This window comes from Coffea eugenioides, chromosome 3 (assembly GCF_003713205.1).
Source record: "Coffea eugenioides isolate CCC68of chromosome 3, Ceug_1.0, whole genome shotgun sequence".
NCBI classification, from domain to species: Eukaryota; Viridiplantae; Streptophyta; class Magnoliopsida; order Gentianales; family Rubiaceae; genus Coffea; species Coffea eugenioides.
In genome coordinates, this window is record NC_040037.1 from 43,667,208 (window position 1) to 43,739,296 (window position 72,089).

The 72,089-nt window shown below is 38.2% G+C and overlaps 4 protein-coding genes and 1 non-coding gene across 5 annotated transcripts; 4 read left to right on the forward strand and 1 right to left on the reverse strand.

Annotated features, from left to right (window-relative positions):
- Positions 1-24,198: 24,198 nt before the first annotated feature.
- On the forward strand, positions 24,199-26,420 carry LOC113764604 (L-type lectin-domain containing receptor kinase IV.1-like). The gene has a single exon (XM_027308555.1). The coding sequence runs from the start codon at positions 24,201-24,203 to the stop codon at positions 26,190-26,192; it is 1,992 nt and encodes a 663-aa protein (XP_027164356.1). The 5' UTR covers positions 24,199-24,200; the 3' UTR covers positions 26,193-26,420.
- Positions 26,421-31,032: 4,612 nt separating this feature from the next.
- LOC113766702 (L-type lectin-domain containing receptor kinase IV.1-like) lies at positions 31,033-33,206 on the forward strand. Its single transcript, XM_027310867.1, has one exon. The coding sequence runs from the start codon at positions 31,033-31,035 to the stop codon at positions 33,082-33,084; it is 2,052 nt and encodes a 683-aa protein (XP_027166668.1). The 3' UTR covers positions 33,085-33,206.
- A 9,684-nt stretch (positions 33,207-42,890) lies between these two features.
- Positions 42,891-45,250, forward strand: LOC113765672 (L-type lectin-domain containing receptor kinase IV.1-like). Its single transcript, XM_027309909.1, has one exon. It carries the CDS (start codon positions 42,995-42,997, stop codon positions 45,026-45,028), a length of 2,034 nt encoding a protein of 677 aa, XP_027165710.1. The 5' UTR covers positions 42,891-42,994; the 3' UTR covers positions 45,029-45,250.
- Positions 45,251-69,629: 24,379 nt separating this feature from the next.
- On the reverse strand, positions 69,630-70,952 carry LOC113766703. The gene has a single exon (XM_027310868.1). The coding sequence runs from the start codon at positions 70,950-70,952 to the stop codon at positions 69,630-69,632; it is 1,323 nt and encodes a 440-aa protein (XP_027166669.1).
- A 718-nt stretch (positions 70,953-71,670) lies between these two features.
- LOC113767165 lies at positions 71,671-71,777 on the forward strand. Its single transcript, XR_003467887.1, has one exon. It is a non-coding gene; the product is annotated as a small nucleolar RNA R71 (small nucleolar RNA).
- Positions 71,778-72,089: the final 312 nt, after the last annotated feature.

The following is a 72,089-nucleotide window of genomic DNA, read 5'->3' on the forward strand; positions in this document are numbered from 1 at the left end:
ATGCTAGGCAGGGAGTAGAAGAGATCAGGAAGGACATCTCATTCCTTAAGCAAGATGCTGAAACAGCACGTGAACCAATTCCGTCGGAATGGAATGGAAAACGACTGCCATTCCGTCGGATTATTCATCCTCGAGCTTTTCCTTGCTCTGCTGTGTTGCCCGTGAACCAATTTCTCCATTCCACTCTGTTTTCGTCATCTTATCTCCCTCCATTGCTGGCAATTTGCATCGGTGGAAAACCCCTAATTTCTTCCGCTATTTGGATGCAAAATGGGTTCTGTCTTGGAAAACCCCTAATTTCTCAGGTTTCCCGCAATTTGGATGCAAAATGGGTTATCTGTCTTGCTTCCCATAGAAATTCTATTGTGTACTTCCAAAAAAGCCCCTGCCTCGCCGTCGGTTTCTGTACAGATACATGTGTTTTGGGTGGCAATACCATATAAGTCTTCGATTGACACAAGAATTTTAGTTAAGGGACTTAATTCATGCGATAAAATGTTGAGGGACCAAATTGGCTTTAGTAAAATAGTTTGAGGACTAAATTGCCGATTTTTCCGTTATATTTTTGAGCGGATCAGTGAAGAATAGAACTAGGAGAAGGGATCTTTCCTTATAAGTTGAGATGACGAAGAATCAGCGGATTAGAAAAGTCGAAAAAGAAGAAGATAAGGAACGAAGAAAATGAAAAGAAAATGAAAAAGCAAAAAGAGGAAAAAAAAAGGAACGAAGAAGAAGATGCAGCAAGAGAGTCAGATTAAGAGATTTTCTTTTGTCTCGTTTGGATAGAGTATTATTTGAAATATTATTTACAATACTTACTATAATTTTTTTGTGATATAATGTATGTGAGATTAAAAAAATGATTGAAAATATAAAAAAGTGAGTTAGAAAATGTTGATGTAAGCGAAATATTATTTAAAAAAATTTGCAATCCAAATATTCTTACTTACACTTGAAAGTTTAATGGCTTGTGCCAATTATTTTGCTAATTTTTGGTATGCAGTCAAGAATTGTCTTTAAGTGGGATGGAATATATTGTTTAAAGAGTAACGTGTCCTATTTTGAGGTCTAAGGATGCAAGTAAGAGTCAGAGTAAAGTCAAAGGGTGCAAAATCGAATTAATCCAAAACTTTAATACTGTGAAAGCAAGATATTTTTGGGTAACGTTGTTTATACTCTATATTTAACTTTTTGCCCACACTTAATGAGCGACACGGGGTATATGCTGATGTTGGTGCAATTGATGTACTTGTTATCCAGTATACTTTACAATTACACTATATTGTGTTCTAAGTGAATATGCAATATTGTGTTTATAAAATTAATCTTTTTTACATTGATAGTATACAAATTAATAATAGTACATGCATGTTATATGCGTAAAATTTTAAATTTAAATTCAAATTGAAATTAGTTGTTATGCATTTAGACCAGTTAAAAACTTTTACTTCAAGGTTACAGTATTGTTTTCTTGTACATCATACACCCTAATAATCTCTCCATCCTGAATTTTTTGTAACACTACGAATTTGTTTTTTTCTTTATTCTTAATAGTAGTGTGCTAAGCACTTGTTTTTAAAACTAAGAGATGAGCTAAACTATTCGATACTTGAATCGACCTAGGCACTCAATAAAAGTTCATTCGAGTTTGATTAGCCAACTAATCAAATCAAATTTAATTAACAATTTATTTTTGATAAACTTTCAAGTTAGGCTCAAGATTGACTTTTAAGTGAAATTTACATGTGAAAAATTTAAACTACTTAAACTCGATTTGAGTTTAATTCGATAAAAATTCAATTGAGACTCGAAAAATAAACAAGTTTGAAGAAAAAAATTTCAATCTCCTTAAAAACGCCAGGATATTCAATTTGATTAGGCTGGTTTATACTCTACTTTTTTTTTTTTTTTTTGTCAGCAACGATACATTTGTATAACCTACTCTATCCTAATCTAGGAGGGAGGGGGAGCCTAAGGAGGCTGTTGTAGGGGCTAGTGGGTATACAGATCCAACTAAACTAAAGGAGTGTTATGACACAACCCTTAGATTTTTTTCGCTGCAAGTGAGGTTCGAACCCTCACCTACAACCCAAGGAGGGACTTAAGTCCCTCCCTGGTGGCCACTGAGCCATTGGCCCGGTGGTTTGGTTTATACTCTACTTGTTCCACATTAGTTTCCTTTTCTATCCCTATATCATCATTGGTGGAAACAAGAAAAGACACATGTGGGGTCAGGTCTTGTGGTAAATCTCTCAACTGTTCTCCAGCGTCTAGTGTCCGAAGTCCGAAGGCTCACAGCGCAAACCTTTCGTGACCGTTGGGTCTTCCTTTTTCAAAATTCTTTGAAACGTGACACTGCTGGTCCCACAACTAAGACTTCGAGCTTTTCAACTTGCCGAAGGGTGAAGGTCAAAAGTAGATAAGATCATCCATTTAAGTCAGATGGAATTAAACTAAGCTATCATATTTATTTTTTAATTATTTTAATTTCTTGTTTCGGTGTCCTATTTATTTATAGTTTCTATATTAGTTTAGAAAATTTCAACTTCATTTGAAGTAAGTTTCAATTAACAATTGTAGTTGTTTGAAAGTTTAGAAATCTATAAGTACTACTAGTATGATAGATTATGACTTAAAAAGCTGAGTTGAGTCTTGAAGAGTTCATTGAGTTGAATTGTGAGATGAAGGGAAAGTCTCTAAGTTGATATTTGCAAATTGTCGTAAATGAAATGTTATGACTTGATATTGTTATTATTGAATTTTGAGTTAATAAAATTATTGACTATTTATCGTGTATTTATTCTCCTCCTTTTCTCACATATTTTTATATATGTTAAAATTACTTCCGCTATGCATGATTTTATTGTGCCAACAAGCAGTATAAGAGATCTAGGCTTTGATCTTGGGGCTTGTTCGTAAAATTAATGTATGGATCCATATTATTTTTATCTTTGATAGTAAAAGCAATTTTGATGTTTGGAAATGGATGATGAAGACATTTTTTCGAACTATTGGACTTTGGGATATTATTCAAAAGGGGTTCATGGAACTTGTCATGAAATTATCAAGCAATGCGATTAAAAAAGTTAGAGAGGAACAGACACATAGAGTGTAAGACATTCCACTATCTCAATACCCAAATCTAGTTGTATATAGCTAAAAAATTTATACATGCAAAGACGACTAAGAAGGTTTGAAATTTTTGATAAATTTTTATTGTGGTCATGGTGGAAAAGACATTTGTGATAAGCAAGAGAAAACAGACTTTTTTTGATGAGACAAATAAAAAAAATTGCAGAAGTTGTGGGTGTACATAAAGAAGAAGAATTTGTTCAAAAGGAAATTTTAGAAGTGACTGAGAGAGAAAGCAACATCATTGATGAAATTAAATATGTGCTGAAAGATCATGGCGTTGCAGAAATTCTTGATTCTATGGGAGTTGATGAATTATTTGAAAAAGAAAATCAAACAGTTGAATTGATTGATATAAATTGTAGGGTGGGCAAATTAAAATTGTTAATTGCTAAAAGTGATGGGATTGTTCGTGTTGACAAGTTAGGGCTTGCTGAAAATATCAGTGGTGACAACTATGATTTTGTGAATTTGAAAATTTTTGTTGGTGGCATAGATGAATTAAATTTTGAAGTGTTCAATCAAGAATGGGTCATCATATTTGACGTTTTTTGACAAAATGATCATGTCAAGAAATTATTCCAAAAGTATGTGAGGGTGCTCACCTCGGCAACCCCCATGTCCGAGGTGAACTCACCTCGTCCCTCATGTGAGCTCATCCGTGCCCCTGGGCCTACCCCCTAAGCTCGGCCACATCCCCAGTCTACCGTGTAGGTGACCTCGGCAACTCCACCTCAGCTGCACGCTGATGATGCCAAGACACCTGACATCACCCGGGATCAGTGCTTTATCTGAAAAGCACTGTCGCACTTAATGACTACTGCGAAGGACTCCGCGTCACCCTGTCCAGGCGGCTACAGTGTCAGGGTCAGGCCATCTGGCAGGGAGCAGAGCCGTAATGGCAGGGCATGGGTCCCACCGGCATAAGACCTCCATCCTGCCCTCCACTCTCATCCTATAAATACCCCACAGGCTCCCAACAAGTAAGCACACTGTTCATTTGACAATACTACTGCTCTTCTCTCGTTCTTATACTAAGTTGATCGTCGGAGTGATCCCAGGGGAGAAGCCCCGCCATCCACTTCGGACACGAGGATACACCTCACTTTATCTCAGAGGAGCCTGATTCTGGTCGGTTCAATTACCCACCAAAAATCGCCCCTTCAATTGGCGCCGTCTGTGGGAACGAGACTGCTATTATCAAAATGAGATCCACGCGCTCTAGAAGCGGAAGAGTTCCCTCAACCGGGGCTGGGCAGACCTCGGGAGCCCAGCAAGATCGCATTTCTGAAGAGCAGGGGTCCCAAAGGACTCAGCCCAACAACGAGGACGTCATCGCCAAGATGGCCGAATTCGTGTCAGACAACCCCAACATTTTTGAGGAGCTAGGAAGGTACCTCAAAAGGCAGGGGAAAGAAAAGGCCGAGTCTTCCAAGAGGAGGCCGACGAAGTCTCCTGAAGTGCCTTCAGGTGAGGACTCCGATGAGGGGCGTCTCTCTCGGAGTGCCTCTAGGCGCGCCTCCTCCAAGGCGACCTCTAAAATTGCCTCCATCTCCAGGGCGTTTTCCCGGGGACTGCTAGGGAAAAAAGCCGAGGACTCGCCTCGGCGCCCCGGAGGCCTAGCTGCTGACTACATGAGGGCTCCGCCCTTCACAGATGACATCAACGGGGAGATGGTGCCCCCGAACTTTAAGCTTCCAAACTTGCACACCTATGACGGCCGAGGTGACCCCGAGGATCACCTCCGCGCCTTTATCTCCGCATTCAGACTCTACTGCGTCCCCGACGCCGTGATTTGTCGGGCTTTCCCTATCTTCCTCCATGGGACTGCCCGGAAGTGGTTCTGGAGTTTAGAACCAAGGAGCATTTCCTCCTTGGATGAGCTGATAGACCGGTTCATCCACCGCTTTGTGTCGTCCCGACCCATCACAAAGACTTCTGCTTACCTCTTGAACCTGCAACAGGGTCAGGGCGAGTCACTTCGCTCGTATGTTCAAAGGTTCAACGAGGAGAATGTGCAGATACCTGATCAGAATGAGCAGGTAACTATCGCCGCCTTCACCAACGGGTTAGTGGCAGGGATCTTCAACACCGAAATCCATCGGCAGTACCCCCATACACTTCGGGAGCTCTGGGAAAGAGTGGACCAGGGAATCCGAAGTGAAGATGTAAATCGCATGAAGCGGGAAGCCCAAGCCTCTCGTACGGGGCAAGATCCCCGGAGACGGAAAGACACAGGCCGAGGTGAACAAGGCCCAAGTAGCACTTCAAACCAACTCCGAGACCGCCGGAGTGTCTTCGATCGAATCGTAAAAGGCAGGTCGTCCACCTCGGACGCCGAGCTGACACCCCTCAATTCGAGCCGGACCCATGTCCTGGCTGTGATGAGGCAGAATCACCTCGGCCGCAACCCTCCCGAAATTCCGGGGAGGAGAGATAAGAGGAACTCAAACCTCTATTGTGCCTATCATCGGGATGTTGGGCACGAGACCGAAGACTGTAATGATCTGAAACGAGAGATCGAGAATTTGATCCGACAAGGATACTTGAAGCAATTCGTCCGCAAGGATGAAGGCTTCAACCGAAGCGTCTCCCACCGGGAGAACCGGGGCCCCCGCCGAGACGACCGACGAGACACGAACATGCATTGCCGGGGTCACGAAGACCGTAGGGAGGACAAGCAGCCCCCACGCGATGGATCACCGGGCTACAGCCCCAACATCACCGGGGTGATCAACACCATCGCGGGAGGACCAACGGGAGGAGACAGCCAGAACTCCAGGAAGCGGACCTACCGCCAGGCCGAGATGGAGGTGGCCGAGCCGAGCTCTCGGCTGTCCGAGGTCATCACCTATGGTCCCGCTGACCCCGTCCCTGCGGCCTCCAGCAATCACGAGGCTCTTGTGATTGAAATCCTCACCAACAACTACGTAGTCAAAAAGGTCTACGTTGACCCCGAAAGCTCGGTAGACGTCTTGTACTACCGAAATTTCGAAAGTTTGAAGCTAACCAGGGAGTAACTCACTCCTGTTAGAACTCCCCTCGTGGGATTCGGGGGACACGTCGTCCACCCGGAGGGCATGTTGACCCTGATGGTAACAATCGGGCGTCATCCACGCTGCCGAACTGTGCCTGTCAGTTTTACGGTGGTCAAAGCAGACTCCACCTACAATATGCTGATCGGCCGGCCCACGCTTAATGCCCTGAGAGCCGTATACTCCACCTACCACCTGAGCTTTAAATTCCTAACACCTGCGGGGGTGGCCGAGGTAAGCAGTGATGTGGGCGCCGCCCGGGAGTGCTACCTCGCCACCATTCAAGCAGCAGTCACACCCCGACCCTCACCGAGGTCAGCAGAAAAGAGGCCAGCGGTCCTCTCCATAGACTGCATCGACCCTCAGAAGGCAGGAGAGCCCAACAGGCTGGAGCCCGGGGATGAGGTGGAACTGGTGATCTTGGATGAAGCAAAATCTGACCAAGTGGTCCAAGTAGGGGCTGGACTCCCCTCCCCCTGAAAGAAGAAATGATCTCCCTGATCAAAGACCACCGTGACGTCTTCGCGTGGTCCGCGGATGAAGTGGTCGGAGTGCCACCCGAGCTCATGACTCACCAACTCAACGTTGACCCACAGGCCCGACCTGTGCGACAGAAGCGAAGGCACTTCGGCCCCGAACGTAGCCAAGGCCATATCGGATGAGGTCGACAAGCTCTTGCCGGCCAAGATGATCCACGAGGTCCAATATCCCACCTGGCTGTCCAATCCAGTCATGGTCAAAAAGGACACCGGTGGATGGAGAATGTGTGTAGACTTCACCGACCTCAACAAGGCCTGCCCCAAAGATTGCTATCCTCTGCCGAGGATAGACGCCCTCGTCGACACGGCGATGGGGTATGAAGTCCTCTGCTTCCTAGATGCCTTCAAAGGGTATCATCAAATAGGAATGAGTGAGGAGGACCAAGAGAAAACGGCGTTCTACACCGACCGAGGTACCTATTGTTACACTACCATGCCCTTCGGGCTAAAGAACGCCGGGGCGACCTACCAAAGGCTGATCAACCGACTCTTCAAGAATCAGATCGGCCGCAATGTGGAGGCCTATGTGGATGACATCCTCGTCAAAAGTCTCGCCACTTCATCCTTTCTGTCAGACGTGAGGGAAGTCTTCGGTGTCCTGCGAGACTCGAGGATGAAGCTGAATCCCAAGAAGTGCGTCTTCGGCGTCACCTCGGGAAAATTCTTGGGGTATCTGGTTTCCCACCGGGGAATCGAGGCCAACCCCGACAAGGTCAAGGCCATTCAGGACATGTCTCCACCTCGGAACATCCGAGAAGTCCAACGGCTGAATGGACGCCTGGCCGCGCTGAATCGCTTCCTGTCCCAATCAGCTGAGAAAGCTCTGCCCTTCTTTAAGGTACTCAAGAAGGCTGACCAGTTTGCTTGGACGGAAGAGTGCCAGGCTGCTTTCGACAAGCTGAAGCAATACCTCCATCACCTACTGTAAGGATCGAGGACAACCTAAGAGGGGGGGTGAATTAGGCTTTCAAAGACCTGCTAATAAATATTCTACCTTTTTGAACAGACAGCCTTTCTTTATCCCAGATGCCACCCAATGAACAAGATAATCCAATAGCACAGGTATTAGTGAGATGGAGAGAGGAACAGTTTATATAGAAAAGCAGTAAATAAGAGTAAAGAACCAAACCAAGCTTCAAACACAACTGAAGTTTGAACACCACTATAATATACCAAGTTACTTCAAGCTGAATAGACTTGCAACCAATCTTATGTGTACAAGGAAGGGATCACTTCCTTCTTGCCCCAAATCACACTTGGTCAAGCAAGGAAGTTTTACAAACACTCGCAAACCCTCACTGTGCTACACTATTGAAGAAGCTATATCACACTTGAAAAACAACTGCACGATGATTGCACATCCAAGGAATACAAATTGTTTCTTTTGAGTATTCTAGCACTTGAATCACTCACAATCTGATGTAGGCTTGATGTACAAAGTGCTTTTGAGGTGATTGACTTTGTTCCTTTTATAGGGGACCAGAGAATTCCTCAATTAATGCTGTCAACGGGTAGAAGGCAGCTGAAGAGTCAACTAGCCGTTGGTGCTGTCGGACGTCCGATGCTTGGTTTTTATGCGTCCGAACGATATAATATGAGTTCTGGAAGTTTTCTTAAGTCCCTTAGGACGTCCGATCATGCGTCCGAGGGTAGGATGAATACTTGGACTTTCTTCTTCAATTCCTTCGGACGGCCGATGCATCCAGAGTACTGTGTCCGAAGATCAGCAACGTTTGTCGGACGTCCGATACACAGGTATTGAGCGTCCGAACCTAATTAGTAATAGAGTAACTCCTGGCTTGTCTTCTTCGGACGTCCGAGTCTGAGTTCTTTACTCGTCCGAAGATGCTCAAAGAATGTCGGACGTCCGATACTTTCCTTTTGTGCGTCCGACATCATCCTCAGCAAACTTCATTCCTTTCTGATCTTCTTTTTCTGCTTTAACTTCACATACCTGTTTGGTTTATTTCTGAAAAGGATCTTTACAAAAAGTATTAGAAACATCCAATTATTTTGTAATCATCAAAAGATATGAATTGAGATAAACAATCTCCCCCTTTTTGATGATGACAAAACAATTGGATAGAGCACAAAATATAGCAGCTCCCCCTGACGAAGTGCATGAGTAGTATATTACTCCCCCTGAAACTGACTCCCCCTAACTAGATACTCTATACCATCAGTTGTAAACCAAATCCAATTCCAATTCTCCCCCTTTTTGTCATCTCAACCAGCAATACATTTTTTCAGAAGTAATATCAGTATACAAATGTACATCACAGTTTGGAATTAATCATTGAGCAGATATCAATCAGAAACATTCATTCAACCAGCAGATTGCACACATATATACCAATCATATCATAAAAAAAAACATCCATAACACAATACTTAGTTAAAGCATTCACAAACAGTAAAGAAAATATCCAGTTTTACAGACCATGTGTCCAGCACTAAAAACAAAAGATAAACTATAATCCTAGATTTAGGTGCAGTGACCTAGAAGTGCCTAGATAGTGATTTTAGATGATCCAGGCCTCCTCCTGGTCAGACGATACTGTTCAGGGTCCTCCTCTGCCTCAGTTTCTTCATCATCATCTTCAACTTCTTCCTCAGTTATTGGAGCCTTGCCTTTATCCTTGGGCTGAGAACTGGAAGCTGGAGTAGTCTCATCACCAGTGGTTGGCCTTGTGGGCTCAGATCTTGGTTCTTTCTGATGAACAGCTTCATTTGTTTCAGGTATAGGGGGCACAAGAAGATTCCTTTTTTCAAGAAAGGAGGATTGTTGGGCAGAGGTCATGGTCATCATGAGACCATCTTCAAGAAGCATAACATGCTGTTTGAGGTCTTCAAGCAGGGAGATGACCTCAGAATTGGAAGGGAAGGACTTACTGGCAGACTTTCTGGGATGAATGGTGAAAGGAGACATGTACCCTGACTGATCATGGGGAGTTCTAGGAGTGACAGGGGTTTCATGCAAATTTTTTCTTCTAGACTCGGCCACAGTTTCCTTGTAGCACCAATGACCCTCAAAAAATTTTAGATTCTTTCTTTCAAAATAAGCTTTGGAGAAAACTGAAGAGGCACTTTCTTTTGGAGATTTTCCAGAAAAGGGTATGTCAAAATGAGCAAAAATGGGGGTCAGAAATCTGCCATAGGAAAGTTTCCTACGACTATCAGTGCTGATTTTGAGTAGAAATTTGCACATTACAAAACCAAAGTCAATGCGGATTTTTTCAACAAAGCAGTAGAAAAGATATAGTTCCATTTTATTTGCATCTGTTCTGTGGCCATCAGTTGGCACCAACAGATTCGAGATGATAGTGAAGATGATCAGATTCTGAGGACTGAGATCATCCAATCTTGCCTCAGCAGGGGTGTTGAATTTGGTTTGAAAATAAGTCATGAGTTTAGCATTGTAAAAGTGATGATAGGCAGAAGGGAATTCCTCATATGAAAAGAAATTTGCAATTTTTCCCTTAAAACCAGGTTCAATATTAGTTTTCAGAATAGAGTTCACAGTGTCAGGAGTTAATATGATGTCTACAGAGTTGACCCTAGAGATGAGTTCAGTGTGTGATGTTCCCTTTCTAAGATTAGCAAAAAATTGATACAGCATGTCAGGATAGAAAACATTGGGAATGGTCAAGAGATGAGTCCATTTCTGGAATTCAAAAAGTTTGATGACAGGTTCAAGATCAAGCTTACGAAATTCAAAAGGAATGATGAGCCTTTGGGTGATGAAACCTTTTTGAGATACTAACTCAAATCTGTCTCTGGCTTCATCATCGATGAACTTGGGTAGAGGAATGGGTTCAGGTGCTGGCTGAGATACTGGATTCTTCCCAGAACGTGTTCCTTTAGAGGTTTGAGTGACAGATGCACCAGCATTTTGAGTCTTAGTCCTTGTCCTTGGAGACTTCCGGATGGAGGGTTCAGGTGTTGGCTGACTCTCAGTGATGTTTTCTTCATTCTGCTGATCAACAGATGGATCAGCAGATTGCTTTTTCTTGGATTGGGGAGATCTCTTCCCCTTTGCAGTCCTTTTTCTTTTACTGGAAGACTTTGTGACAGTTTCTTCACCTTGGGTGGCCTGCTCTGGTTCCTCATTTCCACCAGCAATGTTCCCTTCAGAGATCTGCCTTTCCATTTGTTCATCAGATGATTCAGGAGATGGTATAACTAATTTTCTTTGGGCAGTCTCCTTCCCTGTGCCCCTACGAGTCACTTTCTTTCTTTTTGAAGCCACAGGAGGTGGATCAACAATTTCAATGTCTTCATCCCTCAGTTTAAAAGACCGTCCGGCACTAGTAGATCCTCCCCTCATCCTAACCATGATGCAATGTGGATGTGATTTTTAATGCAGAGTGTTGTGTATAGAAGGAAAGAACAGTGAGAGTTAACAAGAGTGCACTATGATGCCGCAGGGAGAGGGTTATATGAGATTAGGGTTTCGTATGTAAATTGGGAATTTTGGAGCAGTTGGATGTTAGGAGTGCCTTTTGTGAGTGGTTAATGAGCAATGGAGGTGTAATTGAGTTGGTTGAGTCAATTTCTCGGAACTTGGTTTGAGGAGAGAGGAATTTGAATTTCAAATTTTAGAGAAACTGAAAGGTCGCGTCCGAGACTGATGAAGGAAAATGAATTGAGAAGAGTCAGTAACTGCCTTATAGGACACATTTTTGAGTGTCGGACGTCCGAACGAAGTGATGCGTCCGACACAACCGTCCGAGCCAGGGATTTTCTGTACCTTGGATGAAGAACACTGTCGGACGTCCGTTTCAATTCATCGGACGTCCGATAAGGATTGACTGGAAATAAGGCTCAGAACATTTTTTCTGTAACACCCAATTTAGTCCTTAAAGACACAAATTGATCTAGCGGAAGAGCTTTTGTGAGTATATCAGCGATCTGTTCTTTAGAACAAATAAACTCAACACGGATTATCCCCTTTGAGACAAGATCGCGAATGAAATGATGCTTAATATCAATGTGCTTAGTCCTAGAGTGTTGAATGGGATTTTTTGTTAGATTAATTGCACTGGTGTTGTCACAGTACATGGGTACACATTCATATACTAAACCGAAATCATTTAATGTGTTTTTCATCCATAACAATTGAGCACAACAGGCACCAGCAGCAACATATTCAGCTTCAGTAGTGGACAGTGAGATAGCATTTTGTTTTTTACTAAACCAAGAGACCAAGCAATTTCCAAGAAAGTTGCATATACCAGTAGTACTTTTTCTATCTATTTTACAACCTCCAAAATCAGCATCAGAGAATCCACACAAAGGAAGTTCATAACATTTTGGATACCACAAGCCATAATTTAAGGTTCCTTTAAGATATCTCAAGATTCTTTTTACTGCATTCAAGTGTGATTCCTTTGGACAGGATTGAAATCGAGCACATAAACACACAGCAAACATGATGTCAGGTCTACTAGCAGTTAAATAAAGTAAACTTCCAATCATACCTCTGTACTTCTTCTCCTCAACGTTTATACCTTCCTCATCTTTGTCTAGTTTGGTAGAGGTGCACATAGGTGTCCCAACAGGCTTTGAATCCTCCATTCCGAATTTTTTTAGCAACTCCTTGGTGTATTTTGTTTGATTTATAAACGTTCCATCTTGGTTTTGAACCACTTGGAGTCCAAGGAAGAAATTCAGTTGTCCCATCATGCTCATTTCAAATTCTTTTTGCATGATGGTGGAAAAGTCCTTGCACAATTTTTCGTTAGTAGCACCAAATATGATATCATCCACATATATTTGCACAATCAAAAGATCTTGTGAGCTTTGTTTTGTAAAAAGTGTAGTGTCTACAACACCTCTTTTAAAACCATTTTCAATCAGAAATCCACTCAGACGTTCATACCATGCTCTAGGAGCTTGCTTTAATCCATATAAAGCTTTTGAGAGTTTAAACACGTGATCTGGATAGGATTCATTTTCAAAACCAGGAGGTTGGTCAACATAGACCTCTTGGTCTATAAATCCATTTAAGAAGGCACTCTTAACATCCATTTGAAATAATTTAAAGTTCTTGAAACATGCAAATGCTAAAAACATTCTTATGGATTCCAGCCGAGCTACTGGTGCAAAAGATTCATCAAAGTCTATTCCCTCTTCTTGAGTGTATCCCTTAGCTACCAGTCTAGCCTTATTTCTAACAATCTCCCCTTTATCATTCAATTTGTTTCTAAAAATCCATTTTGTGCCAATGATAGGATGGCCTTGTGGTCTGGCAACCAGAGTCCAAACTTTGTTTCTTTCAAATTGAATTAACTCATCTTCCATAGCTAAAATCCAGTGCTCATCATTCAAAGCGTCAACAACATTTTTAGGTTCAATATGTGATACAAAAGCAAGATTATCTATCAAGTGTCTAGATGAGCGAGTTCTGACCGTTTCAGAAGGATCACCAATTATAAGCTCCCTGGGATGATTATGAGCAAATTTCCAGGCTTTTGGAAGATCATTAGGAGTAGTGGTAACTCCATTATTTACTTCTTCAACTGGACTGACCTGAGCATCATTATTCTTTGAATCAGTTTCTGGTGAGGCAGAGTCATGGTCATTAATTGCTAGCTTCTTTAGTTCTTCTTGAACACCTGTGTCATCATCTTTACCACAACTCATAGAAATGTCACCATAAGATTCATCAAAGGTAATGTGTATAGCCTCCTCTATGATCAATGTTCTACGATTATAGACTCTGAAACCTCTTTTGTTTTCACAATAACCCAAGAAAATTCCTTCATCAGATTTCTTGTCAAACTTTCCAAGATGTTCCTTGATATTCAAAATGAAACATTTACAACCAAATACTTTGAAGTAGCTGACTACAGGCTTTTTATCATACATGAGCTCATAGGAAGTTTTGTTCAAAATTGGTCTTAGAAGAATTCTATTCATGGTATAACAGGCTGTGTTTAATGCTTCAGCCCAAAAATATTTTGGTAAATTGCATTCACTAAGCATGGTTCTAGCAGCCTCTTGGAGAGTTCTATTTTTTCTTTCTACAACTCCATTCTGTTGAGGAACTCTAGCAATAGAGAATTCATGGGTAATACCATTGTGATCACAAAATTCTGAAAAACCACAGAACTTAAATTCTGTCCCATTATCACTTCTAATTCTAACAATTTTCAAGCCAAGCAGATTTTGTACTTTAGCAAATAATGAGGTAAAACTCTTAAAGGCATCATCTTTATGAGCAAGGAATATTACCCAAGTATATCGAGAGTAGTCATCAACAATCACAAAACAATATCTCTTACCACCAAGGCTTGCAGTCTGTGTGGGACCAAACAGATCAAGGTGTAGAAGTTCAAGTGGTTTTGAAGTAGAAATACATTTCTTAGGTTTAAAAGAAACCTTGACTTGTTTTCCAAATTGGCAAGCATCACAGATTCTGTCTTTTTCAAATTTAATTTTTGGAAGTCCTCTCACAAGTTCCTTTTTAGAAATTTCTTTCAGCAAATCCATATTGAAGTGACACAACCTTCTATGCCACAACCATGGGTCCTCATTTGCAACTTTGAGACATTTGAGATGTGAGGAATCAATTTTTTCAAGAAACACTACATAGACATCATTAACCCTTTTTCCTTTGAAAACAATGTTGAACTTTGAGTCAAATATGAGACATTCAAGCTTTTTGAACAATACAAACAAATTCCTATCACACAATTGGCTAACACTTAACAGGTTGTAGCTCAAATTGTCAACAAGAAGAACATTGTGGATAAACGTTTGATCATTTTTACCAACATCGCCAATACCAACAGTCTTGGCTTTGTTATCATCTCCAAATGTTACCTTTCCACTTGCTTTCTGCTTGAGTTTGATGAATTGTGATGCATCACCAGTCATATGTCTTGAACATCCACTATCAATGAACCATTTTGATTCTTTAGCAATGTAATCCTGGTTCACCTACACACAAACCCACAAGATAATACTTGGTACCCTTTATATGTTGGGTCCTTGAGAGTTAGCCTTGTGTTTGACTATCCACATGCATCTCATGCCATTCCTCAAGTTTTTCTTAACATGACAGTTGCTATACATATGACCAGATTGATAACAAAATTTGCATATTGACATTGAATCAATCAAATGAACAGGTTTAATGAATCTGACTTGCCTTCTTCTGTGGATAGCAAATTCATTTGTATATTGGTTCAGTCTTATTCGATGAGTATCAACATAAGGTACAGTGTCATTCTTTTGAAAATGATTCTGTTTCACATGATGTAACAATTTGTATAAGTCATCCATTCTTTTTCTCAAGCTGTATTGCTCACTTTTGAGTGAGTCACAGTAATTTTTCTTTTTGTAAAGTTCAGCAAGCACATCAGTTTCAGTCCTTTTCAGGTTATCATTTTCATGCTTAAGACATTTGTTTTGTTGAAAAAGATTTGCATTGTCTTGTATTAGAAAGCTGATTTTCTGCTTCAGTTCTTTGTTTTTAACATAGGATTCTTTCAAGCTATTGTGCATTTTTTCTAGAAAAGAATTAACATCATCATCAGATTCACTATCACTATTGGTTTGAGAAATGCATTGTGTTACCTCTTCATCTCCAATAGCCATGAAAGCTACTTGAGCAGATTCCTCTTCTTCTTCAACTTCGCCTTCTGAGTTGCAATCATTCCAGGTAATCTGGAAATTGTTGAACTTTGGTTTTCGTTCAATCTTGTTTTCCTTCTTTTTCTTCATTGGACACTCATTTGCATAATGTCCAGGTTGGCCACAATCAAAACACTTATCGTTCTGCTTCTTGATGAACTCTAGTTTCCCTCTATTCCTGAAGTCATTAGTCTGATTGTGAAAGGAATTGCTGGATCCGCCTTTCCTGAATTTTCTCTTATTGAGAAATCTTTTGAAGCCTCTTGTGATGAGTGCAATATCACTGTCATCACCTTCCAAGTCATTTTCCTCCAGTGAGGCAGTTTCATCTTCATCTTGTGAAGCTTTCAAAGCAATACTCTTCCTTCCTTTTGTGTCTTCTTCTTCCTGCAACTTAGATCTAAGTTTCAGCTCATAAGAGGTTAGAGAGTTAATCAGAGATTCAATGGATAAGGAATTTAGATCCTTGGCTTCCTCTATGGCAGTCACTTTGCTTTCCCAATCCTTTGATAGAGCATTCAGAATTTTTCTGTTCTTTTCACCTAGAGAGTACTCCTTCTCAAGCACCTCTAAATCCTTGATCAGATCATTAAATCTACAATACATTTTGTCGATGTTTTCATGAGGCTCCATCTTAAAAGATTCATACTTGGTGACCAGAATGGACTTTTTCTGTTCTCTTACGTTGTCACTACCCTCATGAATTTCTCTTAGCTTATCCCACATTTCTTTGGCAGATTTACACCCTTTTACTCTAATTGACTCATTTGAGTCTAAGGCACTATAAAGAACATTCATGGCTTTGGCATTCAATGTGAGATTGGTTCTATCTTGAGCATTCATCTCAGCTCTCGTTTTTGGCCGCAACAAACCTGTTTCTGCATCAAGAAAGTTAGCATCATGCGGTCCTTCATTCACAATAAACCACAGCTCAATATCAATGGATTGCAAGAAGATAATCATTCTTTCTTTCCAACTAACATAATTGGAACCAGTAAACATGGGAGGCCTAGTAACAGATTGCCCCTCAACAAACATAGCATGACTGGTTGTCATCTTTACTCCAAGCCGTTAGAGCTTAATCTCAAGGAGACCAAGCTCTGATACCAATTGTAAGGATCGAGGACAACCTAAGAGGGGGGGTGAATTAGGCTTTCAAAGACCTGCTAATAAATATTCTACCTTTTTGAACAGACAGCCTTTCTTTATCCCAGATGCCACCCAATGAACAAGATAATCCAATAGCACAGGTATTAGTGAGATGGAGAGAGGAACAGTTTATATAGAAAAGCAGTAAATAAGAGTAAAGAACCAAACCAAGCTTCAAACACAACTGAAGTTTGAACACCACTATAATATACCAAGTTACTTCAAGCTGAATAGACTTGCAACCAATCTTATGTGTACAAGGAAGGGATCACTTCCTTCTTGCCCCAAATCACACTTGGTCAAGCAAGGAAGTTTTACAAACACTCGCAAACCCTCACTGTGCTACACTATTGAAGAAACTATATCACACTTGAAAAACAACTGCACGATGATTGCACATGCAAGGAATACAAATTGTTTCTTTTGAGTATTCTAGCACTTGAATCACTCACAATCTGATGTAGGCTTGATGTACAAAGTTCTTTTGAGGTGATTGACTTTGTTCCTTTTATAGGGGACCAGAGAATTCCTCAATTAATGCTGTCAACGGGTAGAAGGCAGCTGAAGAGTCAACTAGCCGTTGGTGCTGTCGGACGTCCGATGCTTGGTTTTTATGCGTCCGAACGATATAATATGAGTTCTGGAAGTTTTCTTGAGTCCCTTAGGACGTCCGATCATGCGTCCGAGGGTAGGATGAATACTTGGACTTTCTTCTTCAATTCCTTCGGATGGCCGATGCATCCAGAGTACTGTGTCCGAAGATCAGCAACGTTTGTCGGACGTCCGATACACATGTATTGAGCGTCCGAACCTAATTAGTAATAGAGTAACTCCTGGCTTGTCTTCTTCGGACGTCCGAGTCTGAGTTCTTTACTCGTCCGAAGATGCTCAAAGAATGTCGGACGTCCGATACTTTCCTTTTGTGCGTCCGACATCATCCTCAGCAAACTTCATTCCTTTCTGATCTTCTTTTTCTGCTTTAACTTCACATACCTGTTTGGTTTATTTCTGAAAAGGATCTTTACAAAAAGTATTAGAAACATCCAATTGTTTTGTAATCATCAAAAGATATGAATTGAGATAAACACCTACCAACTCTCGCTTCACCTCAGCCCGGGGAGAAGCTCTACCTCTACCTCTCCGCAGCCGACGAGGCTGTCAGCGCTGTTCTTATCCGGGATGAGGGCGCCCAAGTGCCCGTCTATTACGTCAGCCGAGCTCTCCGAGGGCCGGAGACTCGATACACTCAAGTGGAAAAACTGGTGCTGGGGCTAGTCCACGCCGCTCGGCGGCTGAAACCCTATTTCTTGGCTCACCCCATATCCGTCAGGACCGACCAGCCTCTCCGACAGATACCGGTTCGACCCGAGGCCTCCGGGCACCTCACTAAGTGGGCCGTCGAGTTAGGGGAGTACGACCTGTCGTATGAGCCGCGCACCGCCATAAAAGCTCAAGCCTTAGCCGACTTCTTGGCCGAGCTCACCTTCACGGAAGGTCCAGAGTCCACCTCTTCCTTTGCCGAGGTAAGCACCCCATCCCTGTGGACATTGTATGTAGATGGATCCTCTACTGGGGATGGCAGCGGAGCTGGACTGCTCCTGGAAGGACCTCAGGGAGAAGTGTGATCTTACGCCCTCCGCTTTGGCTTCCCAGCCACCAATAACGAAGCCGAGTACGAGGCCTTGATTGCTGGACTCCAGCTGGCCCGCAGGCTCGGCGCCCAGCAAATCCACGTCCGCAGTGACTCCCAACTCGTTGTACGCCAAGTTCTTGGTGAATACGAGACCAAGGGTGAGACCATGCAACGGTACCTCTCCAAAGTTCACCAACTTACCGGGTACTTCGAGTCCTTCGAAATCCAAAGAATACACCGGTCCCAGAATAAACGAGCCGACGCCTTATCCCGGCTGGCTTCCACATCATTCTCTGACCTCAACAAAACAGTCTTAGTGGAAGTCCTGAGTGAACCAGGATACGTGGAAGAGGTGGCCTGCCCCGTGCACTCTGAAGAAACCTGGATGACCCCGTTCATCCTTTTCTTGGGTCAAGGAGCCATTCCCGAAGACCGAGCCGAGGCGAGAAAAATACAACGCAAGGCGGCTCGGTACGCTCTCCGCGATGGAGAACTGTACAAACGCTCCTACCTCGGCCCATGGCTGAGGTGTGTCACTCCCGAGACAGGACGCCATGTCCTTCACGAGATCCACGAAGGCTTGTGTGGAGCTCATGTCGGCCACAGAATGCTAGCCAAGAAGGCTTTGCTTCTTGGATATTTCTGGCCCTCAGTTCGGCAAGACGCCCAGGACCTCGTTCTCGGCAGCCCTTCCTGCCAGGTCCACGCACCCGAACATCACCAGCCCGCAAACCTCATGGTTCCCATCACTTCACCTTGGCCGTTTGAGCAATGGGGGACAGACATCATAGGTCCTTTCCCCAGATCCGTCGGGGGTTATACCTTCCTGGTAACCGCTGTGGATTACTTCACCAAGTGGGTTGAGGCCAAGCCTCTGAGGACCATCACCGGGCTGGCAATTCAAAAATTCTTTTGGAAATGCATCGTCTGCCGCTTCGGCATACCTCAGGTCATCATCTCGGATAATGGAAGACAATTTGCCGAGAACCCCTTTAAAACTTGGTGCACAAACCTTGGCATCAAACAACATTTCACTTCAGTAGGCCACCCCCAGGCCAACGGTCAAGCAGAAAACTTCAACCGAACTCTCTTGCATGGCCTCAAGACCCGACTACACCAAGCTGGAACATCTTGGGTCGAAGAACTCCCCAGTGTCCTGTGGTCCTATCGGACCACGCCGAGGTCAGCCACGCAAGAGACCCCCTTCTCTTTGACCTACGGAGCCGAGGCTGTCATCCCTGCCGAGATCCTTACCCCCAACCCTCGGCTGGCAGCCTATGCCGCCGAGGTGAACAACGAAGAGAGACAGCTGGATCTCGACCTCGTCGATGAACGAAGGGATCTCGCCTCAGCCCGGATAGCTTCCTACAAGAACACACTGACACACTATTACAATGCCCGCGTCAGACACCGTAGATTCCAGCCTGGAAACTTGGTTCTTAGGAAAAACTCAGTCAGCCGAGCTGAACCACAAGGGAAATTATGCCCAAAATGGGAAGGCCTTTACCGAGTTATGGAGTCTGACCTTAAGGGATATTGTAAACTGAGTTACCGAGATGGCTCATTAGTGCCGAGGTCTTGGCACGCCGAGAACCTCAAAATGTATTATGCTTGAATTTTAAATCAAGTTATGACTTCGGATCTTATGTTATTTTTCAACATCGGAATTACGCTATTAAAAAATAAAGGGGGACAAGCAAGGGACGAAGTCAAAGCGAGAAATTAAAGTGCTGAGATGAAAAGAAATAGGCTTTCATTCAACAGAAAAGAGCGTTACAAAAAATGCAAGGCCGAGGTCGGAATGCTACTAAGCACTCTCCACCTCGGCCACCCCTTTAAAGCCCACGAGCCTAGACCCCCGTCTCGGCTCCCTCCTGGGCAGCCTTCTCTCCGGACTCTCCTCCGCCGGGGTGAAATTCTTTTCCATGCTCTTCGCCGATGTCCCCTTCCGGCTTCGTCTCCCCCAGCTTCTTCACCCTCCTCGAACACTTCGTCGAGTTCGGACAGCCACTTGTTGAACTCGTTCTGGACTTCGGCCAAGTTCCTTCCGGTCTGGAGGCCGTCGGCCATCCGGTCGCACAACTCCTTAGAGTCCTCGTTGTAGCTGTCATTGTCTTTCAACAACTCCAAGGCTTCGGAGGAGAGGTAGGCTGCGGCCGCGTCCACACCCGACGTGAAGCCAAACATGAAGTTTGGTGTGAGCAGTTGGCCGAGATCCTTGGTGAAGGCCTCAGACCTCCGAAATGCGTCCACTGCCGAGGCCCCAACACTGTTGAGGGCTTGCTCATGAGACTTCTTCACCTCGTCCCCCCTCTTCTGCTCTTCTTCGAGGGCCGATCTGAGACTATTCATTGTAACCTCGGCCTCCTCACCCTTAGCTTCGGCCTCCTTAAGCTGTCTTTGAAGCTCGGCCTTCTCAGACTCGGACACCGCCAATTTCTTCTCCAACTTGGAGATCTGATTTTGCAGCTTGCCGGTGTCCTGCTCCTCGACCAGAGCACAGTACCGGTGTGTCATCTCGGCCACAAAAGCTGAGGTGGAAGTTGTGCTCACCATGAGGCTTTGAACCATCTCGGCCGGGGACAGCTTCTTCATAAACTCCAAATCCCTTGGCAGGGGGGAGTGCATTACTAGCTCCTGGGCAACCCGAGGATGGCTGCACCTGTCGTTGACCGAAAGCTTCCAGTTCGGACACCAGTGCCCGCTGGGGTGTGTCCTCTCCTCCCCGGAAAACACCGGGGGGCTATGGAAACGATTCCATAGCGAGGTCCCCGAGACTGCGTTGGCCGGGGGTTTCAACTGCTTGCCTCGGCCATGAGAAGGTGGAAGTGCCGTGATGACTCCAAGGGGCACCCCCTCTGGCACGGACGAGGTGGACCCCGTAGCTACGGTGGCCGAGCTGCTTTGGCCAGCCGCGGTGGGAGTGCTTTTAGCCGCCGAGGTTTTGGCAGCTTGTCCTTGAGATTTCTTCTTTGGCGGAGGTGCCGATGTCTCGCCAGAACTCTTTCTCTTCTGCCTCTTGGCCACTTCGGACGAGCCCGATACGACGATGTCGGACAGTTTAGTCACTGCACAAGAAACAAATATTATCATATGCCTTAGCCGAAGTGAAATCAAAGTTATTAAGGAAAATTACAAGGAATCTTAAGTTTGGTGGAGGTGAAGGGAGTTTTGGCAGGACTGAGCAAAGCTCGGCTGATTCCCCCGTCAACCAGCACGGCTTCGGGGTAGTCCAGACTGAATATCCGAAGTCCTGACCCCATCAGCTTCTGGAAGGCCTCCTCCTCGGCATCCCCCGCGGAGGAGTCGGCCTTCGCTTTAATTGGCCTCCACCAGAAGCCCCTGGGGAAGTCCACTTCGGACACAAAGAAGAAGTCGCGCTTCCAATTCTTGATCGAGCCGGGAGAACCAATCACCAACTTCGGAATGGCATTGTTCCGATTGCCAACATAAAACCATCCCTTATCTGTCCCGTGCGCCTTGAGGGTATAGCATCGGCGGAAGAGGTCGACAGAGGGAGTCACCTCCTGATGTCGGCACAGCATTTCGAACCCTACAATGATACGGATCGCGTTCGGGGTGAGCTGGGTAATCCTCACGAAGAAGTGACGAAGCAAGTCTCTGAAGAACCTCGACGTGGGCATCCTCTGCCCGGCCTCTAACTGTTGGACATAGATGGCCACCATGCCCAAGGGGGGCTTTTCGGCCGAGTCATCTGCCCCGGGCGGTATAATCTCGTACCCCGACCGGAAGGGGTACTTGTGTATCACCTTCACGGCCCTATCTCTTCCGATGCGACTTCTAAACTTCGGCATCTTGCCGAAGTCGATGTTGGCTGTGCCCTTGGGGGCGACAGGCTCCAGTACGCCCTCGTCGTGTGGTATCTCGACGCCGAGCTCCTCGTTATAGTCCACCTCGGAACCACCATCGCTCATCTCGGACGACTCCAACTCCGAGGCTGCCTCGCTGGCCCCCGCCCGGTTGATCCCTCCTCAGAACTCGGGGTCGACCCTTCTGAGCTGGACGTCGTCGTTTCTTCCTCAGGATCCGGCCTCACCTCGGTCTGGTAGCTCGGAGTCACGGTCTCTTTATGGGTCTTAGCCGTTTTGGCCATGGGTGAAAGACGAGATAAGAAAGAAGAGGGATACTTACTATTGCCTACGGAATTGGACGAAGTTGATGACCTCGGCTCTGATCTCGGCTCTGACCTCGGCTACTAGACTGATCTCGGCTACGCTCACGAACTTGGAAGGTCTCAGATGAAAATGAAAGGTGTGAGAAGTGCGGTGAGGGGGACACCCCTATTTATAAGGGTTTGGGGGGAACCCGAAGAGGCGGCAAGAATGCGAAAGGACGGCCACGTTCGAATTCGAAACGCCGTGCCTCCCTCTCTCCTCATTAATGCCCCGTCCTTTCAGCTGACACCCTCTGCACGAAACGTCCCACTACTTCACGACACGACGGTTACCAGTGACCACGTCCTATCAGCTGACCTGCCCACGTGTCACGTCCCCGCATTTCTCGGAGCAGTTTCGACACTCCGACTCTTTACGACTTCGGCCCAAGGAAGCCTTGGTACCTCCCTGGCCCGGAGATACCGAGGCTTGGGGGACTTATTGAGGGTGCTCACCTCGGCAACCCCTATGTCCGAGGTGAACTCACCTCGTCCCTCATGTGAGCTCATCCGTGCCCCTGGGCCTACCCCCTAAGCTCGGCCACATCCCCAGTCTACCGTGTAGGTGATCTCGGCAACTCCACCTCAGCTGCACGCTGATGATGCCAAGACACCTGACATCACCCGGGATCAGTGCTTTATCTGAAAAGCACTGTCGCACTTAATGGCTACTGCGAAGGACTCCGCGTCACCCTGTCCAGGCGGCTACAGTGTCAGGGTCAGGCCATCTGGCAGGGAGCAGAGCCGTAATGGCAGGGCATGGGTCCCACCGGCATAAGACCTCCATCCTGCCCTCCACTCTCATCCTATAAATACCCCACAGGCTCCCAACAAGTAAGCACACTGTTCATTTGACAATACTACTGCTCTTCTCTCGTTCTCATACTAACTTGATCGTCGGAGTGATCCCAGGGGAGAAGCCCCGCCATCCACTTCGGACACGAGGATACACCTCACTTTATCTCAGAGGAGCCTGATTCTGGTCGGTTCAATTACCCACCAAAAATCGCCCCTTCAGTATGAGTTTTCCAAAAGTGATCATGACAAAAAGATCAGTTATAAGTAGGTGTTTCATGTCATTTATACCATCACAGAGTTGTTCATGAAGATTCAAGTTCGTGATAAAATTGGAAATGATCATAATGAAGAGCTTAATTTAAGGGAGAAAATGATGGAATCAAACTAAGGAATCCTATTTGTTTATTTCCTTATTGTTTTAATTTCTGGTTTCGATGTCCCGTTTATTTAGTTTGCACATTGGTTTAGGAAATTCCAATCAATTCCATGTAAGTTTTGATTTACAATTGTATTTGTTTAGAAAGTTCAACAATTTATAAATAATGCTAGTGTAGTAGATTATTACTTGAAAAGTTGATTTGAATTTTGAGAAGTTCTTGAATTGCAAGAAATACGAAAAGTTTTTAAATTGATATTTGTGAGTTGTCATAAGGAAAAGATTACGGCTTGATATTGTTATCATTGAATTTTAAATTAATAAAATTATTGAGTATATATTATGTGCTTATTCTCCTTTCTTTTTCACATATTTTTTTATATGATAAAATTACTTTTCAGTGTACGAAATTTTTCGTGCGAACAAAGTCAACTAACAAGAAATTTGGACATATCAAAATAAAAAGCACAATAATTGCAATAAGACGGAAGGAGATTATAGAACCACCATATAATTAAAAAAGACCACTTGCGTGGTGGCCCAAATCCCTTAAAAGAAGGTGTAACGTGGCTACGATACCTGCTTGTCATTTGCATTAGTTAAAAAGCAGTCAAAGTGTGTGTGAGAAATTAGAAAGGAGCGTGGAGAAAAAGCAACGCTAGACAGTATGATATAAGCTACAAAATTAAGAAGACTTTGGCAATTGGCATCCAACTCTTTAGTCATGACATTGAAACTAGGAACAGCAGTCTTAGCCTATTTTCTACTTCCCTTTGCAGCTGGTGCCGCAGCTTCTGATGATGCTGGGTTCATCTTTCAAGGATTTCAACAATCAAATCTAAGCCTGGATGGATTAGCCACGGTAACCAACAATGGCCTCCTACGAATAACCAACACCACCATATCACAAACTGGGCACGCCTTCTATCCTAATCCTATCAACTTCAAGAGCACATCTAATAGTTCAGCTTTCTCCTTTTCCACCCAATTTGTGTTTGCTATAGTACCCGATCTCTCAGGCTTAACTGGTACCGGAATGGCTTTCGTGATTGCACCAACAAGAAACCTTACAAAAGTGCCTGACTCGCAGTTTATCGGCCTCTTTGATAACAGCACCAATGGAAATCAAACAAATCACGTCTTTGCTGTGGAGCTTGACACTTACCAAAACCAAGATTTTGGAGATATCAATGACAACCATGTCGGTATTGATATTAACTCTGTGATCTCCAACGTATCCATGCCAGCGAGTTACAAAGCTAATAACAAGAATTCATTTGAAAACTTAACTCTTATCAGCGGTCAACAGATGCAACTTTGGGTGGAATACGATGGGATGGATAGGAGAATCGATGTTACATTAGCTCCAATAGCTGCTGCCAAACCACATACTCCTCTTCTGTCTTTGAGATATGATCTTTCGCCAATTTTAAAGCAAACCATGTATGTTGGCTTTTCTGCAGCCTCTAGTCCACTCGAAATAGGAACATCTCATTTTATACTTGGATGGAGCTTCAAGATGGATGGTGTTGCACAAGCTATCGATCTCTCCCAGCTCCCCAAGCTTCCTCGGTTTGGACATAAGAAAGTGTCTAAATTTTTCACCGTGGGATTGCCCCTGATTTGCATTACTTTTTTATTAATACTAATATCTGGAGTGGCTTATTATCTAAGGAGAAAGTGGAAGTTTGCAGAAGTGCTAGAAGAATGGGAGCTAGCTTACGGACCTCACAGGTTCAAGTATAAAGATTTATACATTGCCACCAAGGGGTTCAGAGAACAAGAGCTGTTGGGAGAAGGCGGGTTTGGCATGGTCTACAAAGGCGTGTTGCCGACAAACATGGTTGAGGTTGCTGTCAAGAAGGTCTCTCATCGAGCAAGACAGGGAATGAGAGCATTTATTGCAGAAATAGTCAGTATTGGGCGCTTACGCCATAGAAATTTAGTGCCACTCTTGGGTTATTGTAGGCGTAAAGGAGAGTTGCTTTTGGTATACGAGTTCATGTCCAATGGTAGTCTAGACAGATTTCTGTTCAACCAACCAAAGCGTACTCTCAACTGGAACCAAAGATTTCGAGTCATCAAAGGTGTGGCGTCAGCATTACTCCATCTACACGAAGAATGGGAGCAAGTAGTGATCCACCGAGATGTCAAAGCCAGTAATGTATTGTTAGATGGTGAACTAAATGGAAGATTGGGAGATTTCGGCCTGGCAAGGCTATACGATCATGGAACTCTGCCTCAAACCACCCATGTAGCGGGATCTTTTGGGTACCTTGCCCCTGAGTATAGTAGGACAGGGAGGGCCACAACGAAGACTGATGTATATGCTTTTGGGGCCTTTTTGCTAGAGGTTGCATGTGGGAGAAGGCCAATAGATCCCCGAGCAGAACCAGAAGAGAGTATCATTTTGGTTGATTGGGTATTTTTGTGCTGGAAAGAAGGGGATATTCTCCAAGCAGTTGATCAAAAGCTGGGTGCTGAGTATGTGAAAGAGGAAGCAGAATTGGTGTTGAAACTAGGCTTGTTGTGCTCTCATTCAGAACCAAATCTTAGGCCAAGTATGAGGCAAGTTCTATTGTACTTGGAGGGATCAGTTGCCCTGCCAGATTTATCATCACTGGCCATGAGGGGTTCTACTGTTGGTTTTGACGTTTCCACAGACAAATGTTTTTCACATACTGTAGCAGACTATCTTCTCTCCGATGGTCGGTAATTAAGATGCTTATCTTTCTGATTTATTAATTTTTTGTAAAAAAAGCTTCTACTCCTGTACTTATTTTGTTTGGTGCATTTTCTGGCATATCTGTTCTATATTTCCTATCTTTCTACCCACTAGAACCCCTAGTTCTCTCTCTTTATTAGTGTGGCAGATCTCATATATGTAATCTATTATCTAGTTTCAACAAGTCTTGTAAAAAGATTCATTAATAGCAGCTATGCATCTATCATCCCACCATACTCGAGAATAAGTGCAAAGATAGCCAAGAGCCCAGGAGCTTCACACATCAACTGATCAAACACTGGACTAAATTTTTCCTCCGTTATTCGTGCTTCTATACTTGGTAGAAATTGTTAATTTCCTTCAATTCTTCCGTCAAACTTCAAAATTAGCTTGATAACAATTTCGCAAGTGCTCATTATATGTCCGAGCACCCAAATTTAGTACCATGACAAACACAACTCAGATTTATTGCATGGTAACTGGCTTGTTACCTAAGAAACTTGGTATTTGGATGTTGCACAATAATATCTTACAAAACATCAAAAAGTACTGAACAATTCTTAGGATCAGAGGTCTCACAAATTTCAATTCAAATCAATTTTTTCTTATGATGTAAACAAACGAACGCATGATGTAAATGGATTTAGATAGGATGTAAAGTATAACCAAGTGGGAATGCGGTGTAAAAAGATAGAAAATGACGATTCTATTTTCAACTAATTTCAGCTAAAACTTATGAGGGGAAAATCCTTCAATCCTAACGTGCACGGTCTTAATTTGAAAGCAAGTCGTTTTACAGCATCTTGATGGAAGATTGTGGACAATTCTTTAATTAGTTTACTAAGTCAGTCGTCAGACTACAAAGTCAATCTGGTGGGGGCCAAAAGATTTAATGTGGGGGTTTCCAATCGGCCCAATCTTGATGCATTTCGGCTTCCACCCCAGACCTTGTTTTCTAGCAATTATCTTTGATTGATCTACGAGAGGAAGGATTTGTTAACGGAAGATAAGACTTAATTTGGAACTATCAAATCTTCTGAAGCGGTGGCAGTTGAGCCAAGCTCGATGATTTTCTAGCAATTATTTGTAGATGTGGACTTCCATTCAATCGATTTCTAGAAAAATTAATTCAATGTGATGGGTCCCATCCCACGTCAATTTCCATTCTTTAAAAAATGTCTCCCCCGTACTCAATTACCTACCCAAGTCATGCTTTTGACTTTTTTTCAACTGTTCTTTTACGGGTGTTGATTTTTATTCATATTTTGTTATTTATATGTCCAAGAAGAAAACAATCCAAATACTCAACTGTAACATTAAATATTAAGAAAACAATAATTAAAGTTCAATCTGAAAATCAAAGTATTACAAAATCTTTACATAAAAATTGGGTAGCTTGAAAATTAAACACATCTAAAGCCATGTTTGATAAAACTAAAGTCTAGAATCTTAAAATTTGAAATATGAAAATTAAGTGCTAAAAATATTAAATTGCTAAATTGATAAAGCTATTTTTGTTTAATAACTAACTGAATTATAGCACTGAATTGAAATATCACACAAATATTATACTTTAAAAATTATCTTTATTTGTATATTTAGAGAGAAAGGAAAACATGCATGTGCGCGTGTGTATGTGTGAAAGAGAGAGAATAATGAATCAATTGAAACATGGGATTTAAGTGCATGTATTTATGTGTAAGAGTGTGTGTGTGCCAAATAGACAAAGAGCAAATGCCATTTTTTTTGTGTAAGAACATGTGTGAGAGTCTATTATATATGTGAGAGGCATAGTGTATGTAGTGAGAAAATTCAGTAAAAAATGTCCACTTAAAATTTTATACACAAATTAAGTAGTGCTTAATATATTAAATGATAAGGCAATTAAATTATCAAATATGCTAAATTCAAAAGTCTCTAAATGAAAAAATTTTCAGCATTAAGTAGAGTTATCAAACTGGCCTAATTGAAAGCCTATTTACTCATAAATGAACAGTCCAATCTTGGACAAGGTTAAGATTTGATGTATCAATACTATTATATTTTTTTCAAACAAAACTCACCAAACCCCATGTATTTACTGAAATTTTGATTCTCCATACATTCAAGATATTGAAAGATATTCAAGATGTTCTCTTTCCACAGAGTCCAAAAATACATGAGCGTACCAACAGACAATTGAGTGAAATCCTGTTTTCAGAATGTGTCAATGTATCAATACTATTAGGCATGCCATTTAGAGGAGAAAAAATAATTAACTATATATTTAGTGCTCACATACGTGCATGTGTATGTCTGTTTATGTGTGTATGTATGTACACATGTACATAAGAAAAATGCATACGAATGTATATATATGTGTGTGTGTGCGTGCACTGTGCACATATACATATACATATATGCACATACATATGCATATATACACACATACATACAAATCGTCCAAAGAGCAAGACCCTTTTCGAATAAGTCAATTCATTTGGAATCGTGCGGAACTACTCTCTTTCCTATTCAAGGATTAGCCTCTGGCTTTATGTTTTCACATCGAGAATTATTTGCAAATGAAGAGATGTCCATATACACATATGTATATGTATATCTATATATATGTACATATCACTTTTTCTTTTATACATTTCTCTTAACAGATTTGGTAGCAAAATCAGCCCTCTGTCAACCAAAGTGCGTAAAATGTTGACTACTATCCCAGACAGCAAACTTTTTATTCTAGCCTTACATTTGTGAGCCACAAAACAAATAATTTAATATTCTAAAGTGCAAAAAACGAGAACTGGAACCTGTCTCCCTCATCACGTGGAAGACCAACATAATCTATCTATACTATATTAGAAGCACCAATATGATTTGGTAAGTTTGTTATTTAGTTTTTCTTTCCTAAAATTCCCTTATTAGATATAAATGTAATCCTAAGTATTACTGGGGCTTTTTATTGCTACCAACCTTCAAATTTTGTTTTAGAAGTAGAATTCCTTATACAATAGAGATTGAGTTGGAAAGATTATAGGTTTACTTGAAAACTTTTTCCTTTAAAATTTAATGACCAAACATTTGCTAGGCCACAGTCTTAAAAATCTTAACTAACTTCATGTATATCAGCCTTTTTAACTTTTTATAGATTCAATGTCCTGTTACATGATATTACATTAAACAAGTTGCATATCACTGTATCAGTGGATGCATATTCAAATACATAAGATAGTTTATACAAAGAGCGTACATAGACATGTTAAATTTAGCTCAAATCCCTCAAAGTCATAATTTTTGTTTTACGTTTCCGTGATGTTACTGAATCAATAAGATATGTCCAAAGATGGACTTTGTTGACATATATCTAATTCTAAATTAATATCAATAGAATCAGTGACCCCTTAATGATTATATTATGTTCCAAAGTCCTTTTCTATTCTTTTTGTGGTTATTCATGTAATATTGGCCTTTAAATTTCATCTAGGAAAAATAAACTTGTTAAAGTAAATTTCAGTAGAGTTTAAAAATAGATTATAGAATTAGTGAAGAACGAGAAAAAAACTGTGGGTGGATAATTTAGAAATAAACATGAATTAGAAAACAAAATTTATGTAAATTGATTTTACGTGGAATAAATAATTGTGGAGAAATAAAAGAAAGGGGAAAACATTGACCAAAAATAAAGACAGATTGAATGGATCACCAATGTGATTTAGTAATTTGGCAATTTAGGTTTTTTTCTCAACAGTACCTTTGCCATAGACTCTAATTATAATTAATTACGCTGTGATATCTTGAGATACTAATGCCTAAACAGCAGCAACAACTTTTTGGGATTTTCTTATAATATTTACTTTTCATTCTATAACAAACAAAAAAATCAAGCTCCAAATCTCAAGGAAAACAGAGGAATTAGTAAGCATAATCCTATACACATCTCTTTACATTCACAAAATTTTGACTTGACAAACATTAAAAATTGTGTTTCAGTCTATTGGTAAATCCATTCCTATGTAGTTGTCCATCGTTGAACAAATAATTTATCATTAGAAACATTTTGAACTTTTCTTTCACCGTTCATTCCTATGTACTTGTCCACTGTTCATGTGAATATTAATTCTTTAACCATAAAATTTTAATTCGAGAGACTATTAAATCACAATAAAATCTCAATCTTACTAAATTATTTTTGATAATATGTGCATAACATCTATAGCATAACCATAACTTTCTTGTGGTCTTCTGAAATGTTTCTAAAATTCAATTCATGCACAATAGACTAATTGTTGATTTATTTTGTCTTTTATGGGTTATAAAATGGAATTTACAATTTAAGTACCTCTTTTTGTATCTCCTGAAAATTTGTACGTACACAACAATGCTGCAAATCAATAAATATTAAGTAAAACATAACCTTAAGCAGGACACCAGGCATCGTTCAAAGCACGTTCTCTTATACTAGTTACAATAATGCCATCGTGGTTCTAATTTTCTTTGGCACCTTGTAACACTAACGTCATTGTTTAAACAGTAGTCATCCTTTTTCACAATTAAATTGATCATTAATGTCTTAGTTGATGCTGAATAAAAGTATAAACAAGCTATTCAAATGATGTAAGCTTACTTTACGTAAATAACGTGCTTTAGTCATTAATTTTTGTGTTCCCACTTAACATTTTGAACCATTGGAAATCCGAATGAACGGCGAAAGAAAACTCGTTCAAGGTATCAATTGATGTCGTGGGAACCACTGACTATTGGCCGCTTGTATTTGTTTGTATTCAAAGTAATGAAATACAATAACAAGTCACGTAATGACTCGTCATTGTAGCATGATCCAGCCATGTCATTGAAACTAGTAACAGCAATCTTAGCCTATTTTCTAGTTCGCATCGTAGTCGGTGCAGCAGCTTCTGATGATGTTGGGTTCATCTATCAGGGATTTCAGTCATCAAATCTAAGCCTGGATGGATTAGCCAAAGTCACCGATAATGGCCTCCTACGGATAACTAACAACACCAAATCACAAAGTGGGCATGCCTTCTATCCTAATCCCATCAACTTCAAGAGCACATCTAATAGTTCCGCTTTCTCCTTTTCCACCCAATTTGTGTTTGCTATAGTACCCGATGTCCCAGGCGTGATTGGTCCGGGAATGGCTCTTGTGATTGCACCAAGAAGAAACCGTACAGAAGGGCCTATGTCAAAGTTCTATAGTATGGAAAGTCTCGGCCTCTTTGATGGAAACACCGATGGAAATCAGACAAATCACGTTTTCGCTGTGGAGCTTGACACTTTTCAGAACTCAGATTTGGGAGATATTAATGCCAATCATGTCGGTATTGATATTAACTCTGTGAGGTCCAAGGTATCAAGGCCAGCAAGTTACCAAGCTAATAACAAGAATTCATTTGACAACTTAACTCTTAGCAGCGGTCAATCGATGCAACTTTGGGTGGAATATGACGGGGTGGATAGGAGAATCGATGTTACGTTAGCCCCAGTAGCGGCCACCAAACCACATACTCCTCTTTTGTCTTTGACATATGACCTTTCGCCGATTTTAGTGCAAAGCATGTATGTTGGCTTTTCTGCTGCCACTAGCCCAGTAGAAAGAGGAACATCTCATTTTATACTTGGATGGAGCTTCAGGATGAATGGTGTTGCGCAAGCTCTCGATCTCTCTCGGCTCCCCAAGCTACCTCGGTCTGGACATAAGAAAGTGTCTAAATTTTTCACTGTGGGATTGCCCCTGATTTGCTTACTTTTGTGGTTAGTACTAACATCTGGAGTAGCTTATTATCTAAGGAGAAAGTGGAAGTTTGCAGAATTGCTGGAAGAATGGGAGCTAGCTTATGGACCTCACAGGTTCAAGTATAAAGATTTATACATTGCCACCAAGGGGTTCAGAGAAAAAGAGCTGTTGGGAGAAGGTGGATTTGGCAGGGTCTTCAAAGGCGTTATGCCAACGAACAAGGTTGAGGTTGCTGTCAAGAAGGTCTCTCATCAAGCAAGACAGGGAATGAGAGAATTTGTTGCAGAAATCGTCAGTATTGGTCGCTTAAGCCATAGAAATTTAGTACCGTTCTTGGGTTATTGTCGGCGTAAAGGAGAGTTACTTTTGGTATACGAGTTCATGTCCAACGGTAGTCTAGACAAGTTTTTGTATGACCAACCCAAATATACGCTCCACTGGAGCCAAAGATTTCATGTCATCAAAGGTGTAGCATCAGGATTATTCTATCTACACGAAGAATGGGAACAAGTTGTGATCCACAGAGATGTAAAAGCCAGTAATGTACTACTGGATTGTGAACTGAATGGAAGATTAGGCGATTTCGGCCTGGCAAGGCTATACGATCACGGGACTCTTCCTCAAACCACCCATGTAGTAGGATCTCCTGGCTACCTTGCTCCTGAGCATAATAGGACAGGGAAGGCCACAACGAGAACTGATGTATATGCTTTTGGGGCATTTTTGCTAGAGGTTGCCTGTGGAAGAAGGCCTATAGAACCCCGAGCAGCACCAGCAGAAAATTTCATTTTGGTTGATTGGGTATTTTCGTGCTGGAAAGCAGGCAATGTTCTCCAGGCGGTTGATCAAAGGCTACGCACCGAGTATGTGAAAGAGGAAGCAGAATTGGTGTTGAAACTAGGCTTGTTGTGCTCTCATTCAGAACCGCAGAGTAGGCCAAGTATGAGGCAAGTTCTGCTGTACTTGGAGGGATCAGTTGCCCTGCCAGAATTATCATCACTGCCCATGGGCGTTTCTGCTGTTGGTATTGGCTTCGCCCATCCTGCTGCCTTTGAAGATACTACATCGTCATTTGCATCTTCCACAGACAAAAGTTTCTCACATTCTGTAGCAGACTCTGTTCTCTCTGGTGGTCGGTAACTTTACTAAATTTAGGGAAATAAAAGTGCTTATTTTGTTGAGTGCATTTTTATTATCTTTCTACCCAGGAGAGCCCCTTGTACTGTTTATTAGTGTGGCATCTCAAATATGCAATGTTTTAATATTGAAGCCTTTTCTTTTCCCCTTTTCTGTGTTTTCTGTTTTCTAGTTTCTGTATGTCTTGTAAAAAGATTGATTCATGTAGAACTCGAATTTAAAATTCTAGTAATAATAAATATATGCAGGGTTACAGAATTGAAAAGAGAATATAATTATTCAAAATATTTATGTGGGATAATGAGAAAGGAATAAACGCAACTCACAATATTATTGAAATTTTAAACAATAGAAGAAAATGACACCATAATAAAATCTTATAAACACTCTTAAGCTCTCTTAAGAAAATACCTAAACTATTGCCCTATTTATAACTTATTAAGAGATTTAAAATAAGAAATCCTAAATAATACAACTACCAAAAACCTAACTTCAATAAAACTAGTGGATAAATAAATAGAAACTTCCACGTTTGGTTTATTTTGCCAACAATTAATAGCAGCTAATCATTAACATCTTTTTTGAGAGCAAATTAAATTGTTGCACTAAAACATTCTGGAAACCATCCCACCATACCTATGTATAAGAGCAAAGATAGCCCAGAGCACAGAAACTTCAACAATTAAATGCCCAAAGACTGAAACTATCTGGTCCTTTACTCCAAAGCGACTCACATTTTTGTCCCATACTGAACAATTCAATGGATCTTTTCAATTCTTTGACACTTCATTGAGCTTTTCGTGCATTAGTCATGCTTCTTGATTGCTAGAATTTAATTGTTAGTTTCAGTTAAATGTTCCATCAAATTTCAAAATTAGCTTGATAACGATTTTCTGTGAGCTAATTATATGTGTATATATATATATATATATATATATATATATGTATATGTATATGTTGAAGAAGAGCTAAGGAAAGAAGAATGAACTTCATAGTGTAATCAAAGAAAGGGACCGTTTACTACCAAAGTCCTTGGACACATACAATCGGGATTTTAATGCATTTCTACAAGCCTAGTCAAGCCCGCAGTTGACTGACAATTACAGAAACCCTTAATCCCTAACGTGCACGGTCTTAATTTGAACGTATTCCATGGTACAAAGCACTTGTCATTTTACAGCATCTTGACGGAGGAATGTAGAAATTTCTTTAATCAGTTTGATAAGCCCGTCTTCGGACTACAAAAATTCCTCTACATATGAAAGGCAATCTGAGGGGACCCAAAGGAAAAAAAAATCAATTTGGCAAGTTGTTATTAGGAGTGTGCAAAATCGAAAAATTTCGATTTACCGATTGAATTCGAATTGAATTCGAAATTTTCGAAATCAGTAATTCAGAATTTTGTATTGAATTCGAAATTTCCGATTTCGAATTCATAATTCAAAATCGAAATTTCCGATTTCAATTTCGTTTTATTATATATATATATTAATATACATTTATTTATATATAATAATAATATTTTTATTTCCTTTTATAAATATATAATAATTATAATAATATTTTTATTTCAATTTCATTTTATAATATATATTTATATATAACAATATTTTTTATAATATATGTAATATAAAATTTATATTATATAACAATACATCTAACACAAAAGAAAAAAAAGGGGAAAAAGCTTTCCGAATTCGGTGAATTTGGAATTGACCGAATTCCGAATTGAATTCGGAATCGAAATCGAAATTGGAACTGGTGAATTCGAAATCGAAATCGGTCAGTAATTTCTATGCCAAAATTTTGAAAAATTTTGAATTTAAACTTCCGAATTACCGAATTCGAATTCGTTGCACACCCCTAGTTCTTATTCTGCACAATCTTGAAATATCTCCTGCTCTAGCTTCCACCCCAGGTCTTGTTTTCTAGTGGTAATTAGTTGGTGTTGATTTGTATTCTACCTTTTTTTTCAAAAGATAAATAATGAAACTTACATCATTCTCTTTTTTTTTTGGATAACGATAACATTTGTATAATTTAATCTATCCTATTCTACAAGTAAGGGAGCCTAAAAAAACTGTGTAATAAACTAGAGAGTATACAGACTTGATTAGATCAAAGAGATATTCTGACACCTTTTTTAAATTTTTTTCAAATTTTTTTCACTGCAGGTGGGATTTAAACTCCAAACCTACAGCTTGATAAAAAAGGGACAAACTTATGACTTGTATCATTCTCATATAACAAAAAATTCTACATGGTGAGTCCCAGGCCACGTCCACCGCCCAAATTGAATAAGCCCCTTACTCGAGGCCCTACCTTAGTTATGTTTTTCCAACGATTGGTGACAGGTATTGATTTTTATTTAAATTTCTTTTAAAAAAATTAATAACTAGGCTTATATCATACTCCTATGTCCAAAAAAAAAAAAAAATCAAACCAAATACTCAACTATAACATCAAATATTAGGAAAACAATAATTAAAGCACAATCTGAAATTCAAAGCATTACAGATCTTTATATCTATATCTATACTATATTAAAAGCACGAGTTTGAATTAGTGGATTAGTTACATTACATTTTCTTCCCATAATACCCTCACCATAAAATTGAATGACTACATTAACTTCTCAAAGTTGAATGCCCTTTTAATGATTATCGAGGATATTTATGTAATACCAATGATGAGATTTTATTTTAGTAAAGTAGTTTTCATTCAAATCAATGCCGTGCACGTTAGGGCGCAAGGGTTATCTAGATTTTAATGCACTTGACTGAAAATTGCAGCACCCCTTGAGTCCCTAACGTGCACGGTGTTAATTTGAGCCCCTGGTACAAAACAGGTCATTCTATCACATCTTGCAGATGACCAAAGACTGTAGACAGCTGTTTAATTAGTTGATTAACTAAGTCTTTGGACTCCTAAGATTCCTCTACATTTGAAAGGCAATCTTGCCAGGTCCCATCCAATCTTGAAAAAATCTCACCCCATAGCCCTGACTGCTACCAGTTTATTGTTGCAGTTCTTCCCGGGCGTTGATTTTTCATTGAACTTAAGGGAAGATTCATAATTCTATGACCAAACAAATTTAATGTGGTTGGTTTCCATTCCATGTCCACATCCTAACCTTGAAAACATCTCCTCCTACTCGAGCTTCCATCCCTGGTACCTGTTTTCTAGTCGTCTTTTGTAGGGCCTAACTTTTAATTATTTTTTTTAAATAATAAGTATAAGGAGGTCATATATAATTTTTAAAATTACAGGAAATTATATAAAAAATTGCTAAATCACAAAGGGAGTAAAGTGTATTTGAATTTTTTTTAATAAATAATAAGTATAATTATGTCATGCTTGTATAACAAAAAAAAGAAAAATCATTGTGGTGGGTCTTGTTTCATGTGCACTGCCCAATTTTGTAAAAGTCTCCCTTTCTCGTGCCCACAGCCTGAGTCTCTGTTTTTCCAGCAGTTCTTCTGTTCTTCATATGTGTTGATTTTTTTTTTTTTTTTTTTTTTGAGAAAGTAATACCTAAACTCAAGAGGGAAAAAATGAATCCAAATATTCAACTATAATATCAAACACTAAGAAAAAATAGTTAAAGCACAATCTAAAGTTCAAAGTATCATAAAAAATTTTCTGTCAAAATTTTTTTATATTTTTCGTGAATCATTTTCTATTATTGTTTTATCTCATATATATCAAATCGCTACGGAAAATCCAGCAATCCAAACAAGGAGAAAAAAAAGAATCAAGTGAAGTTCAACAAGCATGTATAGGAACGCTGTAGGGGTGCCTCCATCCCCAACCCAATACAATCCTCTCCATTTCTTTAGCCGTCAATCCTTCTTCATGATCCACCACGGCGTCACCGAACAAATTTCTTCCCTTCCCGTCTTTCTACGCCGTCAGCCCTTCTCCATGCTCCACCACGGCATCACCATCCTTCTAGAATCCGTGACGTTCTTCCACCCCAATACCACGTCTATCTATCGTCACAATTATTTTTTCTTGTCCTTCTCTGCCCAATAGGTCTTCTCATAAGTCCCCCACGTGTCCGATACTGCCATAGTGTTTTGAATTTGTATGCTTTGATGTAGCTGAAAACTATACATGACTTTTGGGTTTTAATGGCTTCGCTGACGGTTTTTTTATATATAAACTAGCTAGTATTACTATGGCAAAGGGATTTGCCAAATTGGAGCAACTATTGGATATTCAGGGCTGGACTTTATTTTTTAGTTTAGCTACTGGGAAGTGTAGATTATGGGAAAGGGTTTGGATTTCAAAATTATTGACATTTGATGACCATGAATTGCATTAGAGAAATAAAAAAGTCACCTTCATGGGGTCCAGAAATTCTATTTTTGTTGTTATATCTTCGTAAGGATAACTCGGCATTTAATTAAAAGTTGCTTTGGCTAGAAAATTATAGCTTTAGCAGTATATTGCCAGACTTAAGTCAGAAGTTTTTAGGCACTCTACATGTACGTTTCCTCAACCAAATACTAAAAAATATATATATATAAATTAAAATAAGAACAAAAACTAGTGGACTATGAGCAAATGCAACATTGCCTGTGATCCCAAAAAAAAAATGCCAGATTCTTTATCACTTACTTCCATTGTTTTGTAAAAATCTGCATTCTGTTTTGACGATTGTATTGCGTTCTTTCTTCTTTTGGCTATCTGGATTGAATTCCTGTGACGTCACAGTTGCAAAGCTTCTTGATCATGTTACGAACAATAACATGATTTTCTACTTAATTTCTTGCTTCTAATTTTGCCATATGTTTATCTTCTGTGATGTTCCCTGTTCATTTTTTTTTGGGGTGGGTAAAAGCTCCATTTGGCACATTTTGGAAAGATCTTTTCCCCCTACTTCGTTGAGTCATGAATCATTCCATCTCCTGATATTTCCCCTCACAGTATTGCAAACCCTTTGGAAGTTTTACAAAACTAACAAGAAAAAGAAAAAGACATAGACAACCTCAATAGGCTGTTTGCAAAATAGTAATAAGAACTTTTGGTTTTTAGGGCTCTTAGTTTTGCTTTGGAGTCACAAAATCTCCTTAATTGTTATTAGTTGGCTTAAGGATTATTATCCTAAAATGTAGCATTATTATTGCACTAGATGCTCAGTAATGTTCTTTTCCAAAAAAAATATTATTACAAGAACTTTTACTTTTTTGTGTCCAGTTAGAATTTTTTAGATCTTGCTTTTACTTGGCTTGCTTGATTTGATTTTTTTTTTTTTTTGTGGTTAAATGAGGTTGAGGAGGGGGAAGCCTGAAGCAAGTGATGGTGATTATGATGTACCCTTTGAGATTCAATTGTAATAAGACTCAAGTATTTGTGTTCGCTTGTAGGGTTTTTTTTTAAAAAAACTTTGTGTTCGCTTGTAGGGTTTTTTTTTTTTTTTTTTTTTAAATAAAACCAATTTAATACTTTTTGACATTGTAGTAATTATTTCAAAATTAAGTTTATGGTGATTTTGTAGTCTGAATCATTCAATTTTGTCGTTCTTTTTTATGTTAACGTCTGTAAAAAGGTCAAGTTTCTTTCTATGTATGGTTTAACATTAGATTTGAAAAGTTTGGTAGTAATGTTAGACTGTTAATCATGGTTTGCTAGTAGAAAGGGTCAAGTTTCTTTTAATTTATAGTTTGATCTGACATTACACTACTTTAATTTAGAAACAACCAAAATGGTTAGGGTCAAGTTGCACATCGTTAGCATATGAATCTATTTGTAGTCGATGAATGTATCATAATATTCTGCCATGTCTCACATTGTTCTGCCATATAACAACCAAAATTACCAGCAATATAATCACTATTAAATTCAATAACATAAAATAAAAAAAAACCGCATTCAGCACAGGCCAATCCTAGGCGCAGGGTCCAATGACTAGTAAAACTTAAAAGAATATTTCCACATTTCATTAAATTATCATTTTAACTAAAATTAACCAAATGTACTGGGACATAATTGTGAATTTAGAGACCCAAAAAAAGCCCCTTAAAATTTAAATATTATTCTTTTCTTCTTCTTTCGCTCTTCTATTGCCAAGACTGAAGGTACCACATTGCCATCAGCAGACAATCAATAGCTTAGGCAAGTCTAACACTAGAATCAACATTATTCATCCGCTGTAAATGCACCCCAAAAGGAAATCAAAAACCATCTGTGCTCCCAAAAATGCTTTGATCCCACATTTAAACCTCCCTATAAATCCATCAAAATCCCAACTAAAATAATTAGTCACAATGAAAACTACAATGATGGTACTAAAGTTGAAGAAATGTAAAAAGTGATGGAAAAAGGCTGCCATATGAATACAACAGCATTGCTCTTACTTGTCCTGACTTTTAGAATCCATCAATTAATTTTTTAAAACCGATTTCATGGGTAATCTGGGTTTGAAAATTTCAGCAGCCTCAAAATTGTACCCATGATAGTCATGTTTTTTGTGGTAAAATGAAGTTGAAGACAGAAGGTTGTTGTAGTCTCATGTATATTCGAAACCCTCAATACCCTCGAACTTTAGTGGCAATAACTTTTCATCTCTGCAAGTCCGATGTCAAGACACTGGAAGAAAATCAAAATACTCCACCTTAAAATCTTGATCTATACTAGTGAATGAGACACCAGTTGTGGCCAATGTTTTGAAAATCAGACCGGGCCAGTCGGTTCGACCGGTCAAACCGTGAAGGCGCGAACCGGCCATGCTTTCGGTCCGGTTCAATCACAAAGCCAAAGAATTAATAAAACCCGTCAAGACCTAGTTGAACCGGTAAAAATCGGGAGGTTCAACCAATTTTTATTAAATATTTATTTTCTAAAATAAATATTTTAGTTTTATTCAAAATTTTTAATACTAAAATGCATAAAAAATTATTAAACCTTTGAACCGGGTTGAACCAGTTGAACCAATCAAACCGTGAAGCGAAAGGTTTTCCGGTTCATTCCTCAGTCCGGGTTTAAAAACATTGCTTGTGGCTTGGATTCCAAACACTAGAAAATTTTTGTAATATTTTGAACATTAAAAATTGAGTTAGAAAGATGAGAGAGTTAGATTTTTGAGTGGATTGGTGAGGAGTAAAACCAGGAGAAGGGATCTTTCCTTGTAAGTTGAGATGAAGGACCAAGTCCAGGAAGAAGAAGATAAGGAATAAAAAACAAAACAAAAACAGATACAAAAAAGAATGAAAAAGAAGATATGGCAAAAGAATCGGATTCAGAGGCTTTCTTTTGTCTCATGAATTTACATTTTTGTCCCCATGAAATTTTGTTTAGTTTAGTTGCACTTGTGAGTTAATGGAATATGCCAATTACTCTGTTAGTGTTGAGAATGCTATCAAAAATTGCATTTAAATGGATAACAATTTATAGTTTAAGAAGCTAAGTGCCAATTAGAGGTGGCAATTTGTCCCAAGTTCCAATGGGTTATCCATGCTCATGGGGACTTTGGGCAGGATGGATACTGGAATTTGATATTGGGTTTAAAATGGGACAAATCCCAATTGTACCTATTAATTGATGGGAAATTTTGGAAAATACTTGGGTACCCATTGGGTTCAAATAGCAAGGGCTCCGTTTGGATTAGCTATTTTTTAGGGGTATTTTTGAAATATTTTATTGTAGTAGTGTATATGAAAAATTTTTACTATAAAATTTTTTTGAAATATTTGATATACTAATATGGATAGGATGTTTTTGAGTTATTGTATATTACTATAACATTGTATTTGAAAAACTTATTTTTTGAAAAAGTAGCCAATCCAAACGGAGTCTTAGATTCAAAAATTATTTTTAACAATTTTTATAATCATACCAGCGAATATAATCTAGTAGTCTTCCTAGTCATTATCCACAAGAATTTCCAGCATTTCAGTCAGTTTAGACCTGTCATCCTTGGACAATGATGAGGATAAATATTCAACACCCTAAATACCTTGGCCATCTTGATATATGTTGGAATATGGCTGTATATCTATCTTTTCCTTTATTTGTTAATCCAATTTTTTGTGAAAATTCTGAATATAAAGCATTTGCATGTTTATTTAATAAAACTAAAAGAAATTTAATAAATCAAAAATATTAAAATTATATAAAAAATAAAAAATGAATTAAAGGAAAAAAAATATAAAAAATAGATTTGGGTATTGGGCACTGCCAATTACTTTGTTAGTGTTTGGAGTTCGATCCGTTTAGAATAAAAGTGAAATTTATAAGTAAAAAATTTAAATTACTCAAACTCAATTGAATTCTATTGAATAAAAATTCGTTTAAATTCAACTCAAGAAGTAAATTGAACAAAATTTCAATCTCTTCAAAATAGTCAAAAAATTCTTGCACGCTAGGGCATTCAATTTTTTAGATTTGTTTACGCTCCTAATTGTTTCGCATTAGTTCACTTTTCTATCCCTAAAGATTCACTGGGAAAATAAGAAAAGACACGTGGGGTCAAAGTGTTCTAGTCAATCTCTGAGCGTTCTACAGCATCTCGTGTATGCACGCTCTTTGAAACACGTTTCGGGAATGTCAGGTCAAACTTTTTCAGAACTCTTTGAAACATGACACTGCCGGTCCCAGACTGGGGCAGAGCCATTTTGCACCGCTCAGTTTTATAGAATTTTCAGAATAGCCATTTTGCACCTTTTTCTATTGTTGCCTCATTTTTGCCCCCTTGAAATTTGATAATATTCTCTCTAACCCTACAATTGCCCTCCAAAAGTTTTCAAATTTTATTATTATACCACCATCATTTCTATAATGCAACATTAAAATAAAATATATATAATGCTATTTTTATTTTCTTTCTAACAAATTTTATTCGTATAACATTAAACTTTTCATAGCCTTATGAATTACAAGTTAGCAACATTCATTTGCTAGTTTGACTATCAATACAGTATTTGTCTATTGTATATATGAAAATATACATCCACTAAATGCATAATTTAAATATTGTGCACTATTATAGAATTTTTTATGCATAGTTTTATTCATTATTTTATTTTACACCATTAGATGACCTTATAATAATTGCAATTAAAAAAATCTGTATATAATTCTTTTTAAAATTATTTAATACTGAATAAAGTGGTGTACTCATTGCAAACATTTAGCTATCCCAAAAATCTATAACACATAGTAAACTTATGCTAGCTTTGGGAGATTCTACAATCCTCTTTTGGTATCATACCCTCAAGTTAAATTCACAGTTAGATGGTGAAATAAGTTTTTCAGACCGTTAGACTATATTAACTTGAAAACTTTCAACCACTGCTATCACTAAGAGACAAAAATTAAGGGAATGGCTCCTTAAAGGAAAATAGAATTTTATTTGTAATTGCACCATTTGCAAAAAGGAGTATTTGGCACCAAAGGGTTCACAAGATAATATATTTTCCATTTAAATTAACTAATAAAAATTTTGAAACAAACCAAAATAGAGCTCCGTTTGGATTAACTATTTTTGGGGATTTTTTGTAAAATTTTACTGTAGCAGAGTTTTTAGAGTATATTTTGGCATATTTTTAGAATATATTTTGAAAAATTTAAGAGTTGTAGAGTTTTTAGAATATATTTTGGGATATTTTTTAAACATAAAAAAAAATTTAGACTACTTTTTAAAATATCTTTTAAAAATTTTTATAGTATTTAAAAAACTAATTTTTAAAAAACTCAAAGGATCCAACAGGTCTATCTTTTAATGAGACGATGGAGTATATAGAACCACCGCACAGTTAAAAAAGACCACTACCGCAGTCAAAGTCTGAAAAAGCAGTCAAAGTCTGTTTGAGATGATAGAAAGGAGTATGAAGAAATAGCAACGCTAGACAGTACGATATAAGCTACCAAATTAAGAAGAATTTGGCAATTAGCATCCAACTCTTTAATCATGTCGTTGAAACCAGTAACAGCAGTCGTAGCCTATTTTTTCGTTCACATCGCAGTTGGTGCAGCAGCTTCTGATGATGTTGGGTTCATCTATCAAGGATTTCAATCATCAAATCTAAGCCTGGATGGATTAGCCAGAGTCACCAAAAATGGCCTCCTACGAGTAACCAACAGCACCATATTACAAACTGGGTACGCCTTCTATCCTAATCCCATCAACTTCAAGACCACATCCAATAGTTCAGCTTTCTCCTTTTCCACCCAATTTGTGTTTGCTATAGTACCCGATGTCCCAGGCGTGACTGGTACGGGAATGGCATTCGCGATCGCACCAAGAAGAAAACTTGCACAAGTGCCTTCCTATCCGTTGCTTGGCCTCTTCGATACAAACACCAATGGAAATCAATCAAATCACGTTTTTGCTGTGGAGCTTGACATTTACCAAGACCAAGATATTGAAGATATCAATGACAACCATGTTGGTATTGATATTAACTCTGTGATCTCCAAGGCATCCGCACCAGCGAGTTACCAAGCTAATAACAAGAGTTCATTTGACAACTTAACTCTCATCAGCGGTCAACCGATGCAGCTTTGGGTGGAATACGACGGGGTGGAGAGGAGAATCGATGTAACATTAGCTCCAATGGAGGCTGCTAAACCACATACACCTCTTTTGTCTTTGAAATATGATCTTTCGCCAATTTTACAGCAGACCATGTATGTTGGCTTTTCGGCAGTCTCTAGTCCACTCAAAACAGGAATAACTAATTTTATACTTGGATGGAGCTTCAGGATGAATGGCGTTGCACAAGCTCTTGATCTCTCTCGGCTCCCCAAGCTACCTCGGATTGGACATAAGAAAGTGTCTAAAATTTTCACCACGGGATTGCCCCTGATTTTTGTACTTATGTTGATAATACTAACATCTGGAGTAGCTTATTATCTATGGAGAAAGTGGAAGTTTGCAGAAGTGCTGGAAGAATGGGAGCTTGCTTATGGACCTCACAGGTTCAAGTATAAGGATTTATACATTGCCACCAAGGGGTTCAGAGAAAAAGAGCTGTTGGGCGAAGGCGGATTTGGCAGGGTCTACAAAGGCATTTTGACAACAAACAAGGCTGAGGTTGCTGTCAAGAAGGTCTCTCATCAAGCAAGACAGGGAATGAGAGAATTTGTTGCAGAAATCATCAGTATTGGTCGCTTACGCAATAGAAATTTAGTACCATTCTTGGGTTATTGTCGGCGTAAAGGAGAGTTACTTTTGGTATACGAGTTCATGCCCCATGGCAGTCTAGATAAGTTTTTGTATAACCAGCCCAAGTATATCCTCAACTGGAGCCAAAGAATGCGAGTCATCAAAGGTATAGCATCAGGATTATTATATCTACACGAAGAATGGGAGCAAGTTGTGATCCACAGAGATGTAAAAGCCAGTAACGTATTGTTGGATGCTGAACTGAATGGAAGATTAGGAGATTTCGGCCTGGCAAGGCTATACGATCATGGAACTCTGCCTCAAAGCACCCATGTAGCAGGATCTCTTGGCTACCTTGCCCCTGAGCATAACAGGACAGGGAGGGCCACAACAAGCACTGATGTATATGCTTTTGGGGCCTTTTTGCTAGAGGTTGCCTGTGGAAGAAGGCCAATACAACCACGAGCAGAACCACCAGAGAATATCGTTTTGGTAGATTGGGTATTTTCGTGCTGGAAAGCAGGCAATGTTCTCCAGGCGGTTGATCAAAGGCTACGCACTGAGTATGTGAAAGAGGAAGCAGAATTGGTGTTGACACTAGGCTTGTTGTGCTCTCATATAGAACCAAAGATTAGGCCAAGTATAAGGCAAGTTCTGTTGTACTTGGAGGGATCAGTTGCCCTGCCAGAATTATCATCACTGGCCATGGGCGTTTCTGCTGTTGGTCTTGGCCCCGCCCATCCTGCTGGCTTTAAAGATATTACATCGTCATTTGCAACTTCCATGGACAAAAGTTTCTCACATGTAGCAGACTCTGTTCTCTCTGGGGGTCGGTAATTAAGATGCTTATCTTTCCCATTTATTAAATTTAGGGAAAAAAAGAGAAAAAAAAAGGAGCCTCTATTCGTGTACTTATTTTGTTGAGTGCATTTTCTGTCAAATCTTGTCAATTTTTCTTATCTTTCTATCCACTAGAACCCCTTGTACTCTTTATTTCTGTAGCTGAGATCTTGGATATGCAAGGTTTCAATATTGCTAGTTTGTTACTTTTCTCCTTTCTGTATGATCTATGATCTAGTCTGGTTATGTCTTGTAAAAAGAATCATTAATAGCAACTGTGCATTAATCATCCCACCATACTTGCGAAAAAGAGCAAAGATAGCCAAGAGCACAGGAGCTTCACCCATAAACTGACCAGAGCTAGAAACTATTTGGTTGTTTATTCCAAAAGGACTCACATTATTGTCACATGTTGAAGAACTCAACTGTTAATTTCATTCAATTCTTCCATCAAACTTCAAAATTAGCTTGATAACAATTTCCTGGATGCTCATTATATGTCTAAGGAGCTATCCATTCAATTTGCCTGGAACAGATAGATGTAAAAGAGGCACAGCATGTTAATCGTCTTACACATATTTAGTGCCATGAATAACACAACTAGATTTATTGCATTGTACCTAGCTAGTTACCTAAAAAGCTTGGCATTTGGACGTTTCTCCACTTGATTGACTCGTTCACTACGCAAGTCTTTGGACTAGCACAATCTGGACTTTAATCCATCCGTATATGCCTAATCAATTAGTTTACTAAGTCTTTGGACTGCAAAGATTCCTCTACATATGAAAGGCAATCTGGCGGGGACCATAAAAGTTCTATGCGGTGGGTTCCCATCCTACCCAATCTTGAAATGCCACCTACTCTATCTTGCACTCCTGATCTTGTTTTCAAGTAGTTATTTGTAGGCGTTGATTATTATTCAACTTTTGTGAAAAAATTTAATACAAAAAAATACAATGTGGCTGGTCCCATCCCACGTCCACGTCTAATCTTGAAAAAAATCTCCCCATTACTCAAGTCCTTATCCTAGTTCTGTCTTTCCAACTGTTCTTTTGCAAGTGTTGGTTTTCATTCAAAATTTCTAATTATATGACAAAAAAATCAATCAAAATATTGAGCTATAACTTTTAATATTAAGAAAAAAATCATTAAAGCGCAATCTGAAATTCAAAGTATTACAAATCTTTACATAAAAAGTAAATAGAGAAAGAAAGAATCCAGTAAGGTCCAACAAGCATACGCGGGAATGGCATAGGGAGGCTTGGGAATGCCATACAATCCTCTACTTTTCTTTAGCCCGAGAATGGCTCATTTGATAAGACTGGAGTCTACAATCTAAATTTTGAAATATAAAAATTAAGTGCTGAAAGTATGAAATTGCTGAATTGATAAAGATATTTTTGTTTAATAACTACCTTAATTATAGCTTTGAATTGAAATATCAGACAAATATTATACTTTTATCTTTAAAAATTTGTCTTTATTTATGTATTTGGAGAGAGTGGAAAGTGCGTGTGTGTATGTGTGAGAAACAGAGAGAAAATAAAGAAACAAATTAAACATGGTGTGTAAGTATGTGTATTTATGTATGGAAGTGTATGCATCAAATAGATAGAGAGAGAATGCATTTTTTTGGTGTGTAAGAGTATGTAGAGAATGTGTTATATATGTGAGAGGTATAGCATGTGAAGTCAATTCAGAAAATTCTGTAAAATAAATTTTCACTTAAAATTTTATAGACAAATTAGGCAATGCTTAATTTATTAAGTGATAACGCAATTAAGTTATCAAACATGCTAAATTCAAAAATTTCTAAATGGATTATTTTTTAGCATTAAGTAGAGCTATCAAATAGGTCTTAACTGAAAAACTATTTACTCATAAGTGAACAGTCTAGTCGTGGACAAGGTAAATGGTAGATTTGATGTATCAATATCATTAGGCATACCACTTAAAGGAGAAAAAATGATTAACTAAATTTAGTGCTTACATGTGTAAGTGCATATATGTGTGTGTAAGTATGTGTATGTATGTGTGTGTGCACATGTGTGTGCATATATATGTGTGATCGACGAATTCCTATAAGCGCACATGGTTGATCGTAGTAATGTATTACCTGGAGTATTTTATGGTTGAATCCATAGGGTCGAATTAATTTTCTACTTTAATTATTTTAATAAAAAAGATAAAATTTAAACTCAAAGGGTGTTATAATCACTACTCGATTAATGAAATAAATAATCAAATCAAATAAGATATAGGTTAGAAAACAATTAGCAAAACGTTGGGGTTTTAGATTTTGATCTAGAGTTTGAGTTAATTACCTAGTTAATTTCGTAACATGCCAAGAGCGTATCACACGCAAGTACCTGAGATTATCTCTTGATATATATAAGTTGTGCCTAGTTAAATCTCACGTCTCTCTTGAGATCATTAGTATTTAATTAAACCTTTTAAGATCTTAGGTGATATAACCTACTCTCATGATTAGGTTAAGTATGCTAATTTTTCTAATGTATGGTTGTATATCCCTTCTCAGTTCAATACAAATTCTAAGAGCATATATATGATGGCCAAGCATAAACATATAATTAAATCAAGGCGAAAGTTAAGAATTTAACTAAGATAAATAATCAAAACTTTTCCACAAAACCCTAACTAATTTAGTTCATCATAATCATAATTAAAGAAAAGAATTCAAGAAACAACAACAACAATAACGGAGAATAAAGAAAAGAAAACTTCTCAGTTGTCCGGCTTCAATTCCCATGTTGGTTGCTCCTTGATTCTTCTATAACTTCTTCTTGATGTCTCAAAAAAATGTGAAAAATATGAACAAAGCTTAACTTGGTGTTTTTCTCCCTTAAAAATGACCAAAAGTACTCCTATTTATAGTCTCTCAAAGTTGTATTCCAAATATGGTAGGAATAGGTTTCGAAAAGTTACCAAAAATTGGCTATGAGGGGGTTCCCAAATGAAGTCTAGTCGAAATCAGCCCTAAGTCTGGCCCTTGACTTGTTTCGAAACTCATGAAACATCAGAATCCGAGAATGTCCAGTGTAAACTCCCTTGCAATGTCCAGTACCGAACATGAGATCCACTGGCAGATCTATAAGGATCCGTGCGTAGATCACATTTGAAGCCAAATTACACAACCTCTTGCTCAAGCATAAAAGTTGTAGCCCTTTCAATTAACTTTTAAATGCCATAAGAATCATGTTATTTGGAGGTTTGGATGCTGAGATATATCGAAAATATTGAGAACTTGTTGGAAGAGCATCATAGTGCAAATATACTTCAATAATTTGGATTTTTGACTATGAAAACATGAAAAGTGGACTCTAATGTCTTCCTAAAAATTGCAGATCGTCTCTTATTTCAAATGAATCAAGAATCATCTCAATCTGATTTTGGTAACTAAATTTATTGCCAAAATATTGAAACATGTCAATCCTGCTAAATCCCTTTCTCTTGACTTTTTCCTCTTCCATTGTTTCTTTGCATCATGTTTTTGGTCCGTTTTCTCTCCAATTGAACTTTCCATCTATTAGAACAATATAAGAGCAAACTTAAGTGATTTTTACTCAAATTATAGCTCAAATAATATAGTTAACTAACAACCTATACATATAAATGGACTACAATTTATGCCCTATCAAACTCCTTCACACTTGGTCCATACTTGTCCTCAAGCACAAGACCAAACTCCATTAAATACAAACAATGGCTATATTTCAGACTATTATTATGAAAGCAACCATTCTAAACAAGTGTCAAGTATCAATAGTGAAAATTAAAGAAACGCTTTTCCTGCTAACTTTTAATACTATCGACCCTTTGACTTAGGCTAACTAAACTAGGTATATAAAATATTTATCAAGCATTTTCCACAAATGGTTCAACTATTAAGTAAAATCTCAAACATATAACCACATGATCCACAAGCTATTATTATATTCCGTATTTTTGTTTCCTTTCTTTTCTTTATTTTTCTTTTTCCTTTTGCAAATGCCCTCACACATAAAATTTTTTTTTATATATATTTTAATAAGGGGAATGTACTTAATTCTCAGCCGTTCAAGCCTGTTGACACGAACTCCAATATCTCCCAAATGAAAGAGGTCAATTACTCAGCTTTCACCGCTAAAGAATCACATACTCATAGTTATCGCCATTTTTTGACGCGAAAGTCAACATTTATTCAAGGAAAAATAGAATTGATAGATCACTCGGCAATTTCATCATATTCACATGATATTTATTAAACCAAAAAAATAAAAATTATAACATAAAAGGCCATTCTTTGTCTTGGAATAGTAGATTTTTTTTTTTAGTAAATCTTTTCATGCACCGTTAGTATATCCGCTTGCAAATCTAGATGTGTATCATAAATATAAAATTTGGTGTTTAAATTTAAATTGAAATGATATGGCGGTACATAAAATCGTCAGTGTATACAATGATAATATAGGAAAGATTAATCTTTCTTTTTTATGTTATAATTTTTTATTTTTTCTTTTTGGGTTCATTAAATTTTACATGAACGTCAAGTTGAGTTAATCAAGTAATCTACCAATTGCACCCCCAAAATTTGAAATCAAGTTGATTGGTGGTTTGATTTAGATTGAAATTTGGGTTCAGGGATGTAAGAACTTCAGTTTTTAAATGTCAAGGACGAAATTGCTTCGTTTTAAAAGTGAGGGACGAAAAGAATATTTTTGTAAAATGTGAAGGATGAAACCGATTATTTTCCCTTTATTCAATGAAGACTCCCAATTACTAGATAACAAGAACTGGTAGAGTATAGCTCAACATAATAAACAAAGAATATAAACACAAACAATAACACAAAAATAGCCTATTTCATATTCCAATAATGTGGAGAGTTAAGATTAATAATTAGGCCAAATTCACAAGAAAAATGCTTAAAAAAGATTTACAATACATAGAAAAGTTAGCCAAAAATTGAAAAAATTTCAAACTATCGAATATTCACCAAAGAAGTGCTTTAAAGTAACACCATTCAACACTTAATACATTCATGCATACCATGCCTTAACGATAACAAAACATGAAATATAATCCATTTCCTTTCAGGGAATAACAAAAATTTTGAAGATTTCAACCAAAAATTTTCACTTCACACAATCACCTCTTCCCCACACTTAAGACAACATTGTCCCCAATGTTGAGGATAAAATAGAAAAATAATATCAAGAAAAGAGACGAAAGTGAAACTCCCTAATAACAAAAAGAGTGCCAAAGACCAAGTGGGATAAGAGAAGTTGCTAATTACCATCTAACAGTCAAGCTCAACCTTCCAAAATATAAAAGGACAAGAAAACACTACAAATAGGAATTAAATGCACCACCAAATAACCCAAGCTAGAAAATAACAAAATTGTAAAGAAATAAACACCACCATTAATCCCAAACAAAAGAAAAATATTAAATAAAATTAGAAAGAAGTCGGATAGCCTTCTAAAAAGCGCAAGTTTTATGTCTTCGACCAGACAGGTCGATGTGATTTTGGCGGATGAAATGGCTTGAACAATTTCACAGCTTCCTTAGCATATGCCTACGATTCTACATAATTTTCCATATCTCCATTGTGCATTTGGACCGCCAAAGAAGAATATGCACGATGATTTTGCAAAGGGATGACTTTTACATCCTACTCTTTAGGATCAAACCTTACAAATCAATATCAGAGTTTAGTGTCTGGGTTTTGTGACAATGATGACAATAATAGACTGCCCATTTTGAGATATAGAAGAGTTGATTTAGTAGTACAATGAGCAAAGAAAAATTCTGTTAAGGTTTTTCTCAAAGAAAGTGAAGTAAAGATTACTATATTCAATCGTGATTTTGATCCATTCGGATCTGTGGAAACCTTCATGAGTTTTGGTTCTTTGGGATCTGTCAAGACTGTTACTATTTTGGTCTATTGGGATCTGTTGAGACTTTGTGAGTTTTGATCCATTGTGGATAAGATGAAGCATGTTTACTATTTGTCGATGTTGGGTACATGTTAAGGTAGGGATTTATTGAAATTGTCTTTGTATATCACATCGAGAGTTTTACAAAAAGATCCCTTCTCTTAGTGGTTATAAATACAGTAGACTTAACTGAATTTAAGTGTACCAAAACACCAGTCCAAGAGAGGTTTTTGGGGAACCTAAAAGAGATTTGGTTACGAGAGGTTTTTGGGGAACTTGAATAAGAGATTTGGTTAAGCATCAAACTAGGAGAATTAGTTAATGGGTTATTATATCTTTGGGTCATCAAACCTTTTGATATATTTAGAATTCGTCTGGTTCATAGGATGACACAAGATTGGATCAATCATCTTGTATCATTCTATATTTGATTGCATTTTATATATGAGATGACACATCCTACCTAATCGAATTAATTCTCTATTCATGGATAAAATAATCCCATGGGGAAGGTGGTATTAGTTAAACCAGGATGACTAACACACAGGATGATAAAATTTTAGACTTATTTATCCTTACAAAAATACAAATTTATACTATAATTGTATAATCCTACTCCCACACGATAATATAATATGAATGGACTAATTTGCCCCTACTAATTAATTTTAAAGTTTTTTTTGACTAATTTGCTCCTACTACCAACATAATAATGTTTTAACTAATTTGCCCTTATGAATGATTCACATTTGTACTGACTATATATAATCACACTCTCATATAATAATATGATAATAAATGGACTAATTAGCCCCTACTAATTATACTAAGTTTTTTGACTAATTTGCCTCTATTCATTATTTTACACATTTTGACTTACCCCTATTAATTAATTTAAATTTTTTGACCAATTTGCCATACTAACATCATAATAGAAGGGCTATATTGCCCTTGGACTAAGTTACCCTTACTAAACTTATTTTCTAAACCAAATTTTATATAAATATGTAATCTTATCAATTGAGTTTTGTAAATGAGGATTTCAATAAGTTCAAACTCGGCCCAAAGAAAAATCTTCTATATTAGTTTGAGTTTAACTCATTTAAAACTCTTAAATGAATTAGGTTTTAATTTATTTAACCTTAATTTAGCCAAAATTCAACCCATTATTTAATTAGATTTCAAATTCAGGTTCAAAAACTTTGTAAAAATCTATTTTTAAGGACCCAAATGGGCTAAATTTGAGTGAATGCAAATTTTTATATATCAAAACCCTTGATTTACTTTATAATTCTAAAGTTTCAAACTACTCTATTTTAATAAAAGTTATAAACATTAAATTTTTTTTAAAGTTATTTTATTAAAAAATATTAAATTATTTTACTAATACTTTTATAAATATTAAATTATTTTATTAAAAAGAATCTACTAATTAAGGGGATGCTTTGGTCATTAAAATAGTAATTCTACCTCATCCAATCTCCAAAACACAAGATTGGATTATTTTCCAATATATTCTATCCAATTCATAACTAACCAAACACTAGATAACTTAGATTATTTATCTAGGGATGACTCATCTGAGAATGAGTCATCCCACCTTATCCAGTTTGGGAACCAAATGGACCCTTAGGGTTTGCATGTTTTAGTATTTGGTGCTTTTATGCCTAGGAATCCTTTCTCAAGATTTTGTACTCTTTGTTTTGTACTCTCTTTATTATAGTGATATCATATTTCTCCTTTGCCTATAAATGTAGGTTAACATGACCAAACCATATAATTCTAATAACTCTGTATTTGATTTATTCATTTGTTACCATTTTTGTTGGGTTACAAGAACCCTATTATCTTCTCTGTCATTATCTTTGGACCAAACCCAACAATACAAATCAACTAGTATTTTGACCGTGGTATGTGTAGATTTTACATTTAATTTAATAATAATAATAATAGAATTATTTATATCAATTACATGAAAAAGGTTAAAAATTAAAAAAGTACTATTTTAGTATCTAATTTATATTGTGTCTATGTACCTTATCTAAAACCTTAAAGTACATTAAAAATATGAATACAAATCACAAAAATACCTAAAAGAAATACTAAAAACACACCAAACAGAACATTATTACCGCTCTCTTTAATATTCTATCTCTTTGTGCCACTCCCCTTAACATTCCCTTACTTTTCGTTATTATCTTCCTTACTATTACATTTTCCTTCCACGTTCTCTCTCTTTGTGCCACTTCCCCTTAACATTCTCCAACTTTTCGTTACCCTCTTACTCACACTCTTAATCCAGACTTCCTATATTTCTCCAACTCTTCTTCTTCCCACAAACTCTACCTTCCTTTCACCTTGCCCTGCTTCCATCAAATTGTGAAATCTCTTACTCAAATTTGCAACCTATTTACCTCTTACTGCACTACTCTTTCCACCCATTTATAGTTGAAAATAGTGACAAAATTTTCAACTCATTCTTCAACAAATGAGTTTGGGTATGCAATTTAATTAGGTTCAACTAGGTAACCCAACTAAACCCATTAATTAGTGTCTGTCAAATGGATAGATTGGGACCACTTGTTTAGAACTAATTAAATTAGATGTAGATTTAAATTCAATCATTAGTAAGTTAAATTTAAATCACTACCAATTCAACAATTATATTCTACTTTTTGCAAAGACAAATTTAATGTTCTTTTCCTATTCTTTAATTTTCATTCTTTTAATTTTGTTAAATTTCATCCTACTCCTTCCCTCCCTTCCATCAAATTTTAATTAACTCGTCAGGTGTTAATTGATTTCTTGCATTCACACCTAAATTATTTTTAGATTCTTGTAAAGTGGCAGAATTTGAAATTCCTTATGATCACCACTATTGGTTTTGCTATGATTTTTTTTTATTTTTAAGGAAAAATTTTATTTACAAACGTAATGTGTTTTTTATTTTTGTTGATTACAATGATAGCTTATTTTGTTGCTCAAAAAATATGGGATAAAAAATAAATAAAATTTTGTGATGGATCGTAAATGGGTAAGATAACCAAATCCATGTAAAACTATATACATTTAACCCATATTTTTTTTTTGTCAAACATCAGATTTGCATTTCATTAACTTGATATTACAAGATCTGATACATCAGAATTCCTTCCTTTGTAATCATTTTGTGCACTCTCATGGAGCCATATGGTGATACGTCCCTCGGTCAACTTGTTCCGAGACCCGTAGCATGACACGCCCCAAGGATCTAGAAGGATTATCAAACGTTTGGTTGATGGAACCTACAATCAAGAAGGACGGCTCGACTTGATTAAAGGTGTTGGAACATCAACTCTAATTGAGGTGGATACTCAAGTAGATAGGCTGGCTTGAACAATCAAGGACAATACGCGAGATTGATCAAGGAACCCTTGCCAAGCAAGTAAGAGGGATGCTTCGGTTTTGGAGGCAAACGAAATAGTTTTATCCTCAAAATTACGTAACCACAAACGTTGGAGGTGTGGGCTATTTATAGCCTTACAAGACCTAATGTGCCTTGGAATCACTTATAACCTAAATTAAATGACAATTAAATGAAGTAACTAGATAAAGTGACTAGATGGGCAGACGACTGGAGCTTATAAAGTGTGGCCACGCCTTATAATGACTTTGCTGCAGTGAATTAACTTAATAGCAGAAGACGGGTCCTTATAAAGCGTGCTACGCCAGAACATTAAACTTCATCGGCTTGAATCAAAGTGTAGACAACTTGATCAACATCCTTCAAGCCTTCAATGTCTCTATAATTGTTGATCTTGGACATTTTGAACAAGGGTTTGCAGGGACTCTTTGAATCTCTTTGCCCTTGCACGTGTAACAAGACCAAGTGGAACTCTCACTAGGTCAGTGTTCGAACTTGAGTCAAGACCCTCGCCCTTGCACACATCAGTCCCCTCCACTTGTGAAGGATTTGGCCTCAAATTTGTATCATCCCTATCAAGGAAAGGACTCAAATCAGAGACATTGAATGTTGCGCTTACATTATACTCCCCGGGTAACTCCAATTTGTAAGTATTGTCATTGACACGTTGAAGCACTTGGAAAAATCCATCACCTCTGGGCGATAATTTACTTTGGCATTGCTTAGGGAATCGTTCTTTCCTTAAGTGCAACCAAACCCAATCTCCGGGTTCAAAAATCATCTTGCAACGATGCTTGTTAGTTTGCTGGAGGTATTGCGTGGTATGCTTCTCAATATTGGCTCGCACAGCTTCATGTAACCTGCGGACAAAATTAGTTTTCTTTTTCCCATCTAAACTTGTGTGCTCAAAGGAAGGTAAAGGCGCCAAATCTAGAGGGGTTAAGGGATTAAACCCGTAAACAATCTCAAATGGTGAGTTGTGTGTTGCATTATGAACAGTTCTATTATAAGCAAATTCAACATGTGGCAAACACTCTTCCCAAGACTTAAGATGTTTTTTTGATTAAAACCCTTAATAAAGTCCCAAGAGTTCGATTGACAATCTCAGTTTGTCCATCACTTTGGGGATGACTAGCGGTAGAAAATAACAATCTAGTACCAAGTTTGGACTACAAAGTCTTCCAAAAGTAACTCAAGAACTTAACATCTCTATCACTAACAATTGTTTGGGGCATACCATGTAGGCGCACAATTTCTTTGAAAAAACAAGTTAGCAATATGAGATGCGTCATCAGTTTTATGACAAGAAATAAAATGAGTCATCTTTGAAAATCGGTCAACTACAATATAGATGGAATCATTCCCCCTTTGAGATCTAGGCAGTTCCAACACAAAGTCCATAGACAAGTCGACCCATGGATATTGACATAAAACAAAAATCCTTCATGCAAGAAATATTTTCCATGCGGATTCCTAACACATGTTTTATACACTTCACCGAAATCAATATCATTTGCATAGAGCTCTTTTAACATCTCAAAACCAAGCAATTTAGTATCAAAACAAACTACTAAGGAATGTCTATGAGACAAGGCATCAGCGACAACATTCGTTTTACCAGTCTTATACTTAATGACATAAGATAAGGTATCAATGAAACTTACCCACTTGGACGTAGATAATGCTGTCATGTCTCCAATGCTCTCACAAGTGCGTACAATTCCTTGTCATAAGTGGGGTAATTCAAGGCTGTACCTCCCAACTTCTCACTAAAGAATGCACACGACTTCTTGTTTTGCATTAACACAGCTCCAATCCTTACACCAGAGGCATCACATTCGATTTCAAAAGTCTTATTGAACTTAGGTAATGCTGAAATAGGTGCGTGTGTGAGTTTGTCCTTTAGAGCAAGGAAAGAGTTTTCCTGTTCTTTGCTCCTGTGGAACTTGTCATTTTTCTTTATCATCGTGGTCAATGGTGTAGCAATGGTACTGAAGTCTTTGACAAAACGCCAGTAAAATCCAGCCAGTCCGTGGAAGCTTCGCACATCAGCGATGGTTTTTGGCGTTAGCCATTGCTTGATGGATTTAATCTTTGATTCGTCTACTTTGACGCCCTGTGAACTAACAACATAGTCTAGAAACACAAACTCATTAGTACAAAAAGTGCACTTCTTAAGGTTAGTATAGAGGCTCGCCTTTCGAAATGTGTCTAATACCAATCTCAAGTGCTCCATGTGTTCATGCATGTTTCGACTATAGATCAAAATATCATCAAAGTAAACAATGACAAATTTTCTTAGAAAATGCTTTAAAACATGTTCATTAATCTCATGAAAGTGTTTGGTGCGTTGGTCAACCCAAAAGGCATGACCAACCATTCATAAAGGCCATGTTTCGTTTTAAAGGTTGTTTTCCACTCATCTTCCTCTTTCATCCTAATTTGATGATAGCCACTTTTTAAGTCAATTTTCGTGAAGATGACAGCATCTTCAAGTTCATCTAGCATATTATCTAGTCTAAGAATACGGTGATGGTATTTAACAGTTATAGCATTTACAATCCTACAATCAGTACACATGCGCCAAGTACCATCTTTCTTAGGAACAAGAATAACAAAAACGGCACATGGGTTCAAGCTTTCCTTAACCCAACCCTTACCTAGTAAGCCATCAACTTTCCGTTGAAGTTCTTTAATTTCTTCCGGACCCATCCGGTAGGCGGGTTTGTTGGGTAGAGGTGCTCCAAGAATAAGGTATATTTGATGTTCAATCCCTCGGATGGGTGGTAATCCATCAGAGATCTTGTCAGGAAATACGTCCTCAAATTCCTGCAACAAAGCAACTACACTCGAAAGCAATGCCTTATCGAGTTCATCAACATTCAAAAGCATATGTCGACATATCACAAGTAACAAAGGCTGATTGGAATGCACAACTTTCCTAACTTCTTTAGCCTTTATTATCATGCTTTGTTTTCTAGTATTTGACTTAACTAATGTTTGATCATTCGTAACACTAGAGACAACATTCTTCCCCTTGGCCGATTGCTCAAACTTCGAGTTTGAACATTGGCCAGGTTCGGCCTCCCTTTGTTTTCTCTTTTGACGGTCTAAGTCACATTCCTTTTACAACTTAAGTTGGTCCTCGTACAATTGTGAAGGTATGAGAGGTGTTAGAACCATCCTTTTATCATTGTGCAAAAGAGTATATTTATTAGACTTACCATCAAAAATAACATGCTTATCAAATTGCCATGGTCTTCCTAGTATCACATGAGTAGCATGCATAGGTACAATATCGCATATGATTTCATCACAATACTTGCCAATCGAGAAAGGAAGACATACCTGCTTGTAGACACGGACTTCACTGTCTTTACTTAACCATTGAAGTCGATAGGGATGTGGATGTTTGGTTGTAGGCAGCCCTAAACTCTCCACCATTAACAAACTCGTAACATTAGTGCAACTCTCGCCATCGATGATAAGGCTACATACTTTGTCACTTACTTTATACCGAGTGTAAAACAAGTTTTTCCATTGTAATTGCTCATTCTCCTTAACACGCGCGATGACCACTCTCCTCGCGACCAAACAACCAATTTCACCTTGGGTTGGTGAACACTCCTCCTCGGCTGAATCAAGTTCACCTTCTTCCTTGGTCAAAACCGGCATTTTCTCACAATCATCATCAATTGACACGACGTCCCCATTGTGAGTTATAAGCATAACCCTTTGATTTGAACATTGAGATTGGGTATGTCCAAAACCTTGACATTTGTAACACTTAATGTCCCTACTCCTAGTCTTAGGAGTTTCTTGAGTAGGTTTTGAATTGGACCTGGACGGATCAACAACCTTATTGGGGTAGAATTGAAATTTTGGTTAGGGAAGTTACCTTGGGTTCGGCTAGGGGTGGACGATGTAACCGAATTTCCAGCATCGTGGGGAGTTTTCCTTAGCTGACTTCCTTTCCACATATTCGGATTTGTGGTGGTATAGGATCAAACATCTCTCCTTTGTTTCTTTCCCCTTTCGGCCTTGATAGCTAGCTCAAGCAATTCACCCATATCCAAGTAATGTTGTAGTTCTAAAGCTTCTTGAAGTTCAGGGTTTAAACCTCTAAGGAACCTCGCCATTGTAGCCTCACTATCTTCTTGGATGTTAGCCCTCATCATGGCCATTTCGATCTCCTTATAGTAATTCTCAACACTCATATTGCCTTGAGTGAGAGTTTGCAACTTCGAATGGAGATCTCGGTTATAGTAGCTTGGAACCAATCTCTTGTGCATCATTGTTTTGAGTTCACGCCAAGTTCGGACTTGTGGCTCACAATTCCTTCTCCTTCCAGTCCTTACTTGATCCCACCAAATTAATGCATATTCGGTGAACTCAACAGTAGCAACCTTCACCTTTTGTTCCTCGCTATAGTCATAGCAGTTGAAGACCATTTCAATTCGGTTTTCCCATTCCAAGTATGCCCATTCCAAGTATGCCTCCGGATCACTCTTACCTTGGAAGGTAGGAACTTTAATTTTAAGTCCCCTTAGCACATCCTTAGTGTTGTTCTTCTTAGGGCTCTCGGCTCTCTCATCATCATCACTAGCCGAGTAGTCATCATAATTTAACCTTTTAGAATCGCCTTGGTGTCGGTTATTGGACTTGGATCTAGAGCCTTTAGTAAAGCTCTTGGATAGCTCATCGAACCGGTTATACATCTTCTCCATTTGTTGTTCACTAATCCTCTTAAGTTCGGATTTCATGGCGTTGAACATCATTGCATAATCGGCTGCCGGATTAGTTTGCTCGATTTCGTTCTTTAACCCCTGTCAAGAGTTAGCAAACAAGAAAACAATACAAGTGTAGCCTTACTTCACTCCCTAAGTGTTTCGCTCACGCTCGTGTTTCACTCAAAAGTCACTCTAATTGTCTTACCAAACTCTTACCTTGCCAGATCGAGTAACTTGAGTAATGCCGCACAGATTCTAAATTATTCACCAATCTTTTCTCATAAGAGTAGCCAAAGAATGAAGACACTTAGAACATGAATTGGATCACGGTTTGCAGATTGATTTAGGGGTTTCCTAATTCGGATGGACTCAAAAATTTGAGAATAGGAAAGAGAGACAAGCGGTTCACCAGTTTCCTAATTCGAATGGACTTAGTTTCCTAATTCGGGTGGACTCAAAGCCGAGAATAGGAAAGAGAGACAAGCTGCCCACTAGTTTCCTAATTTGAATGGACTTAATCAAGTGAGAATATGAGAGTTATCCAATCTGTCCACTAGTTTCCTAATTGAATTTGAAAACAAGTAGGTTTTGGAAACCTTTGAAAAACCCTTTTTCTTCTTGTAAACAACTTTAGAAAGTTCCAAAGCCAAGTAAGAATCTGCAATTCAATTGGTTTCTCAAGAAAGGACTAGGATCCCACTTCTTCCAACAAAATTAACACAATTCGGTTGCTCCTCTTTTTTTTTCTCTTGTTTGTTTTTGCGAACCGATTCCTTTCTCTTTTTTTTTTTTGTTTTTTGTTTGTTTTTTTTGACTATCACGGACAAGAACAACACAACACTTGGACGAATGGAAGAATTTCCAGATTTGTTCGTTGGCCAATTCACACGGTTCAAGATCCTTTCAAGAACTTCGAGATTCTTCAAGAAAATTGTCAAGATTTCAAGAACCTCAAGATTGGAAGTCTCGAAGTGTTTGGAACCCCAAATATTTCCAAGAAGGTTGTCAAGAATTTCAAGAACTCCAAGAATATGGTCAAGAAATTCAAGAAACTCAAGATTTCTTGTAGGATCTTTCAAGATTCACGCAACACCAACAAGTTTCGCAAAATTCAGATTTGAAAACAAGTTAACAAGTTGGATAACATACGAACAACAAGATTGGAATTCGGACAGCAATAGACACAAGACAACGAAGGAACACTAGTGACTCAACTTGAAAAGATTTGTAAGACAACGAAAAAGACCCTAACGACACTCAGACAGAATTTCATGACAAATGAAGGAACACAATTTCGGACAACAAGCAACAAGTCAGCAGAAAGCGATAAACCCTAGAACGAACTAAACAAAATCAAGCAAGTGGATATAACGATTTGATACCTCAATCAGCTCTGAAGCTAACTAATACATTCCTCGGTCAACTTATTCCGAGACCCGTAGCACGACACGCCCCAAGAATCTAGAAGGATTATCAAACGTTTGGTTGATGGAACCTACAATCAAGAAGGATGGCTCGACTTGATTAAAGGTGTTAGAACAGCAACTCTAATTGAGGTGGATACTCAAGTAGATAGGCCGACTTGAACAATCAAGGACAATACGCGAGATTGATCAAGGAACCCTTGTCAAGCAAGTAAGAGGGATGCTCTCGATTTTGGAGGCAAACGAAATAATTTTATTCTCAAAATTACATAACCACAAACGTTGGAGGTGTGGCCTATTTATAGCCTTACAAGACCTAATGTGTCTTGGAATCACTTATAACCTAAATTAAATGACAATTAAATAAAGTAACTAGATAAAGTGACTAGATGGACAGATGATTGGAGCTTATAAAGCGTGCCCACACCTTATAATGACTTTGCCGCAGTGAATTAACTTAATGGTAGAAGACAGGTCCTTATAAAGCGTGCCCGTACCAGAACATTAAACTTCATCAGCTTGAATCAAAGTGTAGACAACTTGATTAACATCCTTCAAACCTTCAATGTCTCTATAAACACCTTGTTAATCTTGGACATTTCGAACAAGGGTTTGCGGGGACTCTTTGAATCTCTTTGCCCTTGTACGTGTAATAGGACCAAGTAAAACTCTCACTGGGTCAGTGTTCGAACTTGAGTCAAGACCCTCGCCCATGCACACATCACATGGGAAAGCACTCTTCCCATTCAACATTTCTAGGTAGTTTGACCACAAACTTTGCTAAACTATGTGCACACTTGTTCCCTGCTCTATGGACAAAAGAGAAAGTACATTTGTCAAACAAACACTTCATGTTTGCAATGTCCTCAAAGATGATATCTACTCCGGCTTCTTTTCGATTTTCCTTGTTTATCATGTCCACCACCTCCTTGCAATCAGACTGGAACTCTACTTCTCTCCAATTGGCTTCTCAAGCCAGTTGCATTCCAATTCGAATTGCTACTGCTTCCTCCACCAGTGTCTCGCTTGTTTTTATTTCAGCTCTGGTCCATGCTTTCATCAGTTTCCCTTCTGCATTTCTAGCCACTGCTCCTATTCCACTCTTCTTCATATTTTTGAAAAAGCAGCATCAGAGTTGATCTTTATTAGTCCTCTTGATGGTGGATTCCATTTCTCCACCCTGCTTGAGTTGGTTGTTTGTTGAATGAACTCTCCAACTATATTGTTCTGGGCTTCTATATACTTATCCCACTCTAGTAGAGCTTTTTACACTGACTTTCTTGGATCTGCATTTTTTTCATCAAATACTTTCCTGTTTCTTGTTTTTCATATTTGTCACAGGATATTTACAGTTAGTGTTAAGTGCTCCTATCCTTGTTCCCTTTTTTTAGCTCCTAATATCCCTTCCCACTATCTTACAAAGTTGCTCCTCATGTCCTTCAAACCGTCCCATTGTAGTGGTGCTAGCTTCCAGGTGGTTTTAGCATTGTTGCAGAAAAATAGCATATGTTCTATTGTCTCCACTATTTCCCCACAGCATCTACACACTAGGCTGCCTTTTCTTGTTCTCTTGTTTATTTGTTCATTCACTGGCAAGCTGTGACGTAGGCACCTCCAGATGAAATGTTTGAGTTTGTGTTTCATCTGTAGGGTCCACACACCTTTCCAGATGTTTGAATTCTTTTGGTCATAACTCGTGCTTCCTGCATCCTTTTAGTAGTTTTATCCCAACCTACAACATTTAACTCATATAAATCACCTATTTTAGTAGTTTTATCCTAACCCACAACTACAGCTCCCCTGACTTTACCCTTCCCAAACCGATACTCCTATATTTGTACTATTTGTACTATTTAAGATTTGTTACCTCATTTTTATCTTCTCTAGCCCTATATTCCTAATTTTCTATTTCTTTTATTATTTTGGATTCATTATCTCATTTTTCAAGTGCTTTTTTTTTTCAAATAAAAAGTTAGAATTATAGTCGTCGAGAAAAAGTAAATAGGTATAACTTTGGTGAAATACCACTACTTTCTGCAATGACCATTTTAAACAAATATTTGTTTTAAATTTTTTTGATAAACGCTTCAAAAAAAAATCTAAGTGCCCCTTTATTAATTTAAAATTAATATAAAAATTTTATTTTTGCGCATTTTTTGATATATGTATTATATGAAAAATTACCCAGATGGAGTTTTACACATGTCAACAATTATTTAGGTGACATTTTATGTCAGAATGTTTATTTCATTTGTGGGAATAATTGTCTAATAAGGTAAGTTTAAGGCTAATAAATTTGATTAGTTGTAATAGGTTAAATGGTTAAAGAATGGTTATAATTGGATATGTCATCAGAATATTTGACAAATTTATATATATACTTGGAAGGAAAGTGTTAAAGATGTTACTATGTAAATGATTAAATAATGGAACTAATCACATTATCCAAATTTATTTTATTTAATTATGGAAGGCAAAAGGGGTGAAAGTTTGAAAACAAAATGTAAATGATTTATTATGCACTCATTTAAAGTAGGGAAGTTTTAAATTTTAAATTTGAATTGTCATAGGATTAGTTGTAAATCATTATTTCAAACTTTTTAATTGAATTTACGTATTAAAATAAATGAAAAATCCAAAAAAGTATGGGAGTTTTAAAGCAATCCAGACGTCTCCACTAAAACCCGCCCTGCAATATATATATACTAGCATTTTGACCTGTACTATGCATGGGTTTGTATTTCAATTTAAAACAATAGATACTAATGTGTGTGTATATATTATAGTATAGGATAAAGTTTATGAAAAAGCAAAAAAAAAAAAAATCAAAGATGTGTATGCTTAACATGTTAAAAAAAGTTTATTTAGTAAGTATAAAATGGACTTTCTTTTACTCTACAACTGAGTATGGGCTAGGTTTGCGGAGTTTCAGTGATGTGCAAATGGCATTCAGCTGCAAGCTATAGTGGCGGTTTTGGAATGTGGGGTCATTGTGGGCCAGCTTCATGCAATCCATGTATGGCTCGGGCCATACGCGACGAATCTTTTCTAGGGTGTGGAAGCGGATGCTCTCTGCACAAGCTACAGTCGATCACTTCTCCGAAGATCTGGATTTCTAGGAGAGAAAGTAAGTCTGGACTTTTACAGTCTCGGGGAAGTTCTTGACCTTCTCTGCATATGAGGCAACCCAAGGTGCGCGAGTGGCTCTCAGTGCCAGGAAATTAATTTGGGATCGCCGCCTCCCTTACAAGATCTCCATCTTCATGTGGAGAATGTTGAACGAGTATCTTCCGTTTCCTGAAGCATTGTGAAAGTTTGGTTTCTAGTTTCTCTCCAAGTGCCTTTTTTGCCCAATTGAGGAAAGACGTGATCGTGTGCTACTGGATTGTCGATTTGCAGCAGCTATTTGGGGTTTCTTTTCCCGTGCTCTTTAGCTCCCAGCATTTTCATCAATTGGTGTTCTGCTGCGGTTATAACATTGGTGGTCCAATGGCTCATTTAACTCAATGAAAGGGATGTTGCTTATAATCTTACCGTTGATCATTTGCTAGGAGATTTGAAATGCTAGAAATCACCTCTTCTATAATGGTGGTAACACTTGTCATATGCAGGTTTGTTGGTAGATCCAGTTGTCAGTCTTGTCCATCTCGCAAGCGTTTCCTTTTGTCCAGGCTATGATTGAGGATCCTATGCTAGTAAATTTGGGGTTGGTATCCCGATTATCCAAGCCTAAGCCTAAAGTTCCACTCTCGGTTCTATGAAAATATCCGGCTCTTGGCTATGTGAAACTAAATGCAGATGGATCGTCCCTAGGCAACCCTGGCTATACAGGCGAGGGTGATGTTATTCGAAACCCTTTCAGGAATGTCTTGTTTGGATTTGCAATGTTTTTTTGGGATTAGGTCAAACATGGAGGCAGAGCCCTTGGCCTTTCTTGAAGGGGTACAGCTTTGCACGGAGCATGGTTTCAATAATGTGGAAATTGAAATGGATTCCAAAGACCTAGTGCTCATGTTGCTAGGCAAAACTCAGGTTCCATGAAGGATATGGCGGTTTGTCTCTCGCATCAAAGAATTAGCCCTAAGCAAATATTTCGACTTCACCCACACTTTTCGGGAGGCTAATGCGGTGGTAAACGCTCTAGCTATGCTTACAAGCTCTTCACAATACTGCTCAATCCTCTCTGTGACTCAAATTCCTAGGCATATTATAGGCTTAGTTACCCTAAATAAGGTCTAACTGCTTTATATTAGGATGGTTCATCACTCTGGCCATGTAATGGAATAGTTGTATTCCTTTCTCATTTCTCAAGTCGTACTCTCCCTTTCAGTGCAATAAAATCCTATAATTTAAAAAAAAATCTTAAATAATTTGAAACCAAAATTTGTTTACCAATTGTCTATCAATATATGATATCAATTTGAATAAAATAATTTAATTTATAATGATTTACATGATAGACTAATTGTAAACTTAATTATCAATATATCACGTTATACCCATATATCAAAATTTTTAATATTAATATATAAATTATAACTAATTCATTTTTCTCAATTTTAGAAATTTTTTTTTCTCCCATCTTGTAATCCTAGAATTGCTGAGTGCTTATAGAATAGTCTTCTTCATAAACTTTAATATAGATTTAAAAAAATCTTTGTAATATGTGTTTTTAAAATTTTTCAAAATTATTAAAAACTACCACTCTTTCCGTCCTTTCTCACCTGATAGCTAGCTATCTGGTGTCGTCTACGACTTTCAGACCTCTTACTACGATGCCATGCTTCCTATCATATCTCCACAATCCCCTTCTTTCTTCTCCCTTCTCTGTTCAATTTTGTTGTAGTTCATCTTTTCTTTTTGACTTTCATACCACTCTTTAACTGCCTACTATTCCATTTCCCTTGCTTATATCTAGCCTCTAGCTTTCTATCCTTGCCACCCAATTTCCTATTCTTTTTTCTTCACCATTCTCCCAAACCCTAGGATAGTCCCAAACGTCTCTTCCCCACACACAACCTCCTCCATTTCCCTTTCCTCTACTCCCTATTTTTCTTCTACCCTGCTAAACAAAATAAAGTAATACCACATTTTCCCATTGGAGATATATACGATATAAAAATCTATATTATTCTCCCATATGCATTTGAGAAATACACATACGTACATATACATACATACCTATATATATGTATACAATATGTCGTGTGTGTGTTGGGATTTTGTTTTTTAAATAGTAGTAATTGTGATCGGTATTTCCTATCTCTATTGTTATGAGAGTTCTAATTTATCTATTGTTTATTCAAAACATAGCTTAACATATTGTCAATGTTACAATATTATAAAGTGAATTTGTAGAAATGAAAATTCAATACAAAAGTATAAAAACACCAATTTTAGTTATTTTTCATATTAATTTTGAATTGAATGATTTTAAATTTTCAAAGGAGAAATATTGTCATTGAATCTATATTCAACCGCCAAATTGAAGAGTTAAAATTTGAAGCAAAAAATGCATAATTTGGAACTTGGTTTAATATTTTTATAATATATTTAACTTTACCTCTCATAATATGAAAAGCATATAAAATTGAAAATTGATCACAATGGTTGCAAGTATTGGCATTTGAAAATGCAAATGAAAAACTGATAATATCTTGTGATTGCCCTAACTACTACAAAAAAATATATATATATATTAAAACAATATAGCAATTGCATATTTACATATGAAAAAAACAATAAGAATACATAAAATAATGAATAATACCCAAGACTACTTAAGCATTTGGGTTTTGTACTCTAATTCAAATTTAATCAGGGTAAAATTTTGATCAAATATATCTCTTCTTTAAATGCATTTTTATTTTTTTATTTTTTGGTAGAATTGGTGTTGCTTTTATTATTATTTTTCATCAAAAATAGAGATTTCTGACAGGTGCCGAGCCTGTGCAATAGAAAAAACCTAACTACCACCAAAGACATTGAACAATCAATTCCTGGTATTAGAGCAGGGACTCTGGATGTGCAATGGGTTACTTGATTCACCCTGGTTTCGAATAATTTGCTTAATCTGATATACCAGAATTGACTAACGGACAGAAAATTATTAACTTGTAAACAGTGGCAAGCAGGGTTGTCTCCTCAGGGAATGGGCAGGAATTCGTTTCTTTTTAAGTTAAGGAAAATGGGGGATTTAAATGGACAATAATAAAGAACAATAAAAATTAAATACAATTTGATTAACTTAACAATACCAAAAAGGAATAATTAGATAAAAACAATGGTAAATAAAATTCTACACAAAGGTTCAACTTCTCAGCACTGATCCAAATATATAATCACTGACGCAAAGATATTCTATTCCTCCATTACTAGGTTAGTTAAAGCTACCAACAAGCTCTGATAGCCAGTTTTCCTTACTCTTTCGACAGTCAAGGTACGACCGTTGACTATTTCCCTAACCAGAAAATGACCCTAGGCACGACTTCCTCAATGGAAAATCCTTCATAGTAAGGTTTGAGACGATGGTCATTCACCACGAACTTTTTTTTTGCCTTCAAATTTTGGATCTCCATTGCACCAAAATGAAAAACATTAATGACTACAAACGGACCAACCCATCGAAAACACAACTTACTTGGGAAAAATTTAAGTCTCGAGTGAGAAAGAAGAACTTTTTGCCCAACCATAAATGTTTCTCTCGAGACTTGTTGATCATGAAAAAGTTTGCTCTTCATCTTATGAATAAGTGCATTCTCATAAGTTTCATTTCTCAATTCTTCCAACTCCTGCAATTGAAGCTTCCTATGCATTCCAACTTTCTCGAGATCCATATTGCATTGTTTAATCGCCCAAAATGTCCTATGCTCAAATTCCACCGGGAGGTGGCATGACTTCCCAAATACTAATCTATAGGGCGACATCCCAATTTGCATCTTGTACACGGTTCGATACACCCATAGTGCATCTTTCAGTTTTGAACTCCAATCCTTCCTGTCCGGACGAACCATTTTCTCCAAAATCAACTTATTCTCTCTATTTGACACTTCAGCTTGACCATTCGTCTGCGGGTGGTAAGACGTGGATACCTTGTGGAACACACCATATTTTCGGAATAAAACAGCAATTGTCTTGTTGCAAAAGTGTGTTCCCCTGTCATTCACCATAGCTCTTGGCATTCCAAAGCGAACAAAGATGTTAAATCTAATAAACTCTGCAACCACTTTAGAATCGTTGGTTCGGGTGGCTTTCGCCTCCATCCATTTGGACACATAGTCAACTGCAAACAAGATATATAAGAAACCATAGGATGAAGAAAAAGGACCCATAAAATCTATACCCAAACATCACAAATTTCAGTAAAAAGTATAGGAGTTTGAGGCATTTGGTCTCTACGTATAATCTTCCTTACCCTTTAGCATCTATCACAAGACTTACAGAATAAATATGCATCTTTAAAAAGGTAGGCCAATAGAAGCCACTTTCTAACACTTTACGAGCTATTTTCTTAGGTCCAAAATGTCCTCCACATGCAAAAGAATGACAAAAAGTGAGTATAGAATGAAATTCATGTGCACTTCCACACCGTCTTAACACCTGATCCAAGCACTGCCTCCGAGGGTAGGGATTATCCCAAATGTAATACTTAGCATCACTCTTCAATTTGTCCCTTTTAGCCTTTGGCCAACCTGCAGGTACTTGATTGGTCACTAAAAAGTTCACAATATCAGCAAACCAAGGAATAGAAGAATTAACAGAAAGTAATTGTTCTTCGAGAAAAATCTCCCTCAATAGGGGATCCTCCTCAACTGTAAGCAAATGGCTCAAGTGATCAGTAACTAGATTCTCCACCTCCTTCTTATCTCGAATCTCCAAGTTGAATTCTTGGAGGAGCAGAATCCATCTAATTAACCTTGGTTTTTGCGTTCTTCTTGGTCAACAAGTACCACAATGCTGGATGATCAGAAAAAACTATTACTTTCACACCTAGTAAATAAAACCTAAACTTTTCTAAGGCAAAAACAACAGTCAATAATTCTTTTTCAATGGTAGAGTAATTAAGCTGAGTTCCATTCAAAATTTTGATGCATAGTAGATCGCATTTGCTGCCTTGCCAACCGTTTGCCCCAGTACAGCCCCACTGCATAGTCACTTGCGTTGCTCATTATCTCGAATGGGAGCTTCCAATATGGGGATTGAATGACGGGTGGTGATGTCAAGAGCTCCTTTAATTTGTCGAACGCCATTTTGCACTCATCGTTAAAGTCAAAGGTCATTTCCTTCTGCAATAGCTTGAATAACGGCGCTCCAACTTTTGAAAAGTTTTTGATAAATTTCTAATAAAATCTTGCATGACCCAAAAAGAAACGCACCTCCCGTACACTCAGGGGATAAGGTAAAGCAGAAATAAGATCTACCTTCGCTTTATCTACCTCTATACCTTTAACTGGTATCACATGCCCTAGAACTATACCGTACTCTACTATGAAGTGATATTTTTTTCAATTGAACATTAAGTTAGTTTCTATGCACCTTTTCAAAATCAAACCTAAATTATCAAGGTATTCATCAAACCTATCACCGTAGACACTAAAATCATCCATAAATATCTCAATAATCTTTTCTATATATTCAGAGAAAATACTTACCATACATCTTTGAAAGGTTGCTGAGGCATTACAAAGCCTGAAAGGCATTCTTCGGTAAGCATAAGTACCAAATGAGCAAGTGAAAGTGATTTTTTCCTAGTCCTCCAATGCTATCGTAATTTGAAAATAACCTAAAAAGCCATCTAAAAAATAATAATAAATTTGACCAGCCAACCTTTCAAGCATTTGGTCAATAAATGGAAGGGAAAAATGGTCTTTTTTGTTACGGAATTCAACTTCTGAAAATCAATGCATTGGCGCCATCCCATAGGCTTCCTAATTGGGACCATTTTGCCCTCTTGATTTTCCTCTACTATCACCCCTGCCTTCTTAAGAACTACTTGAACAGGGTTTACCCAGGGACTATCTGAGATAGCAAAAATAATGCCTATATCTAGGAGTTTAAGGATCTCCTTTTTAACCACTTCCAATATCAATGGGTTTAACTTCGCTAAGCTTGTCTCACTAGTTTTGCATCCTCTTCTAACCTAATCCTGTGCATGCATAAGGAGGGGCTGATTCCTTTGATATTTGCAATGGTCCATCCAATCGCTTTCTTATAATCTTGAATAAGTCGAACCAGTTTGTCCTCTTGACTAGGTGACAAGTGTGCAAAGATAATGACTAGTAGCGTCTCCTTGTCTCCTAAAAACACATACTTCAAATGGCTTGGGAGAGGTTCGATCTTCAACTTTGGTGCCTGTACAATAGAAGACAACAACTTTTGATGAGTTTCTAGTGTAAAAAGGGTAGCAAGCTCATATCTTAGAGAAATAGATGGAAGTGAGTGTAATGCTTCAACCATATGTCGTAGTTCATCACTTAGTTCTACATCAAGAGTTGCTCCTAACTCAAGATGCTTAGTCAAAGTTATCTCTTGTTCATTCTTACCATCAAATTCAAAAACTCCCTTCACAAGTGGGTCAATGACACTCAAAGCAAAAATCGAGTTAGACTCTTTAGGGTACCCCATGGCATCAAAAATATTAAAATGTACAGTCTTCCTATCAAATTTCATTGACAAAGTACCCTTATTTACATCAATTTTAGTCCTAGTAGTATTCAAGAAATGTCTACCTAATAGGATAGGTGACGGATTCACAGACTTTTCATCTCGCATATCTAGAACATAGAAATCAATTGGAAATACTAGTTTATTTACCTGCACTAAGACATCTTCAACTAGCCCATCCAGATAAGCATAAGTACGGTCTGCTAATTGAATTATGATTCTAGTTTCTTTTAATGGCCCAAAATTTAAGAAAGCATAAATAGTTTTAGATATTACATTTATAGATGCTCCCAAATCTAGCATTGCTTTCTTAATTGTAGTATTTCCCATCTTAAATGGGATCATGAACATACCTGGATCCCTACACTTGGGTGGGAACTTCCTTTGGAGTATAACTGATACGTTTTCTCCCATCACTACTCTTTCATCACCCTTTAGTCTCCTCTTATTAGTGCACAAATCTTTCAGAAACCTTACATACTTTGGTACTTGTTCGATTGCGTTCAACATGGGGATGTTTATCTCCACTTTTCTGAACATCTCCAGAATCTCTTTCTCCTTCTCTAGTTTCCTTGGCTTTCCCAACTTGTTAGGAAAAGGTGGAGTATTAGATTTATGATTCACAAGAGAGTCGGAGATTATTTTGGGATTTGAATTTCCCCCTCCTTCTTCCTCAAACTCCTTTTCTATTTGCTCATCGCTCTTACCTTTAGGGACTACTAGTTGGGACCCTTCAACTTTTTTGCCGCTTCTCAAGGTCATGTCACTCACGTTCTTTAGGTTTGCTTCGAGTTGAGATGGCAATTTCCAAAAAATATGAGACTCTAGACGATTGATTGTAGTTGCCATGTAACTTACCTGATTTTTCAGATTTTTCATGCCAGACCTTGTTTCCTATTGGAATTGAGCAGTACTTTGCTGGAATTGGGTGGTACTTGCGGCTAAGCTCTTGACCAGATCTTCGAAGGAGTTTCCTCCAGTGGAGGATGAGAGATAGGCCTTCGGCTGATATTGAGGCTGGAACGCTGATAGCCTATCCTGACCAAAATTTTGCTGGCGGTTCTCTCCGTAATTAAATTTCGGATGATCTCCTCCTTAGCGCGGGCACGTTGTCAGCCATGTTGACTTGTTCAGGGTTTTCCTCTTGGATTATTGGGCACATATCAGTAGCATGTTTCGTGTTGGTACAAATCCCACAAACCTTAACTTATTGTGTATTTCTTATAGCCAATTGTCGAACAAATGACGTCAGCTCCGACAATTGCTACTGAATAGGCAAACCTTCCACCTCATTCACTCGACGAGTGGGGACATTATCTCTGGGGCCAAATTATTGTGAGTTCTGTGCCATTTCCTTAATCAACTCCTATGCCTTTTCAGGGGTTTTATTCACCAGTGCTCCACCACTTGCGGCATCAATGATGTTCCTGTCAGACAAAATAAGACAAAGTAAAAATATTGAATTAACAACTGGTCACTTATTTGATGCTGGGGGCATCTGGTGCACAATTTGTTGAACCGCTCCTAGTACTCGTATAAGGTCTCCCCTGGTTGCTGTTTAATGCCACATATCTCTTTTCTCAAACTAGCAGCTCGGGAGGCAGGAAAATACTTCTCCAAAAATTTTTTCTTCAGTTTCACCCAGGTGGTAATACTACCTACCGGCAGGTAATACAACCAATCCTTGGCCGAGTCCTTGAGAGAGAAAGGAAATGCTCTTAGTTTAATTTACTCTTCAGTCACCTCGGGAGGTTTCGTACTTGGGCACACTACTTCAAATTCTTGTAGATGCTTATTGTTGATCTTGATCCCTATCTTTTGATATTTACAAAATAAATGGATAGTACTAATATCTCCTCAAATATCTTTTCAGTAATGAAACATATCAGGTTCAAAAAT

Coding starts and splice junctions, on each gene's coding strand:
- LOC113766703 (XM_027310868.1), bottom strand. CDS start 70,952: ATGACCTTGAGAAGCGGCAAAAAAGTTGAAGGGTCCCAACTAGTAGTC.
- LOC113766702 (XM_027310867.1), top strand. CDS start 31,033: ATGTCATTGAAACTAGTAACAGCAATCTTAGCCTATTTTCTAGTTCGC.
- LOC113765672 (XM_027309909.1), top strand. CDS start 42,995: ATGTCGTTGAAACCAGTAACAGCAGTCGTAGCCTATTTTTTCGTTCAC.
- LOC113764604 (XM_027308555.1), top strand. CDS start 24,201: ATGACATTGAAACTAGGAACAGCAGTCTTAGCCTATTTTCTACTTCCC.